The sequence below is a fragment of the Capsicum annuum genome, chromosome 7 (assembly GCF_002878395.1).
Source record: "Capsicum annuum cultivar UCD-10X-F1 chromosome 7, UCD10Xv1.1, whole genome shotgun sequence".
Classification (NCBI taxonomy): Eukaryota; Viridiplantae; Streptophyta; class Magnoliopsida; order Solanales; family Solanaceae; genus Capsicum; species Capsicum annuum.
In genome coordinates, this window is record NC_061117.1 from 208240712 (window position 1) to 208312800 (window position 72089).

The 72089-nt window shown below is 31.2% G+C and overlaps 2 protein-coding genes across 3 annotated transcripts; both read right to left on the reverse strand.

Moving 5' to 3' along the window:
* Nucleotides 1-16707: 16707 nt before the first annotated feature.
* Nucleotides 16708-29699, reverse strand: LOC107878375 (26S proteasome non-ATPase regulatory subunit 2 homolog A). Of its 2 annotated transcripts, XM_016725335.2 has the most exons (26): nt 29559-29699; nt 29302-29458; nt 28691-28791; nt 27643-27763; nt 27507-27566; nt 27336-27403; nt 26424-26466; nt 23633-23698; nt 23485-23523; nt 23316-23398; nt 21926-22040; nt 21662-21736; nt 21260-21418; nt 20701-20808; nt 20514-20618; nt 20289-20429; nt 20101-20205; nt 19732-19953; nt 19432-19545; nt 18681-18896; nt 18424-18483; nt 18220-18333; nt 18044-18129; nt 17562-17670; nt 17283-17461; nt 16708-17126 (listed from the first exon to the last, which is right to left on the reverse strand). In XM_016725335.2, exons 2-26 carry the CDS (start codon nt 29425-29427, stop codon nt 17051-17053), a joined length of 2691 nt encoding a protein of 896 aa, XP_016580821.2. In that variant the 5' UTR covers nt 29428-29458; nt 29559-29699; the 3' UTR covers nt 16708-17050. The 2 variants fall into 2 exon arrangements, with proteins under 2 accessions (XP_016580821.2, XP_016580820.2); XM_016725334.2 differs by having other exon boundaries at nt 29302-29675.
* Nucleotides 29700-31022: 1323 nt separating this feature from the next.
* Nucleotides 31023-32902, reverse strand: LOC107878376 (GATA zinc finger domain-containing protein 14). Its single transcript, XM_016725336.2, has one exon. It carries the CDS (start codon nt 32660-32662, stop codon nt 31274-31276), a length of 1389 nt encoding a protein of 462 aa, XP_016580822.2. The 5' UTR covers nt 32663-32902; the 3' UTR covers nt 31023-31273.
* Nucleotides 32903-72089: the final 39187 nt, after the last annotated feature.

The window sequence follows — 72089 nt, forward strand, 5'->3', positions numbered from 1 at the left end:
GTGTCATCTTGAGAACTACCTATTTGAATTCTTACAACAAAAAATTATCATTTTATACAAAAAACTATTTGGTTGATTATTTAAATATCTAATATTATTTCATATCTATATCTATATATATAATCAAGCAAAATAGTCTAGCCTAAAATTTTGCCAAGTGACATCTTAAGAACTAGCTACTTGACATTTGACAACAAAAAACTATTTTGTTGATTATTTATATATTTAATATTATTTCATGTTTCATTTTGTGGTAAAAAATAATTAAGATTCATTCCTATTGGATGAAAACTCATATGATTTTTTAATTATTTTTTATTAAGATTAGTTGTTAATTATTTCATATTATTTTATATTTTATTAATTATTTATTTATTAAAGTTGTTTTGTTAATTATTTAAATATTCACTATTATTTCATATTGTGGTAAAAATCAATTATTTCAAAAGTCGTATGTATTGTTATTATTGTTAAAACTTATGACGCTACAATCCTGTATTTGTCAATTAATTATAATCAAACAATTTATATAATAAATATTATAGTCATTTTAAAATAAAAAATATTGAAAAAAAATGTCATCCCTCTAAGTATGTAACCAATTTAAATAACGAGATTATATTAAGAGTTACAATTGAATAATCAATCAATTAGTAATCAACCAACTTATATAAAAGAAGATTATTATGACCAAAAAGTCATTCCAATTTTAAAAAATAAAAAATTATGAAAATAATGTCATCCCTTGAAGTATGCAAACAATTAATTTAAATAATATAAATAATATTATAAAAATAATATTTTAAGAAATATATATGGAGTAGAAAATAATGTTAAAAACCAGTTAGTATTGACTACTGTAGTACTACTGTAGCAGTAAATATATTTCAAATATATAATTGAATTTAAATAATAATAGTTTAGGATGATTCCTTAATTTAAGCCACTTAATTATGGAGGAAATTAATCACGCCGTTCATGATTAGAATCTATATTAATTATGTTTTGAAGTAAATTAGAATGCAAATCATCAATTACATCATTTTCTATTATGAAATATATTGTGATCTTATTAGAATTTAGAATTTTTTTAAAAGGTTAGTGTTACACATGCAAAGATCATATGGATATGATTAGGCTAAAGTAGAGATAGTATATAACCTCTCTATATGGAAAACTAAAGTTATGAGTATAGATTTCCAACGAAATTCTTATTTTTAAATAACTTATTTTATTAAATATGGTAAATTTTATGGAGAAAATATTTTATATATTGAAAGATTTAATGATTTTTTAAAAAATGCAATTACATGTAAAAGCTGGTAGCGTTTTAAAGGTAGACATTTACCATTTACAAGTCACCACAAATATTTCATTGTTCTATTGATTCAAAATTTAACATATCGTTATCAATCATTTTTCTTTTTCTTGAAAATCTACCTTGATTTATGTAATTTTGAAGCACACATATACTTACTATAAATTGTTGAAGAAAAAAATCAAGACTATAACATGTGAGCTTCCCATAGTTTCTTCTTTTTCTCTTCTTTTTTTCTTTTGATGTTTGAGTATCTCTACTATCTAAATTCTTTATTAGAGATGATCATAAAAATTGCACTTTTAAATTTGATTAGATGCACGTTGTACTGAATAAGTAATTGATAACGAGAATTTTTTCTTCTTGCAGGTTCAATTATATTTAGCTTACAAATGCATATCTTATTAACTCTTTAGCTGTCATGAATTGAAAAGACGAGGAAATAATTACCAAAATAGCGATCAATTTATACATCAAATCAAACTGGATATATAGGTGGGTGCTTCTTACTATTTTATATTTAATTCTATATTAGAATTTTCACTTATATATGTTTTGTTCTTATTTTTTGAGTGTTTTTTAAGGAAGTAGCCACTTGGTATTTTGGCAAAGAAGTTAGCCTAAAACTAAGTCAAGTGACATATTGAGAACCAGCCACTTGATATTTTGGCAAAAAGAATCTATTGTTGGCAACAAAATTTATTTTGGTGATTATTTTAGTGAATAATCAATTAGTAATCAAGCAACTTATATGGAAAAAATTACTATAACCAAAAAATCATTCCAAAATAAAAGATATTTTAGTAGAGATGTCATTCCTTAAAATATCTAAACAATTAATTTAAACAACATAAATAATAATATTATAAAAAAGTAAATGTTTATGATTTAACTATTTTCTAGACTATTTAAATATTTTCTATTAATTTCATATTTTTTTCATATCCCTCTCTCTCTCTATATATATATAATAAAGTAAAGAAGTTAGCATAAATATTAAGACAAGTGTCATCTTGAGAACTACCTATTTGAATTCTTACAACAAAAAACTATCATTTTATAGCAAAAAGCTATTTGGTTGATTATTTAAATATCTAATATTATTTCATATATATACACACACATACACACACACACACACACACACACACACACTAAAGCAAAATAGTCTAGCCTAGAATTATGCAAAGTGGCATCTTAAGAACTAGATACTTGACATTTGACAACAAAAAACTATCATTTTATAACAAAAAAACTATTTTTTTGATTATTTATATATTTAATATTATTTCATGTTTCATATTGTGGTAAAAAATCTCTATATATAATAAAGCAAAAAAGTTAGCATAAATATTAAGACAAGTGTCATCTTGAAAACTACCTATTTGAATTCTTACAACAAAAAACTATTATTTTATAACAAAAAGCTATTTTGTTGATTATTTAAATATCTAATCTTCTTTCATCTCTCTCACTCTCTCTCTCTCTCTCTCTCTCTCTCTCTCTCTACATATATATATATATATATATAATAAAGCAAAATAGTCTAGCCTAGAATTATGCCAAGTGACATCTTAAGAACTAGTTACTTGACATTTGACAACAAAAAACTATTTTGTTGATTATTTATATATTTAATATTGTTTCATGTTTCATTTTTTGGTGAAAAATAATTAAGATTCATTCCTATTGGATGAAAACTCATATGATTTTTTAATTATTTTTTATTAAGATTAGTAGTTAATTATTTCATATTATTTTATATTTTATTAATTATTTATTTATTAAAGTTGTTTTGTTAATTATTTAAATATTAAATATTATTTCATATTTCATATTGTGGTAAAAATCAATTCTTTCAAAAGTTGTATGTATTGTTATTATTGTTAAAACTTATGACGGTACAATCCTGTATTTGTCAATTAATTATAATCAAACAATTTATATAATAAATATTATAGTCATTTTAAAATAAAAAATATTGAAAAAAAATGTCATCCCTCTAAGTATATAACCAATTTAAATAATGAGATTATATTAAGAGTCACAATTCAATAATCAATTAGTAATCAACCAACTTATATAAAAGAAGATTATTATGACCAAAAAGTCATTTCAATTTTTTTAAAAAAAAATTATGAAAATAATGTCATCCCTTGAAGTATGCAAACAATTAATTTAAATAATATAAATAATATTATAAAAATAATATTTTGAAATATATAATATTTTAAGAAATATATATGGAGTAGAAAATAATGTTAAATACCAGTTAGTATTGACTACTATAGTACTATTGTAGCAGTAAATATATTTCAAATACATAATTGAATTTAAATAATAATAGTTTAGGATGATACCTTAATTTAAGCCACTTAATTATGGAGGAAATCAATCACGCCGTACATGATTAGAATCTATATTAATTATGTTTTGAAGTCAATTAGAATGCAAATCATCAATTACATTATTTTCTATTATGAAATATATTGTGATCTTATTAGAATTTAGAATTTTTTTAAAAGGTTAGCGTTACACACGGAAAGATCTTATGGATATGATTAGGCTAAATTAGAGGTAGTATATAACCTCTCTATATGGAAAACTAAAGTTATGAGTATAGATTTCCAACAAAATTCTTATTTTTAAATAACTTATTTTATTAAATATGGTAAATTTTATGGAGAAAATATTTTATATATTGAAAGATGTAATGATTTTTTAAAAAATGCAATTAGAGGTAAAAGCTGGTAGCCTTTTTAAGGTAGACATTTACCATTTATAAGTCACCACAAATATTCATTGTCCTGTTGATTCAAAATTTAACATATCCTTATCAATCTTTTTTCTTTTTCTTGAAAATCTACCTTGATTTATGTAATTTTGAAGCACGCATATACTTACTATAAATTGTTGAAGAAAAAAATCAAGACTATAACATGTGAGTTTCCCATAGTTTCTTCTTTTTCTTTTCTTTTTTTCTTTCGATGTTTGAGTATCTCTACTATCTAAATTCTTTATTAGAGATGATCATAAAAATTGCACATTTAAATTTGATTAGTTGCACGTTTTACTGAATAAGTAATTGATAATGGGATTTTTTTCTTCTTGCAGGTTCAATTATATTTAGCTTACAAATGCATATCATATTAACTCTTTAGCTGTCATGAACTGAAAAGACGAGGAAATAATTACAAAAATAGCAATCAGTTTATACATCAAATCAAACTGGATATATAGGTGGGTGCTTCTTACTACTTTATATTTAATTATATATTAGAATTTTCACTCATATTTTTTCTTCTTCTATATATATAATAAAGCAAAATAGTCTAGCCTAGAATTATACCAAGTGGCATCTTAAGAACTAGCTACTTGACATTCGACAATAAAAAATTAACATTTTATAACAAAAAACTATTTTATTGATTATTTATATATTTAATATTATTTCATGTTTGATATTGTGGTAAAAAATAATTAAGATTCATTCCTATTGGACGAAAACTCATATGATTTTTCATTAAGATTAGTAGTTAATTATTTCATATTATTTTATGTTTTATTAATTATTTATTTATTAAATTTGTTTTGTTAATTATTTAAATATTCAATATTATTTCATATTTCATATTGTAGTAAAAATCAATTCTTTCAAAAACTGTATGTACTGTTATTATTGTTAAAACTTATGACGCTACAATCCTGTATTTGTCAATTAATTATAATCAAACAATTTATACAATAAATATTATAGTCATTTTAAAATAAAAATTATTGAAAAAAAATGTCATCCCTCTAAGTATTTAACCAATTTAAATAATGAGATTATATTAAGAGTCACAATTGAATAATCAATTAGTAATCAACCAACTTATATAAAAGAAGATTATTATGACCAAAAAGTCATTTCAATTTTTTTAAAAAAAAATTATGAAAATAATGTCATCCCTTGAAGTATGCAAACAATTAATTTAAATTATATTATAAATATAATGTTTTGAAATATATACTATTTTAAGAAATATATATGGAGTAGAAAATAATGTTAAAAACCAGTTAGTGTTGACTACTATAGTACTATTATAGCAGTAAATATATTTCAAATACATAATTGAATTTAAATAATAATAGTTTAGGATGATATCTTAATTTAAGCCACTTAATTATGGAGGAAATCAATCACGCCGTACATGATTAGAATCTATATTAATTATATTTTGAAGTCAATTAGAATGCAAATCATCAATTACATTATTTTCTATTATGAAATATATTGTGATCTTATTAGAATTTAGAATTTTTTTAAAAGGTTAGCGTTACACACGGAAAGATCTTATGGATATGATTAGGCTAAAGTAGAGGTAGTATATAACCTCTCTATATGGAAAACTAAAGTTATGGGTATAGAGTTCCAACAAAATTCTTATTTTTAAATAACTTATTCTATTAAATATGGTAAATTTTATGGAGAAAATATTTTATATATTGAAAGATGTAATGATTTTTAAAAAAAAATGCAATTAGATGTCAAAGCTGGTAGCCTTTTTAAGGCAGACATTTACCATTTACAAGTCACCACAAATATTTCATTGTCCTATTGATTCAAAATTTAACATATCGTTATCAATCATTTTTCTTTTTCTTGAAAATCTACCATGATTTATGTAATTTTGAAGCATACATATATTTACTATAAATTGTTGAAGAAAAAAATCATGACTATAACATGTGAGCTTGCCATAGTTTTTTTTTCTTTCTTTTTTTCTTTCGATGTTTGAGTATCTCTACTATCTAAATTCTTTATTAGAGATGATCATAAAAATTGTACTTTTAAATTTGATTAGTTGCACGTTTTACTGAATAAGTAATTGATAACGAGTTTTTTTTCTTCTTGCAGGTTCAATTATATCTAGCTTACAAATGCATATCATATTAACTCTTTAGCTGTCATGAACTGAACAGACAAGGAAATAATTACCAAAATAGCGATCAGTTTATACATCAAATCAAGCTGGATATATAGGTGGGTTCTTCTTACTACTTTATATTTAATTCTATATTAGAATTTTCACTTATATTTTTCTTCTTCTTATTTTTTGAGTATTTTTTAAGGAACTAGCCACTTGGTATTTTGGCAAAGAAGTTAGCCTAAAATTAAGTCAAGTGGTATATTGAGAACTAGTCACTTGGTATTTTGGCAACAAGAATCTATTGTTGGCAACAAAATTTATTTTGGTGATTATTTTAGTGAATAATCAATTAGCAATCAAACAACTTATATGAAAAAAATTACTATGACCAAAAAGTCATTCCAAAATAAAAAATATTTCAGTAGAGATGTCATTCCTTAAAATATTTTAACAACTAATTTAAACAACAAAAATAATAATATTAGAAAATGTAAATGTTTATGATTTTACTACAATTGAGTAAATCAAGAAAATATTATAAAAAATCAATTAATAAATAGTAATCACGTAACTTATATGAATAAGATTATAATAATCAAAAATTTATTTCAAAATAAAAAAAAATATTATGAAAAAGATGTTATCCCTAAAAAATATACATCATTTATTTAAATAATAATGTTATTTAAAAAAAAATTATGATTTCACTACAATTTAGTAAATCAAGAAAGTATTACAAAAAAATCAATTCGAGAATAACTAATTAATAATCAAGTAATTTATATGAAAAAGATTATTATGACAAATAAGTCCTTCCAAAATTAAAAATATTATGAAAAAGATGTCATCACTCAAAATGTGTGTATAATTAATTCAATAACAATATTATATATATATATAAAAAAATTAACATTTATGATTTGATTACAATTGACTAAATTAAGAAAGTATCTAGAAATATCAATTAAGGGAATAATCAATTAGTAATCAAAGAACGTATATGGAAAAAAAATATAATAATCAAAGAGTCATTCCAAAAGTAAAAATATTATGAAAAAAATGTGATCACTCAAATTTATATCAAGTAATTTTATTTAAAAAATATGCATTCATATTTATTGAAAGGATTTTCATTTGATATATTTTAAGTAATCTATATTTAAAATAATATTCATTCATATTTAATGAAAGAATTTTCATAATTGAGAATAACTATCATTGAATAATTACACTATCATTCTATATTAGGATATGAATAAATGATAGTCTTGAATTTAAAAGGAGGGTAGATTGAAAATAAATAAATACTAATTTTTTTTTAAATTAATATTACTACACAGAAAAGATTACATAATATTTATCGAAAATAACTACTAAAATTACATAGACCTAATTAATATTCAAAGTCTGATGTAAAACGGGATGCAAGATATATAGATTCAAGAGATAATCAAGAAATTAAGAAGAGATAAGTAAGAAAGAAAGAATAATGCCACAATTGAAGTAAACTAGAGATGAACAAATGTTGATTTGTGACTCTCTAATTTGAACAAACAATTACATGATTAATCCAAGGGAGAAGAGAATTGAACTCATACATGAATAATCTTACCAAAAGATATTCAAGAGAGATCCAATGTAGAGACAAAGGGATAAACCCACAAACTCATCAAGAGTGTTCAATCAAAAAAATGTAGTCTCCCTAAAATTTGCTCATCATATTCTATTTATACTTCTAGGGTAAGCTAATATATGAAAAGACATAAATGCCCTTGATTAAATGTGCATTATATTATGACTAAAAAGGACCCTAAAATATCATGTTAATCTTCTATTGTGTTAATTCTTGGCTTTCCATACTCTCTTGAAATACTCCACGCTTTTGTTGTCAAGTTGAGATCCATCCATGCAATTAGCACTTTCTGAACTTACATCAAAGTCAAATAAAATTTTGCCTTACAAAGTTATTCTTTAGTTGGCCAATTATATAACTTTATATATGTCTGTAAGAATACTTTTGGATTTTAAAATAATCAAATTTGAAAAAGATACTTCATTTTAATGAACAAAAATTAATTTAAAAAGGTTAAATTATCTTATATAAAAATTTAAACGTGCAGATCAATAAAATAAATTATGAATAAATATTTCTTAATAATAAAAAAATTAATAAAAAATTATAATAATTTTATATGATGAAATGTAGGTGTGAGTTACTAACTATATGCAATTGAAGTATTACCATAAAATGAATATTTATATGACAAAAATTATTTATGATTTCATTCAATGTACTTCAATTAAGGAAGTATGACAAATTTGATTGAGAAATATAAATAGAAAATGAATAATCAAATAACAATTATATACATGTATATGGAAAAGAATATTGTAACAATTACAATTAATCTAGAAGTTCTAATGCCATAACAATTTACCACTATATAAGAAGGCTACACTCAGTAAAAGATAATTAGTTTCTGCCATAACATGTTGGAGAAGATGAATTGTGCAAATGATTTCTGCCACAACTTATCTTATCGTGATTATCGCTAGGATCTCAATTTACTTTGAGTATATTTTAGAATAGATTTTTCTTGATTTATCAAGTCAACTAAATATACAAGTTACGTTGCATATTTATTTTATTTTCTACATGTTTGGTGAAAATTTTATGAGCCACTATTCATGTACTTTATGTTTTATAAAAAAATATAAGCTATACTCTTTGAAGATTTAAGTTAGTGATCTTTTAATATGTCATACATTTTTAAAAACTTTAAAAAGTTTATCTTGATCGAAATGTGCAATGAGAATTTTAGCAATAACATAAAAATTTACAAGTTATACATTAAATGTGAAGAAACTAATATTGATATTAGATAGTCGATTTTCTTGCATTGCAAATATTGTCGCTTTAGATTTTAGTGAGATAATAATATGATTTCAAAAATCAATAAACTGTGATACTAAATTATTAGTCCATTACATTTCTTTATGTTAGGATTAATACTTGATTTGTCTATACTATATTTTTATATGGTATAATTAACAATTAATTTGTAAATTAAATTGTGTGATTTTAATAGTATATTAAAAGTTTTGTTATATTATATTAGGAATGATAGTTAAGTGACATTAGTAAAAAAATGATAGTTGTATAACTTTCTATGAAATTTACCCGACACTAGAATTACTATCTCAAAAGCTTTATCTCGAAGATCAAAATTTGGGTGAGTATCTCGTGGCTGATGCTCAATGGGCAATGCTCAAATTCAATACATCAAATACTTATGAATGTTGATTTTTTCAAATTCATTAAATTTAAATTCTTACTGCAAATATTATTGTACTTTTACGTCGCATATTGTACTAATGTGAAAGTAAAATGTCTTTTGTCATTTGTTGTTTATAAACATTATGCTACAAACTTTCTTATTTTTTTGTTTTAGTTGATATAAATAGGCAATGAGTTCAATCATGTTTATCTTTATATTTGTAACTCTAATTTTAGAATATTGTAGATCTTTTGGTGCAATAATTATTTTGATCTACTTTGTACAACATAAAGGATAAAGATGAATAAGATTAATATCTTATTGCACTGATGAACATGAGGGTTTAAGTATTAGTTAAATGTTCTTAAGATGGGAGAGAATTCAATTTCGATAGTAATTAATATTTATAATTTCATTCAAATTGAGTAAATTGAGAAAGTATGATAGGGTTGGTCGAAAATAGAATTGAAGAGTGAATATTCAAACCTATGAAGGACTATACCATTTATCCGAAACAATAATATACAATAAGATTCATTAATATTTGTTGGTCCATTATCCTAAGAGAATAAGTGAACATTGTTAAATCGTGCAAACAGGTTAGGACTTTAGATAATCTTATAAGTTATTTGTTAAAACAAATGATAATAAAAAAATACGAGAGAGGAAAAATTGACTATTATTGAGACTTTACTCAAAATATTTGTCTTGACACAAAAATATTTTAAATTTATAAAAAATATACTATGACTCAGATCGTGCAAAGGAATACAAAATCTACTTTGAAAAAAAAATTCTATTAAAACAAGAAAAAAGAAGGGGAAACTCCTTTCTTTCTCTTGATAAGAGTGTGAAAATTAAAATATTTAAATATAAAAGAATTTAAATTTCAAGTTAAAATTTTATAGAAAAACCTCATGTGCATAACTCTAAAACATATCTTTCATTAGTTCTTTGTTTTTCTAACCAAATTTAGAAGTAAGTCCTTCACTAATAATAATTATGTTAAATATGCATTTTTGTTTGTAATTATATGATTTTTTTACAACATAAATCAATATAGATCACAATATTATGTAATATTCTCAAATAATTATATTACAATATAATATTATTTGAATGCTGATACTAACTTTCGAAAAGAAATGTTTAAGTTTTATGTAATTAATGATATTAAGTTCAATATTTAATAGTTAGTTTTGGTATTGCATAAATTTATTAATTTCAAATGTGTGAACGATATTGAATAATTTATTTATTATATAAAACTAATAAGATGATAATTTCTATAATAAATTTCATTTAATATAGACCGCGCATCGCGCGGGTACTAATACTAGTATATATAATAAAGCAAAAAAGATAGCCTAAAATTAAGCAAAGTGGCATATTGAGAACTAGTCACTTGGTATTTTGGCAACAAAAATTTATTTTGTTGGCAACAAAATTTATTTTGATGATTATTTTGGTGAATAACCAATTAGCAATCAAGCAACTTATATGGAAAAAATTACTATGATCAAAAAGTCATTCCAAAATAAAAAATATTTCAATAGAGATGTAATTTCTTAAAATATGCGAACAATTAATTTAAACAACATAAATAATAATATTATAAAAAGTAAATATTTATGATATTACTACAATTGAGTAAATCAAGAAAATATTACAAAAAATCAATTAGTAAATAGCAATCATATAACTTATATGAATAAGATTATAATAATCAAAAAGTCATTTCATAATAAAAAAAATATTATGAAAAAGATGTTATCCCTCAAAAAATATACACAATTAATTTAAATAATAATATTATTTAAAAAATATTTATGATTTCACTACAATTTAATAAATCAAGAAAGTATTACAAGAAAATCAATTAGAGAATAACTAATTAATAATCAAGTAACTTATATGAAAAAAATATTATGAAAAATGAGTCCTTCCAAAATTAAAAATATTATGAAAAAGATGTCATCACTCAAAATGTGTATATAATTAATTTAAATAACAATATTATATAAAAAAGAACATTTATTATTTGATTACAATTGACTAAATCAAGAAAGTCTCAAGAAATATCAATTAAGAGAATAACCAATTAGTAATCAAACAACTTATATGGAAAAAATATAATAACCAAAGAGTTATTACAAAATTAAAAATATTATGAAAAAGATGTGATCACTCAAATAGTAACTTTGGACTACAAAATGGAAGAAATTTATTTCAATATATTTCAAGTAATTTTATTTAGAAAATATGCATTCATATTTATTGGAAGAATTTTCATTCGATATATTTTAGGTAATCTATATTTAAAGCAATATTCATTCATATTTAATGAAAGAATTTTCATAAATAAGAATAACTATCAATGAGTAATTACACTATCATTCTATATTAGAAAATGAATAAATGATAGTCTTGAATTTAAAAAGAGGGTAGATTGAAAATAAATAAATATTGAAAAAAAAAATTAAATGAATATTACTACACAAAAAAAATTGAATAATGTTTATCGAAAATAACTACTAAAATTACATAGTCCTAATTAATATTTGAAGTCAAATAAAATTTTGCCTTACAAAGTTATTCTTTAATTGACCAATTATATAACCTTATATATGTCTGTAAGAATAATTTTGGATTTTAAAATAATCAAATTTGAAAAAGATACTTCGTTTTGATGAACAAAAATTAATTAAAAAGGATTAAATTATCTTATATAAAAATTTAAATGTGCAGATCAATAAAATGAATTAGGAATGGATATTTCTTAATAATAAAAATATCAATAAAAATTTATAATAATTTTATATGATAAAATGTAGAGGTGAGTTACTAATAAATTAGAATATATGCAATTAAAGTATTACCATAAAATGAATATTTATATGACAAAAAGTATTTATGATTTCATTCAATGTAAGTCAATTAAGGAAGCATGACAAAATTGATTGAGAAATATAAATAGAAAATGAATAATCAATTAACAATTATATACATATATATGGAAAAGAATATTGTACCAACTGCAATTAATCTAGAAATTTTAATGCCTTAACAATTTACCACTATATAAGAAGGCTACACTCAGTAAAAGCTAAATAATTTCTGCCATAACATGATAGAGAAGATGAATTTTGCAAGTGATTTCTGCCACAATTTATCTTGTCGTGATAACCGCTAGAATCTCAATTTACTGTGAGTATTATTTTAAAATAGATTTTTCTTAATTTATCAAGTCAACTAAATATGCAGCTTGTGTTGCATATTCATTTTATTTTCTACATATTTGGTGAAAATTTTATGATCCAGTATTCATGTACTTTATGTTTTATAAAAAAAATAGAATGTGTACTCTTTTGAAAAATTAAGTTAGTGATCTTTTAACATGTCACACATTTTTAAAGACTTAGAAAAATTTATCTTGGTTAAAATATGTAATGAAAATCTTAGTAATAACATAAAAATTTACAAGTTATACAGTAAATATGAAGAAACTAATATTGATATTAGATAGTTCATTTTCTTACATTGCAAATATTGTTGCTTTAAATTTTAGTGAGATAATAATACGATTTCAAAAACTAATAAGCTATGATACTCAATTACTAATCCATTATAATTCTATATATTAGGATTAACACTTGATTTGTCTATACTATATTTTCATGTCTTGATTAACAATTAATTTGTAAATTAAATTGTGTAATTTTAATAGCATATTAAAAATTTTGTGATATTGTATTAGGAATGATAGTTAAGTGACCTTAGTAAAAAAATGATTGTTGTATAACTATCTATGAAATTTACCCGACACTATGATTACTATCTCAATAGCTATATATCAAAGATCAAAATTTGGGTGAGTATCTCGTGGCTGATGCTCAATGGGCAATGCTCAAATTCAATAAATCAAATACTTATGAATGTTGATTTTTTCAAATTCATTATATTTAAATTTTTACTGCAAATATTATTGTACTTTTATGTAGCATATTGTACTAATGTGAAAGTAAAGCTCTTTTGTCATTTGTTATTTATAAACATTATGCGATAAACTTTCTTATTTTTTTTGTTTTAGTTGATATAAACAGACAATGAATTCAATCATGTTTATCTTTATACTTGTAACTCCAATTTTAGAACATTGTAGATCTTTTGGTGTAATAATTATTTTGATCTACTTTGTACAATATAAAGGATAAGGATGAATAAGATTAATATCTTATTGTACTGATGAACATAAGAGGTTAAGAATTAGTTAAATGTTCTAAGATGGGAGGAAATTCAATTTCGATAGTGATTAATATTTATAATTTCATTCAAATTGAGTAGATTGGGAAAGTATGATAGGGTTGATCGAAAATAGAGTTGAAGAGTGAATATTCAAACCTATGAAGGACTAAACCATTTATTCAAAAAAATAATATAGAATAAGATTCATTAATATTTGTTGGTCAATTATCATAAGAGAATAAGTGAACATTGTGGAATCGTGCAAACAAGTTTGGACTTTAGATATTGTTATAAGTTATTTGTTGAGAAAATGCTAATAAAAAAATATGAGAGAAGGAAAATTGACTATTATTGAGACTTTGCTCACAATATTTGCCTGAACACAAAATATTTTAAATTTATAAAAAATATACTATGACTAAGATCGTGCAAAGAAATTCAAAATTTACTTTGAAAAAAAAAGTCTATTAAGACAAGAAAAGAGAAGAGGAAACTCCTTTCTTTCTCTTGATAAGAGGTTGCAAATTGAAATATTTAATATAAAAGAATTTAAATTTTAAGTTAAAATTTTACAAAGAAGCCTCATGTGCATAACTCTAAAACATATCTTTCATTAGTTATTTATTTTTCTAACCAAATTTAGAAGTAAATCACTTAACTAATAATAATTATGTTGAATATGCATTTTCTTTTATAATTATATGATTTTTTTACAAAACAAATCAATATAGATCACAATATTATCTAATATTCTCAAAAAATTATAGTACAATATAATATTATTTGCACGGGATACTAAATTTCGAAAAGAAATGTTTAAGTTTTATGTAATTAATGATATTAAGTTTAATATTTTAATAGTTACTTTTCGTATTGCATAAATTTATTAATTTCAAATATGTGAACAATATTGAATAAATTTTTATTATATAAAATCAATAAGATAATAATTTCTATAATTAATTTCATTTAATATTAGTCGTGCATCGCGTGGGTACTAATACTAGTAAAATGATAAATTAGCTATTGGAATTTTAAATTAACTTAGCGCCTTTTATGATGCCCACTTAATTTTTTTTCACATGTATTTTTATAGCAATTTGCTTGGCTACTTCAATCGTGATATAAAAAATAGACATTTATGATATGTCTGTTTCAATAGTTTCAATCATAATTTTACCATATCACTCCTAATTAATTATTATATGTTATCTAAGTATTAAGAAAACAATATTAATAATATTTAATAAAAAATATTATTTGTCTTACTAAATTATATTAAAAACATTACAAATAAAAATAATAAATTTAAAATATGTTATTATATATCTGATAATTACTATGTAAAAAATAATATAAATCACAATAATTAACAACTGTAAATATATATATATATATATATATATATATATATTTTTTTTTAAAAAAAAAAGATTGATTCTCGAAATTATATGGATGTCATGTTAACAACTTAAAATATTCTTATACAAATTTCATTAATCTAAAAATAATAATACATGTCTAATTAGGGATTTATCAACGAAACAAATGAAGGTTTTAATTAAATGATAGAACTATATATAACATAATTTTTTTCAATGATCAACGTGGAGCCATGCGTAGCATGGCGTAGCCAACAAGTATTTATATAAGTTATGCAAAAAAAATTGCATTAATTTGAAGAAAAAGTAATTAATGCAAAGGTAAAACATAAAAAAAAAAAAAATTGTTTCTTCTTGATTTGTGAAAAATGACAAGTAAAATGAGAAATCAAATTGGAAAATTTGAGACAAGTAAAATGGGACGGAGGGAGTATTATATTCTAATATATAGAAGCGTGAAGGGAAGCAGGTGACGGTCGTCATGCCTGCTTCCTTCGTAATTTTACTATATCACCCCGTAATTAATTATTATATGTCATTTAAGTATTAAAACTTAATAATATTTAAAAAATATATAAAATAGACATGTCTGTTTTAGACTTCAGTTACTTCAATCATGATTTTATTATTTCGTCCATAATTAATTACTATAAGTCTTTTAAGTATTAAAAAAATTAATAATATTTAATAAAAAAGATAAAATAAATAAAAAAAATGTTAAACTAACTATTGATGTTTTAAATTAACTTGATATCTTATAAAGGCCCGTCTAAAAAATTTTCACAACTATTTTTTATATTAATTTTATTATATCACTTCTAATAAGTTATTTCTTAATTGATTATTATATGTCATTTACATATTAAAAAATTAATAATATTTAATAAAAAAAATAAAATATACATTTATGACATATCTGTTTCAGTTGTTTCAATCGTAATTAAAAAAATGATAAATTAACTATTGTTGTTTTAAACTAACTTGACATCTTATGTATAGACCCATTTAAAGTAATTTTATTGTATCAGTTCTAATAAGTTATTATGAGTCATTTAAAACATGTCTACTTCGCAACTTCAATCGTAATATTTGATTGACTCTCAAAATTATATCAGTGTCACTTAAATTGAAATAGAAGAAAAAATATTATAAATTTTAATAATTATAAACTTAATTTATTTTAAAATATAATGGACTATCAATGCTACAAAAGTTCGAACAAGAAGAGTATTATAAATTATAATAACTAACAACTTAAGACAGTAAATTATAATGTCAAAAAACTATTATAAATTATAATAGCTAACAACTAAAAGTATCTAAAAAAACATTTAAAATATAATTAATTATCAAAATTTATTTTTATCACATAAATTGAGATTAAAAAATAAAATAGAACCTGTGCTAGCACGGCCTTCGATATCTAGTTCAAGATAGAAAGTGGACAAGTAGCTTTTTTGATCAACCCTCTTCTAAGCGAAAAATGCTTCTTGTTTTTAAGTTGACTTGGGGAGAAGAAAATACTTCTAGAGTAAGAATCAAAATTTGCTTCGAAACCGAAATATCTCCACTAGACCACAAGAATAACGTGAATAGAAAACTATAATAACGATTTCCATTTCAACATCAGCGATAAATATCTGCTGCACCTTTACACAACACTACAATGGGGCAAAAGGAAAGAACACGTCCTGAAAGATGCCGATGAAAAAACAAACTAGTATACTTTCAGACACCTAAACAAAGATGGACCTGATAGCCTCAGTTGCCACCAAGACGTTAGCAAATGGGTCTCATCGCAAAGCAACTTGACGGTGTCATAAATGAGTCCTGCCGTTTTTCTTTTTATAAAGTATCGTAGGCCATATAAGACTTCTGCTGACTCATTCTGTTCATATACCTCGTTGAGGTCACCTATTGATCATCCCTGTAATCAGGATTCTCCTTCAAGATGACAAAGCCTTCAAGAATGGGCGAGAGTGGAGTGTACCTGAGAATGGCCAACAAATACAAGTAAGACGAGAAGCTACAAGAACGACACTGATAAAATATTATGACAGGAATCAGTTGAAAGGCAATTTTTTTTTAAAAAAAAAAATGTCTGCAGAATACATATCAAATCCCAACGCATAAGAAGAAAGTATACTTTTCAGTTGCAAGCTCAGCTCGATCACCGGCAGCAAGGAGAACCGGGGTAGAATGGGTCTGGAAACCAGTAATGGTCTTGGGTCGACCAGCCTGACCTACAACATCAACAGCTTGGCCAACACGGACAGGAACCGACAAGGGTTTCAAATTTTCGTCCACAGTCAGCAGCATTCTTGGCTGTGAAGCCAGAGTAAAAGGTTAGAAATTAGGAGCAGATAGCAGCGAAGGCATAAAAGGAACCAAAAAGGGGAAAATGCTTGTTCAACAAACGGCAAACCTGCATAGCTAAAGTCAGGAAATAAAGAATGTAGTGATATTTCCCCAATACAATGGCCTTCATATCAAGACATGCATACAGCAGAGTTACAAGTCCAGCCAATGCAGTCCTGAAAAGGTTCAAAGGTGGTAAGCTGTGGAACTCCGCATAGGATCAAAGAGAGCAGCTAGCTCTTAAGCGCTGAATACTGGAATAGTAGTGTTTTATATGATTTTAAATCAGTTTCTAAAACTAAAGAATAAATCTACTCCAGAGTCACAGACTCCAAAAATTGGGATACAACACACTAGTGCCACACTTTTCCTTTTAATGCACCAACGAAGATTGTACACATCAAGATGAGAACTTGTCTCCATTGATTAAGAAAAATCAAATTCAGCTCTTTGTGGACACGCTTTCAAACACTTTGTACTCTAGATCATGCTTACTCTTGCATCATCAACATGGAGAACTACATGCAAGTTGTAGAAGAGAGGGCTTACGGAGATAATAGAAAATGTTCAGAATGATATGGTGAGAGAGTTAACAATCCCTTTCCCAAATGAACAAGACCTTGGGCAATCCGCACCTGCGGTAGTAGTAATTCCAACAATCAGAGTGGATTGGATACTTAAAATTATAGAGTTGACATAAGAGAACTAGGAAAATTAATTCTTACACAGAATAGAAGGTTAGCTTCTTTGTAGTAGTAACTGGACAGATTACGCAGCATGCCAGCTATTCTGGCATTGTTTGTTCCTGCACCTATCAATCCTAAAGAAACGATAGCAGCCTACACACAGCATTTAGATAAGCAGTTCAGATTTGAGAATTTTTTTTATAGTAACAAAAATATCTACTTTCTGCTGTTCTTCAAACATACCATAGCTACTTCAGAGTCTGAATCATGACTAAGCCTGCTCAGAGTGTCCATCACATTGACCTGTCCAAACCACCAAGGAGCAAAAGTTATGCTTGCACATGACCCAGGAAAAAAAAAAAGAGGAAAAAGCCTGGGCATCTACTGTTTAAGTGTGAAAGACCTGACCAGAATACTCTCGAGTTACTCCAACTCTAAAGAAGCAACAGAAAAAGGTCAAAAGGAGGAGGCCAAAAGATAAAAGATATTTTCCAGTATACCTTAGGGTTAGAAATGCAGAGGAGGGCAAGAGCCAATGGAACTGCTCTTCTGATATTTTGCTCTCCGTACTGCAAAAGGTGTTCTAGCGAGCGTATGGCCATTTCGAGTCCCAGTTCTTCAGCCATTGCCACCATTGCAATACCAAGGACGGCCGGTCCTTGAAAGGTTTCACCCTTCTCAAAATGTTGGGCACATTGACCAAGAAAATGTTGTACCTGAGACATTCAAATTTTTGGTTATTGCTGTTACCCTCATGAAACCACTTGGGGTCGTTGGTAGAGTGTATTGGAAAGTTAATGCATGCATTAGTTTAATGTGTATTAGTAGTACCTCGTTTGGTATATCTTTTTACCCTACGTATAACTAATGCTTACATTAGTTATACACTCTATTATGCATTGAGGTTTGTATTACTAATACCTCAAAATCCATAGCATTAATAATGCAATGGATCTAATGCATGCATTAACATGCTTAAAGACACTATTATCCCTCAAAAAATTTTCCGCATCCTTTTCAACATGTATATTGAGGGTATTATGTAAAAAAAAAAAATTTTTTAGAAATTATGTAATTTATGTTATTTTTAATACATCGAACCAAACACTGCATAAGAAAAATACAAGCATAACCAATGCAAGCATAGCTAACACAAGCATTGTTAATACAAGCATTACTAATACACCATATTTTGCATTATTCTTATACACTCTACCAAACGACCCCTTAGAAGCACAAGTCGTGTACTACCTTCAGCACATTGCCTGTCCCAGCATAGGCACAAGAAAGCAGGGTCATATCACAATGCTTTCTGATCTTTTCGTTGAAGGTCTTTGAAACTTCAGCAGTAGCCTCAACACTTTCCTATAGCAAATAGCAGATGGATCAAAAATCATTATGGCGAGAAAAAAAAGGTCCTCAAGATCTCATAGTTCACTCCAAGAACATTGATCTGCAAATATCCAGGCTATTGGGATTCTAAAGTAAGAACTGAAGTTAATTATATTTATCCCAAGTTAATGACAGCTATAGCACAAAAAATTTGGTTACCTGCTTTCCAAGATACAGGAGACCAAGACCAAGTGGCAACAGGCGGGCAAAGGGCTCTCCTAATTCTGACTCAATTCGTTCCATCAATGCAAATATGATCGCCTGTGCAATCTCTTCGTTGCATGAACCCACATATACCAATCCCAATGATATAGCAGTAAAGGCAAGCACATCAAGGGATGCCTTGCTATCTCCAAGTATTGGGGTCAATTTATCACGGATCTGAAAATCAGTGAAGTCAATTAAAAAGTCGTAAATCTTTAGAACCTTCAGTTGTAACAAAAATAAAGTTTTTACATGGTAAATCTATTGTTAACTACAAAAGAAAAAAGTAAGTTTCACACCCACACAGATAACTAGGAACTCTACCTGCTCATTCTGCGAACCGGCATAAGCAAGACCAAGGCCCATTATAGCACCGATTCTAATAGAAGGGTCCTCTTTGTCTATGTACTCGGCTAAAAGCGCCAAAGCCTGCTCAAAAGAATTAAATTAAGATCCAGAGTTACCAAGTTTTGCAGAAGAAATATAGTAAAACACAACATCAAGGAACTCACAGGGTCACATTCGTTTTTGATGCCACAGTTCACAATCCCAACTCCTAATAGTGCACCCGCAATGACGTGAGTGTCAGTACTATGGAAGTACTTGTCAAGTTGTGCAAGACCAGAATCAACATCCCAGAGCAGGATCATACCCTAAATGTTTAGGCAGGAACAATCATTAACTCATGGTAGATAACAAAAAACGAGCAGTGACACCCAAGCGGTAAAACTACACACCAGACTTGCTGCAGCACTAGCTTTTCCATGTTCTTTATTTTTGAAAAGCCAGCTAGTTGAGGCAGCACCACTTGACGCCTCTGACGGTACAGTCATCAACTTATCCTGGAGCAGAAATATAATGTGAATAGAAATTTCCAGAGTGATATATATAAAATAACCTAAACCAACGGAACACATTATATACCTGACTAAAACCAGCATTGACAAAGGCATTGACAAATGTAGAGGCCAAATTTTGTCTTGCTGAATCTACACTTGCCCCCGCACTAGCCCGACCATCCAGCAAATGTGGCTGATAAATTAAACCAAAGGGAATTAGCACAGATTTCGGTTACAAATGTTTTCTGTTTGCACGGAGTGGTGATAGATAATAAACATAATTTGCCAAACATGCTGTCTTCACCAAGGATACCAGAAAATAACAACCAAGATATTTTGTTCCGCTCATCATTATTCTTCTTTTCTTTCTTGTGGCAATACAAGGAACAAAAGGAGTATTGAGATTGCCTTCTTTGAAACTGGTAGCAACAGATATGAATGACAAAGTATGAAATTATGGGGAGGGGGAGGTGGTCTTAACGTTGGCAAAACTCTGCCCACCAAAAGAAGATCGACACAGGGTCAACAGAATACACCGTCAAGGAACTGCCAGGTTCATATATTTCAATTACTGAATAGAGAACTTTGCAACAGTAGATGCAAAACAAACACGATGAGGGAAGGATAAATTAAAAAATGCAAACCTTGTATATGTCTTCAGGGGTTTTTGCTTCCATGACCTCAATATCACGAGCAAGTGTAAGATAGCCTTCACTTAATTTAGTGTTGTTAATAATCTCCTGTAATCTTTCTCTTTCTTCATCTTCTGCACACATCTCTGTATCAAGCTCAAATGTCTGGCCCTGCATTTCCAGACATTAAATCAACAATCTGAGATGAACCACTGAAAACAAGACTGATTTATGTCACATGCTATAAATCCTGCACATATAACTCTCTGGGGAAGGGAACGCATAGTCGGGAGAGAACATTTGAAAGTAAAGGGAAGAGAGGACGTTGAGAAGAAAGAGAATCCCATGAAAGGAAAATACACACAGAAATTGTGAGCCAGAAAATGACAAAGAATAGAATAATGGAGAACTTACATGGCGAGCAAGAATGTAACAGAACTGCTTCTTCCGCAGAAGATCATCACACGATGTAAAAACTTGCTTTACATACTGCAAACAATGATGTAAACCAAAACAAAACAAAATATAATCAACTTATACCCTAATTTCAAATATAAAATCTACAGATCCACTAGACTCTAACTTACAAGAAAACAGATCCATTCCACTTTAGCAAACATCCCTACACACTAACAACCCATCTTGTAAAGAATGGGCGTACTAATAAAAAGTGCACACCTGCGTGTTATCCAGGTATAGTGCAGTCACAAGTGCACTTGGATACTCCTCAAATTTCATATAGATAGTGTAGGCAATATCAAGAACCAACATGTCATCAGGTCCAGGAAGGTATCTGTTAAGACAACCAAAATCATGAGTTCTAATGCAGAGGCAGAATCCAATTTAGACATTAGATAATATTTAAGACAAAGCAGGAAATAAACAAAAGAAATGATGTAAATAACACATTTTTTTCATTCAATAAGCTATTTTGCTCGGACTCTTCAAGAACGTCAACATGGGCATGTCGGATTCTGAAAAATCCAACACGGTTGAGGGGTCGAAAGTGAAGAGTCCGTACAGCTTAATTGGTAAGTAAGATGGTATCTTTATATCTTGAAAAAACGTCACAGGCTTTTTACTCCTTGGATTCCACTAGAGAGGAATTGACACAGCTAAAGCAGCTGAGAATTGGAAAGAGGGGCTTCCTAAGCACCTTGTTGCTCAAGTGAGACTGAAAATTGAACTAATAAACAGAACAAACCAGTAATTAAGACTTCACTTCTACAAAGTTAAAAAGTAAGCATAAATAGTAAAGTACATCAAAAGGACTTCTAGGCAATGCCTCAAGGTCAAGGGCCTTGAATCATAACATTAACAGCACAGTACAGAAGGCAATGTCATATAGACGCATATCACGAGTTCGAAACCCAGCTGATGAACCAAGTTGTCTGGTGTTCTTTAAGTAAAGAAGGCAAGAGAGTCGCACATTATCCACCGAGTTTCGAAGCTTGATACAACGGATTTGTAGGCTATCAAATGAAGGTCCCTTCCTAAACAATTCATCAATTTGGTTAAGAACTTTTGAGTCTACAAGCAAACTCGACATAGCCACAAATAAAACTATATATGTAATGTTCATAGTGTAAGAGTGATTTGGCACTCCTGGTCAGCTTTCCTTTGGCCCGATTTTCTTAATGTAAAGCAATAGATCAAGCCCATTTTTTACACTAGTTTCATTATCAAATGAGCACCCAAACTTATAGGTTGGTAGCAAACAGCAGACAATTGAGGATACAGTAGAACAGCATACAAGGGTGTTGCCAAGTGATCAATGAAGTTGGTTCAGACCCATGAGGCCTCAGGTTTAATTTCCAGTGGACTGTTTGTAGGTACCTGGTATACTTGCGCTGGTGGGAGGTATAAGGCACCCCGTCAAATTAGTCTAGGTGTGTGCAAGTTGGATCGGACACCATAGTTATCAAAACAAAAAATGAGAATGATGAGCATAACTAACAGTATCAAAGCAACACAAAACTCCAGCAGATCTTAATTTGCCAAGAGAAAATTCGCAGGATTTATATACTCTGACAAAGAACATCCAAAATTGTGTCTTGAGCAAACTCACTTTGCTGAACTGGTGAGATAGGAGCATGTCCTTTTGTAATTTGTACTATCAACATGCTCGACTAAGAGATCAAGATCTTCAACCTGAAATGATCCAAAGAGATGCCTCATCAGCACCACTCATGGAAACAGTGCATAAGTTATTTAAAGATATGGAGAGAGAAAAGTACCTCCATTAAAAGATCGACAGCCTCAGGTTCAGCATTATGCTGCATTGCAGAACAAGGTATCAGTCAAAGTCGGTATCCTTGAAAAAGGAAGTAAGCTTTTATAGTTCTATCCTGTAACTCAACTAAAATTAAATCTGAAGAATGATACCTTCATGTGAAAAGCAACAATTTGTTGCACAAGCTCCATTAGATCATCAATTGGGGCTTCTTCACTCTGACATTGTTAATGCATCATAAGAATAGAACATAAAATCAAATTGTAGAAGTTATTGCATGACACAGATGTAAAAATGCATGTCGTAACATTCACAAGATAAAGGTTGAAGAAGGCATGAAGTTGTTTGCTATTTCTTATTCAAAATGAAAAAGAATAGGTAAATGTTACAACCTTCAAGCAGAAGATTTGTACATATAAAACCTACTAGTTCCATCAGGGTCGTGCTAAGCTCGAGCCCAAACTCCAATATAAAAATAATAATTTTAATAATATAATTTGTACTTATCATATTTTTTTACTTCATATTCCCTCCGTTTCAAAAAGAATGACCTACTTTCCTTTTTAGTCCGTTTAAAAAAGAATGACCCCTTTCCCTTTTTAGCAACTTTTTAATTTTAACTTTCCACATGGCATGTTTAAGACCACAAGATTGAAGTGCATTTTGGTACATTTGACGTATCTTTAATTTAACACTACAAGATTCAAAAGTCTTCTTTATTTTCTTAAACTCCGTGTCAAGTCAAACTAGATCATTCTTTTTGAAACAGAGGGAGTAATTTATAATTTAGTGGCACATTAAAAATGTCTTGTTGATAAGTCTTTTAGTCAATGTTTTTAGCACATAATTGGACAAGTAAAAATAAAGAACTATTTATAAGAAAGAAAACTTGGGAGGAGAAATTGAAAACATCGAAGGGACACACAGAGTTTATATTCTATGAAATAAAATGATGTAAATGATTACACGTGGACAAAGATCATAAATCAAAAAACATTGAGATTTTTATGAATTTGTGAGAATGAAATTTCTTAGTTGTAGATAGAAAAAGTTTCTTTCAATATTTATTAAGTTTAATTTCATGTAGCAAGAGTTTTGCATAACTAATTTTTTTCATCTTCAAGAATCATCTAACGCGACAAAATATTTTAATATTAGTCGAGCATGTTGATAGTACAACTTGTTTGGATGGTTGTTGCCTAGTGTATTGTATTGTTAGTTTAAATATACGTTTGACTTGGTTGTTACGTAAGTTTTGCTGTATCATATCGTTAAATTCATCACTATGTAATACGAAAAGTCCTTTTTATATACCAACCAATTTAGTGTGGTCGCTTTATAACCTTCTTCTTTTTCATTTTGTTTTTGTTTACAATAATTCTATTTCATCCTTTATGCTTATTTTTTTCATAATAGTTCTACCCCATATCCTACTTTTTTTTTTTAATAATATTGTAGGTTTATCCTTGTGACTGTTGATGCCAACATTATACAACAACAACAACAACATACCCTGCGTACTCCCACAAAGTGGGGTTTGGGAAAGGTAAAGTGTACGCAGTCCATACACTACCTCAGATGTCGACATTATACATCGGCGGAAAATGCTACGATCTATCCAAACTTTGTATTCACCAGACAATACACAACAATAAGATACATTATAAAATAATATGCCATAACAACCATCCAAACAAGGAGTTAGAGTCTTCACACAAAATAGACTTAATAATAAGGTCATAAGAAAATTGTCAAAAAATAAAAAAGGTCACAAAAATATTAATAAATAATAATTGAGTACATTTATATAGTATTACCTCCAGCCCATTTACTTTTCCTGTTGCATACCCCTTAAGAATACTCTCTCCATCCTAATTTAATTGTGGTTTAAGTTCTTTTTACACCCATTAAGAAAAAAAAATACAAAGTACTATTTACTAAATAGCTTCTATTTATTAGATATTTCTTGAGAATTGAGTAATATTATAATAAATTATAAGATTATAATTTGTTATAATAATTGCACGAAGACATAACAGGTGGCTCCAAATTATCTAAATTTACCAAAATGTATAATACAAATAATATAATAGATAATTTGTGAGACACAAGAAGAGATTATACAAATTTTCTAACTCAAGCACCAGTTACAAAGGCCATGTGGGGTTTGGTCTTAACAAAAGAAAAAGAGGACAAAGTTAGGATATGGAGGAAAAGATAACAATAACACGTGTAGTCACTAGAAGCTTCACATCATGATAAAATTACAATTTTACCCCTGTGAGGACTACGAAACTTAGTTATCCTATCTTATATTAATAAGTTTGGTAGTCCTCACAGGGGTAAATTCGAAATTTCAATTCCTTAGCGATGTGAAGTTGCCACACATGACGATTGATGTTCGTCTTTCTTGCATATTCCCATTGTTTCCTCACTTCTTTCCTTAAGACCTTCCCACTTGAGCTATGAATCTCTTCTTACCACTTATAAGTTACCTTTTAGTTAGTACTCTCTCTCTAATTGGTGTGACTATATGAATCTCTTCCTCATAAATAATTTTTAAATTGAAATTATCCAAGTATATGATTAAGAACTTCAAGAATTATGAAGATTTATCAGCAAGCCTGTTTAACGTGACATAGATTTATACTAATTATAGTAAAAATATATATAATACAAATTATACTTCTTAACTTTTATATCTTGAGTTTGGGCCCGGGCTTAGCACTTGCTTCATGGAACTAGTATAGTAGTAATATATGCAAGGTAAGAGACTCAATGACTTGTAAATAGATGATAGAAGGTACATATGTACAATAGCAATTACTGATGCATAAAGTTACCAGAATTCTAAACAAAGCATGAACAAGACAAACTGTATAGAAACACATAGTAATATTCTTCTGAAATCTCACACAACTTAAGAAATGAAGAAAAACAAACCTGCCGTTTTCCATACTCTTGTGAAATTTCTCCAGCTAAGTTCCTGTAGAAATAGTCTGTTAGCCAAAAATTGAAGAAATGAAACACATGAATTCACACACAAAGTAACGTGTATAGAGCTAGTGTCTTAATATTGAAACGGAACACAATCTCTTATTTAATCAAAAAAAAAAAAAAAAGAAAATTGAAACGAAACACAATCAGAAAGCTATCTCATGCATTACAATGGATAATTAGCATTAACATCACACAACAGTATAGATAAACATCTTTGGATGGAGCTAATGGTGGTGTTCGAGTCAATTAGCATCCAACCCCACTAATCCATCGGACAGCATACTACATCCCATTGACACAGACGCTAAGTTAATCCTGCCACTAAGGCTGACCTAGATGGGCTCAAACTAATGTTGTACCTGGGATTCAGGCTTGAAATCTCCATGTTGCTACTCCTACAGCTCAACCCCCAACACTTGGGACAAGGGCATAGATACATTTCACTACTGCTCAAGTTCCTTTCCCCTTAAATATGAACCAGATCTATGCAAACATACGAGTATATTTCCTGATCCTACATCAACTTAAAACGCAACTGTGTTAGGTACTATGTTTCACCTAACAGCATATGACAGTGGATTTATGCACATACTCATGTGCACCATTGACATCCACCAAAGCTGGGAAATAATATAAATACAAAATATGAGCCTGTTTAAGAGCTGTACAACACAGAGAAGATGCAGATATTCTGAAGTCATTTCTTGGTTAGCTATTCCAGAATAAGTTTTAAATAATCGTAAATAATAATAATATGTTTTTTAAAGAATCATTGTATAAATGGGAGAGACTGAGAGGATTAGGATACTTGAATAAGAGTTCAATAAGACAAAAGTTACTAGCTGTCAAACTTACCTAACGTATTCATGTCCCCACGAACCAATATCACCTTGAGAACCCAACAGTCTATACTTTAAGCTCTCCTGTAAGAACAATAGAATTGATAATAGCCAGAAATTAGATGAAAAAGTTGCTAATAGCATATCACACATGTACATTATTAAATACACCAAAAACAAGATATACCCTTTCTCCTTCAGCAGACATTGTCAGAGCCAAAACAGAAAGTATATCTGCCAGAAGTTTCTGCATGAAGTTGAAATTGCGTGAGTGAAATTTATTCTAACTTCGACAACAGTTAAGAGCAATGCCAGTTCCACACCTTCACATCTGAGTCTGGCATTTTTTCATAATTTCCCTTCAATGTTCCATAGTGAGGACGCAAGAACTTTAATGGTTTTGGAACTGATGTCATCGAGCTTGTTGCTGTACGAATTTCCTGTCTATAACAAAGGAAAGATGAATAAGAAAAAAATAAGAAAAAGAAATGTCCTTGCTTATGTAAAGGAAAGACTTAAGAAAATCAAGATTGAAGATTTAAACATTCAAACTGAACTTTTACAGCTTATAGACAGACTCTAGGAAAAAAAGGTATAGTATAATCTTCTACTGATATTTCCATGATGCAACATTGAAATGTACATGCTTCATATGCATGTAGTGCATGCTAATTCTCTATATTTTACAAATGCATACATTCATTTTCCATCAGTTGTCATGTCTAATTGATGGATGTCAAAGGAGGTCGCAACTCTTTCTGAAAGAGTTCCCAAAGAGAACATGCCAGCTAACAATAAAATTGCAACTATTACATTGTATATTCAAGAAAACCTGTTCTACTACATATGTGCTTAGCATATATTGCAACCGAATCATTGTGTGTGTTGGTACTGATGGTTTTGTGTGTGCGTGTGTGTTTTGGGGGGTGAGGCGATGGGGGTGGTAAAGGGAATGTGGAACCATCTTCAAGCAGCTATCACCAATAAACCAATAAGGCTCCTTAAAGCACTAAAGACAACTTACACCAGGCAGTTCCCTGCGTGATCCCAAAATTTCCCTCAAAACAACATAGCATGCAAAGGAAATGAATTCAGAATACCAACGCCCCAAAACCTAATAAGGTCCCAAGGTGAAACTCAGAAAAAACAAGAACAACAACAATACCCAGTGTAATCCCACAAGTGGGGTCTAGGGAGGCTAGTGTGTACACAGACCTAAACCCTACCACAGAAGACAGAGAGGTTGTTTCCGATAGACCACAAAAGCAAGAGCCTTTACACTATTTATAGTTGTAAAGGTTGTTCAACTTAAATGGGAATTCAGCAGCTAACTTCAACAATACAAATTCCTTACAGGGTTAAGGAGAATACCTCATACTCTCAAGAGCAACCTTCTGTAGTCCTGCATCAGCATCTTGAACTCTCTCCACATACAGTTCCAATTGCTGCTTCAACGCCAAATCCTCTTCCGACTAATCTCACCAAAATCAACAAAAGAGACGATGAAAAACATAAAACTAAACAATCAAATTCTAAATCTCGACTCCATCATAACTCTCTCGGCACAACACCACTATTTCTCGCAAAAATTGTATTCCCCAGTCCCATTTTGTGTGGTGCACTTCACATTTTGAGAGCCATAAACAATTTAACTTGACCCAATTTTTTGTGGAAACTACGTAAACAATTCAAAATAATGAAATACGAAGTGTGCGACATAAATTGGTACGGATGGAGTAAAAACTAACAAGTCATGAATTAAAACTTGCAAATTTTGAATTTTGTGGCAACAGTTTGAATTTCGAGAGTCAAACAGTTTAATTTTAATTCTCTGCAGACACTACATAACAATCCAGAGAATCTAAAAGATACATGAAAATATTAGAGTCAAGATAGACTCGGTTGAATCACAAAATCCTAAATGTACCACATAAATAGAGCTAACAAGTCATATTATCAGACTTTGAATATTCTGAACTTACGAGATCTTCGTCCTTCTTATCATCCTTCTTCTTAGGGTCCTTAGAAGGAACCTTAATTGTTGCTTCTTCTCTGTTAGACTTGCTGCCACTAGCACCTGTACTGTTTGGATCCGGAGTCTTTGACATTTTTTTCTTGTTTTTAGCTGAAACTAAAACCCTAGCAGAAAGATAATGGATGTAATAGTAAGTACAAATTGTACGTAAAATTGGATTGTGTAATTGATCAGTGTAGTTAATTTAAATAGGAGGAATCATACAGGTGATGACAGAAGAAGAAAGGTTTTCGTCTTCAACAAGGTAAGGTTTTTGGTTTTTGTTGTACTACTTTGTTAGTATATTTTTGCAGAGACAAATGAGAGGGCAAGAACCGGATCCTCGTACGATTTGTGGACTTTGTGGTACTCTTTTTAGGCCCAAAATGGAAGGAGTGTTTGTTTGTTTTGGACTGTTCCAGGAGCTGCACAAATTAGTGTGGGCTTGCAACTTGATCCTGATTGGATTTGTGGGCTTGTCACTTTTAACAGTCCATCTCAAATTTAAGATCACAGAAATAGGTTCATTGGGCACAGCCTGTTATTTAAAAATAATCATTATTGTGGAGTTTGAAATTCCGCAGTGAAAATTCTTTGATAATATTGTGAAGTTTCACTCGTAAAATTTGAAACTCTGTGTCAATGGTTATATTTCAATTACAAGAACTGCAAATGTTTATATGTTACCTCATTAAGAATGATAAAATAAGTCTAGCCCCCTTGCTTGTATATTTTTTTTGAGGTTTAACTTTTATTACTAATAAATGGTCACTAGACACACTGTGTAGTGGTATAAATTCAAAAAATAATAATGTTTATTTGTGAAATTTAGGTTATATTGCTTGGATTCTTCAAAAATATCAATGAATGTGTGTCTAATTATTTAAAAGTAATGTATTTTAAAGAATCTAAGATGGATGTGTCATCCAAAGTAAAGATTTTGCACAACTTAGATTTTACTAGAACGAAAGACGTTCACGTAAATCTCTTCTTTCTTTTTTTCTTTTTCATACTTTTTCCATTAATACAATGTTGGAAAATTCCGTGAACATGTATAATCTTTCACTAACATACAGTAATTTTGTGCCTTTGAACTATTCACAACTGAAAACTAATTGACAGTGTAGAAAGTTTGTCGTCAAACAAACTGGATAAAATAGAACTGAAACAAGTTACACAATTTTTGGACAAATTCATTTTTGTTATCAAGCAATTGATTTTCTAACTGAAACTGTTTTGGACTCGAAATCACATAATATGAGCACGTTACACCTACGGAGTACGGTCTCATTAGCCGAAGACCCTTGCCAATCCACGTGGCCTGCTTGACGACGGCGATGGAGACAGCCTATGTTGGGCCTTTATAAGTCCTTTGTCCTACACTGCTACTACATGTGTCATGACTCCATAATTCCTTTGTCCTACACTCCTACTACGTGCTGTGACACTTTTACCATGTTTGAACGATTGTCACAATATTCACCCGGCCCACAAGCACAAATCCTTAGAGTAGAATATAATCCTAAAATACATCAAAGACTCAAATATAGTCAATCAAGATGGTGGTATGACCTCCCAACAATATAGAGCTTAGGTAGCTCGGATCCGGTTATAGGTATATGAATTTTCCAGTTTTATGGCAGAGCATAACAATAAAAATGTGAATACTACTCCATGTAACATCATAAGTTTAAGGAAGCTTCAATGTCATTATAAAAGGTTTAAAAAAAAAACAAGTGTTAAGCAACACAAAGTTCCCTTGGTCTGATTAGCAGAACAATAAAACCAAAAAAAAAATGGTGTTTGCAGACACAAGTAGAACTAATACACAAACACTCACTCATAATTAACTTAAAATTCAATCAAACTCTATAAAGTCTATTTTTCATGTCCCTGCTTTAGTCCCTCTGCTCTGAACCAATCGATAAATGTTGTTATCTTCAAGGAAGTTCATACTGATCCTCAGTGCCTGGATAGTCCTGCTGTCTTTTAAATTCACCATTTTTACCATAAAAGTAGTTGCCATTGTCCAAGAATCTTGTGTCACTCAATCCTTGCCTTTCCACCATATTGGCATTGTTATTGTAGTTGCTAGCATGATTGTAGTTGTTGGAGTAGCCATTGTTGTTGGTGTTCTCATTCTTGATGTTATAGTAGTACTTGCCATTTTCCAAGAATCTTGTGTCACTTAATCCTTGCCTTTCTGCCATATTCTTGGAGTAACCATTGTTGCTGTAGTAGAAATAATTCTCAGAGAAACCATTATTGTTGTTGTTGTTGTAATTCTCGGAGGAAACATCATTGTTATTGTTGTTAGTGTTGTAATTCTGGGAGAAGCCATTGTTGTTGTAATTCTCTGAGAACATATTGTTGTTGTTGTTGTTATTCTCGGAGAAAAGATTGTTGTTGCTGTAATTCTCTGAGAAAACATTGTTGTAATTCTCGGATAAACGGTTGTTGTTGTAATTCTCGGAGAAACCATTATTATGGTTGTAGCTTTTGGAGTAGCCATTGTCGTTGTTATTCTCAGAGAAAACATTGTTGTTATTGTATTTCTCAGAGACAACATTGTTGTTGCTGGTGGTGGTCTCGGAGAAAACATCATTGTCGTTGTTGTTGTAATTCTCAGAGAAAACATCGTTATTGTTGTTGTTGTAATTCTCGGAGAAATCATTGTTGTTGTAATTTTGAGAATAGCCGTTGTTATTGTTGTTGTTATTACTGTAACTCTCTGAGTAGCCATTGTTGTTGCTATTGTAATTCTCTGAGTGACTATCGTAGTTATAATTATCGGAGTAGCCATTATTGTTGTTGTTGTCGTCGTTGTCGGACTCATCAGTATTAAAGCGGGCACCTTGGAATTCCTTATCAAGAGTTTGAGTTTCTACATCATCAAGATTTGTGACAGTAGAAGGAACTTCTTTAGAATGAGGACCATAAAGTCCATAAGGAGTATCAGTCAAAAGAGGCATAGGTGCTTCAATGTCACCTTCTTCTGGTGCCCCTGCCGGTGTTGGCATGCCATTCTCACCATGATCTTGATCACCCCCGGGTGCTGGTGCTGATGCTGGTGTTGGTGTTGGACTTTGAGATGACACCGGAGGAAATGTAAAATCATTAAACATCGGTGTTGGTGCTGGTGTTGGTGATGATGTTGGACTAAAAGATGAAAATGGGGGAAAACTAATCTCATTAGCAGCCGGAGTCGGAGCGGGCGAAGGCGATGCGGGGATGATCATAAACTTGCTTTTTCTAGCTTCAATTTGCACTAATGGGATTGAAATCACCAAGAACAAGATGCACACAACTTGCTTAATGAAATCCCCCATATTGAAACAAAGTTGGACTAAAAAGAGCAAGTAGAATATTGTGTGTTGGATTTCTTGGTTTCTTTAATTTTCTTCATTCTTGCGGATAGTTTATATAAAGTGATAAAAGTGCAATATTTTGGTTCAATTTAGCTTCCGTGATGATGTGCGTAGATTGAGGAATTGTGGGAAAATTTTGTATGATTTGTGGGGTAGGTGAAATTATGGCTTTTGGTGCATGCTGCATGTGCTATACCATTGAGAATGTCTAACTAAGGAGGTACCCTTAATTATAGGCTGAAAAATAAAGAACATGATTTGGTCTATAGTCAAAAGATAATGTGTTGTCTTTTTTCTTTTTGTTTTTTATTTACCTTGCTTTCTAGATACTTAAAGTCAGATTAATGTTCTCAAATGTAGGGTAATATGAAGTGAAGAATAAAGAAAAAAGAGAGTAGGGGGCCATTCATAACCAATTTTGCAGTTGAGTTAGGTGGATCACTTTAGTCAAAAACTTTACTTTCTTTTTTCTTTTCTTTTTTTCAATTTTGAGTTTCAAAGTTATTGAAATTATCATCTTCAGTACCTCTTCCTTTTCATATCACTATAGAAAATAAAAGAGTTAGCAATGGATAAATTTTGTTGCTAAAAAGTAAAATTTCATTGCTAATTCTATTTAACAATGGATTAGCGACGAATTGCCAAAAGAATCTGGTTAGCTAAAAATTACTCAATGGCATATTAGCAACTAATTTCATTGTTAATTCCTTTTTTTAGATATTAAATTTAACTCTCTTTTTTTTTTTTGTGGCCAATTGAAAGTATTATTGCTGGGGTTTGGCGACAAGGATGGATCTATTACATCCTTGGATTTAATATTACATGGACCACTTCCACATGTTCTATGGTTTCATTTCATTTTCATAATCCCCCACCCGCCTCCAACTCGCGGAGCTAGCTAATAGTGAGGGACTGGGGTTCATCCGAACCTCCTTCGACGGAAATTATATTATTATACTAGCTTAAAATTATTTTTTATGTATATATAATAGACGTTCCCTTCGATTGGTTCTTTTGTTTACATTTTTTGATTTTGAACCTCCTAATTAAGATATTGGCTCCGCCACTGTCAACCCTCACCCCACCACCACCACCAAACAAAAAAAATAAAAACAACAATTGTCAATTTTTGGTTTGAATGACTTTCAGTAATCCGGCTGAATATAAGCAGTTTAGCAGGCCGGTGATTATGCTTGTTAATTATACGTAGAGGACATTGGTCTGTACGTATCATAATCACGAAATTAGCATGAGAATATACTTAAGATTTCATTTTGTTTAAATTTTATTTACAGAGTCTTTTGAAAGAAAAGGAAAGAAAGTAACATATAATAAGCTACTCACTCGGTTCCTTTTTAGTTGTTCCGTTTGATTTTCAAAAGTCAATTTAACTAATTTTTAAAATTAAAATTAGATTATATTAATTTAATATTTTAAAATTACAACTTAAAGTGCTTACAAACTATTACAGTTTAAAATATTGATTAAAGTTCATACTATTTAACTATTAAAAGAAAAATCATGACAAATAAAAAAGAACAAACGGGATAAAATAAAGAGGAAAGGGAAACTTACAACTCGACTATAAATGGATTAATCATCTCTTTAGTGAATCACCATGAAATTTTATTTAACCGGCAGCAAGATTAGAGAAATTGGGTATTTGATTTATTCGTTTTTGTTTTAGCTTTACGAGTTATGTGATATTATTTTATTTGAGCAGAGTGTCACTCAACAACAGTCTCTCTTTGCTCACCGGGTAAGAAGAAGGTTACATAGACATTACTCTCCGTAGATCTGATTTGTCGGATTACATGATTTAATTTTTCGGCGTTGTTGTTGTGTGCTTCGTTTAGTCTAATTGTCACCGAAAAAGAAAGCAAGCAATAATTGTTGACGTCTTATTTTTATTGGATGCCTCCTCTTTTTACTTTTTAGAGTAAATTGTAATTGACATATAGTAAAGAACAGAATAATGACCGTATTGAATTTACGTACATGGATTCTCTCGTTCTAAGCATGACGTTGATTATAATCACTTAACAAGTGATTAACAAATAGGAAATGTTAGGTCTAAAACTAAGTGATTTTCTTTCCTTTTTCTTTGGTATTAAGTGTATTAAGTATGTAAGTTTAAAATTCTACCTTAAAAGCATTCTTAGGCAAACACTACAAGAGTGGGGCTGGAAGGCAAAGTGGGGAGGTCGGGATGTGGCTAAAGCGTTAAGGGGTGGTGAGGGTGAGGAGGAAATAATTATTGCGAATATCATTTTTAAAATTTGTTTTCTCTAATTTTATTATTAGAAAAAACACTTTTCTGACCTTCAAGAAATCTTCTTTTTAAAGAAAAAATGTCTAATTCTTTTAACTATCCAAATTAAAAAATATTCTCCTCCATATCAAACACACCCATAGTGTCGTGTCATGTGACTCAATCACCTTAGAGGATTATGTTCTTCATAATGATCACATTTTTTTCTGTTACATTTTGACCAAAAACATGAGTAGGGGTATTATAAGTTATAACGTATAAGTACATCACATGAAAATGGGAACAAAACATAACAGATTCGCCGAGAGCAAATGAATTATAATGCTTCGGAAAAAGAGGATTTTAAATTTTAAATTCAAAAATGAGTTCAAAATTCAAATCAATTATATGTTGTTAAACTTTTTTGAAAATAATGACAAATCACCATTTTGGCAAATTGAAGAAGCGGGCCTTCGGTTTTGCATATAAATACTTAAATCATGTGGATGTTAATTAAAAAGTTTGAAAATATTAATAGGAATAATGGAGATTAATTGTTCAAACTTCAAAAAAAATAATTTCAGTTTCGAACATATATGTTTGAAATTTATATAAAGTTCAATCTTAGCAAGCTAAACTTTTAAGGGGTCATTTGGTGTGAGGTACAAAAGTAAATAATCGTGGGATAAAATAATAATTTCGGGACAAAAATTTTAACACATGTTTGGTTAGTAATATTCGGGATAACTTATCCCGGGACTAATAAATAATACCGGGGTAAGTTATCCACACATGTTATCCCACCATTATTTATTCTTGGGATAAACTTAGAAAAGGATAGAATTACCCCCAAACCTTTTGTCTCACACACTACAAAATATCTAGGATTTTATGGCTTATTGAGACAAATGCGTATAATTAAAAGAAATGACATATTTTATGTGGTTAACTTAACTACTTAATAGATGAATGAGAACACATGTAAAAAAAAAAGTTGAATGGAAAATGTATAATTGAAACACTTTATCAACAGTTGAGGTATTGAATTAAGCAAATTGCGTTATTTTTTGTCATGTAAAATGTGTTACTTTTTTACAAAAAAATTATCGCGATTTTCTTCATTTTACTATCACAATTCAACCCGTACTGTGGCCTTTACTGTATCGCACTTCAAAGAAAGTTTTTATTATATTTAATAATTATAAAAAATATAACAATGTATGATAAATATGCTTCAAAATTACGTTGTTTATAAAAAATTCTCTTATTTATTTTCCATGAACATGGCTAGTTAAATTTGACAATAAATATATTTTGTTAAATGTAGTAATTGACAATAAATAAATTTAGAAGTTAAATGTAGTAATTGCTGTCAAATATATTTTGTTAAAAAAACATTAAAAGGAACAGCGAAAAAGCTAGTTTAATAATTATTTTTATCAATACAATTTTCATAAAAATAATTATTAAACTAAATAAGGTAAGGGTTCTTTTTGTAAATACACAATCTATTTTTAAAAAGAATTCTATGCGTATTATTTTTAGTACCACAAACCAAACAACCACTAAATAGTAATACCAGGATAATTAATCTCAATACAACTAATCACAATATAACTAATTTCAGCATAACTTATTTCCCAACCAAACAACCCCTAAAGTGCTATCAAAAGTTTGGCATGGACAGGTCAAAATTTAGATTAAAATGTTGGAAGTTTGAACTTGACAAAACAAACGAACATGGATGGATTTAGGGTATCGGGTAGAGGTTTTCAAGAACCTAAGTAGTAACTTGTGTCCAGACCATGTATTTACACTGAGAATTCATTAATTATATAAGAAATTGATAGATAAAAATCCATAACTTCAAAAAGTTTGTTCAGCGGCAAAGAAGAAACCTCATTTCGGTGCATATGCTTGACGCAATATCGATTCCACCTTGGAGTCATTCTTTTTTAAAATGAAAGGAGTACTAAAGTTGCTTCTGAAGTGACTGAAACTTACAAAAATTTAGGACTAGGCATAAAATATCAAATATCGAATCGAAATGTTTGATAATTGGTATTCGGTAATTCGGTATTTGATAGTAAGCTTTTAATATTTCGGTATTCGGGATTGGATTTGGTATAAGATATTAATACCGTTTGGTATTCGGTATTTACCGAATATCAAATATATATATATATATATATATATATATATATGTGTGTGTGTGTGTGTGTGTGTGTGTGTGTGTGTGTGTGTGTGTGTGTGTAACCCAACCCAATAGACAATAGTACTAGTCATCCCAAAGAATCTCGTGGACCTTGGTAATATATTCGTAAAAAGCAACAAAAAGAATACTAAATAGAGTTTCTGTTAAGTATACTTTTTGAAGTTTAAATGTACATTTGCACATATCCAACTTTAATATGGTATTACCAAATACTGTACCGACCCGAAGTTTAATTTACAGATTACCGAACTACCGAACCAATGTTTATACGTATGGTGTGTGGTATCTATATTCAAATATCGACTACCGAATTATCGAACCAAACTTTGAAAATACCGAACCAAATATCGAACGCTCACCCCTACCAAAATTTATAACTTCCTATTAAGACATAAATGATGGTTCGAGGCTGTCTGTGCACTTCTACCAAGCAGCAGTCCCACAGCTAACGGTCTGTTTGTGAAAGTTATCTTCTACATGTTGACACCTAATTTTTGCCCTCCATGACTAAATTTAATCTCAAGTTTCTTCGATTTTTAATAAAATCAAAATAATTTTTTTATCCGAATAATTATTTTTTTTTGAAAAGTATTTGTACGTGATTTTGTCACTTTAAGTAGCAATTATGTATTATCGTGTTCAATTATGCGATATTATATAATTTGATTGCTTAAAGGTTTATTCTATGGAATATCAGATTTTAATTAAAGATTATTTTTGAAAATAAATATAATAATTAAAATCTCGAGTTGAAAATGATCTACTTCAAAAATAGTTTATTTGGAGAATGTTTACTTGATTTAATCAAATCAAAGAAGCTCGGGATTAAATTAGTTGCTAAGTTTGTTTCAAATCTTGATTCAATTTGGTCAATTTACTAAATTAGATTTAATTGAAGTTGATTTGGCTACAATTGCAACACAATTGGCCGACTAATCCTTAATTAGGTCAAAATTTAAACACAATTGGCTAAATCCTATCATATCCTATTTAATAAATAGACCGAAATCTAATTCATCTTTTTATTTTAACCCAAACAATCTCCCAATCCTTAAAAAACTAATTTTGGGCCAGTTGTGCAACCCAACAACATCAGCTGACCCAACCCATCTCAACCAGGCCCATAACTAACCCCCATTTTCTTTCTTCCTAGCTAGCCCAACAACATTTAGCCCCAATGACCCAACTCCAAACCATTGACCCGACCCATTTGTTTTTACTTCCTTCTTCAATTACAACAATAGCGTTCAACAAGACAAAACGACGACTTCAACTATCAGCTTCCAACACCAGAAATCCATTGAACTACATCACAAACCCAGAACCCATCTCGACCCACGGCCTGTTTTCAATTGGTAATGACGCGTTCCCCATTTTCCCGCTCTCGTTTCTCATAAAATAGCCTCGAACCTTTTAGAATATGGTGTGTTGGCCTCTCCAACGGTTCAATCCCGTGATTTTCGGATGAGATTGTACGATTTCGTACATAGTTGGATGATTTTCATTGGTTCTTGAAGGGAATTCGTTTTGCAAAAACAGTATTTGTCCACATGTCACAAATTTCTCCAAGAAATCCAAAGAAGATGGTACGATTTTGAGCAAAAATGGGCTGGGGGGAAGATTTTCGAATTTCAAAATTCAAAAAATATATTTCTTCCAAACCCCTAAAATACCCTACTTCGTCTTCTATATAAAGACCCCTGGGTCACTATTTTGAGGGTCTTCTTTTTCGGAGAATTAGGGTGGGAAAATTCTGGGGGGTTCTTTGGAGGCTGATAATTCTGGGGTTTAGAAAATTTTCTAAAAACCTGGGTTGAACAATATTTTCCTTTTGGGTAAAAGAAGGAGGGTTTCGGAAAAGAGTAATTTGGTTTCGGGGAAAGAGCAACTTTGTTCGGTAAAGATTTTAGGGAGAAACAGTTAGCTAGTCGAGTGTTCACGACAGATTTGAGCTTTCCTGGTGGTGATAAGAGTCCGATCGTAGCTCGTTGCCCCGTTTCGCTGCTCCGAGAGAGGTAAACGCCTCTTTTTCGTTTTAATTTTGATGTGGTTTTCTTCTCTTCATCTTTTCCTTTAGGATTTTGTTATAGTAATGTTGTTATGTGCTGGGATTATGTGTTGTAGGAGCCGTGAAGGCCATTGAATTTTCAGCTTGGTATTTGTTTAAAGAAATTTTCCTTATCAGTTTGTTTTACTGGTTGTTCCATGGGTTTCTCTTTTCCTCTATGTAAACTTGTTCAATACATCGTCAGTGCGAACCATGGTTTTACGTGAAAGGTTACTCTTTTTATATCTGTATATTTCGTCTGACCTGAATATGGAAGCAAGCCTCAAATGACAACATTCATTAGTATCTTGAATGAAATTCATTGACAGCTTTACTGTGCACCAGACCAATCGAATATATATTAACCTCAGTTTTATCACGGAATGACCTGTCTTATTAAAAACTCTCCTGATCGCTATCTTTCTGTATCTGACTGTTCCAGTTGAGGTTTTATTCATGGAATTTGTTGGGTAGAAGTTACCTTTGCTGAATTTCTAGTTAATTTGCCCTGCTTACCTATTTTACTCAGAATTTGTGGAGCTTCTCTGGTTGTTATTTCGAGTAAAGTGTGGTGAAAACTTCCCAATGAACTCTTAGCTCATGATTCTTCGTGACTTGCCAGAGAGAGGGAGATGTTGGTTTAAAGAATTTTCTTTTGATTATTGGTTATTCGTTCCTCTTTGAAATTTAATTCTGACATGTTTGATTCGGAAATGAGATTTCCAGGTTCCATCTAGCATTAGTTCGTCATAGTTGTTGTCTATTGGGCTACCTCTGTATAGGGATTTTATATATACTCGTGCGAATAGAAAGCATTCCAATCTCACGGGCCCTCTTCCCAGTTTCCCTTTATGTTTTCTTCCCTTTAAATAGGACCATGAGTATAAGTTTGATAGAACCTTTAAGTCGTTTGTCTTGCGAAAAAGGCCCGGGATATCTATCCCATTATGATATAACTTTGTCTATTCGCTTATCGCTGGGACTTAGGTACCTCAAATGGTCATAGTAGAAACATGTTGCGGGATAGCACTTGGCATTTATACTTGTAAGGTTGATGTTGAATAAGATAATATTTAGTTAGTAGCTTTTGAATGTGTAAATCTTTTTACTTCTTTTTCTACCCGTATTCTAAATATGCTTTGATTTCTTTTGCATTTTGATGTCAAACTTCTACTTTTCACTTCATAGGCATGCATCCGGATCGATATTATTCCCTCTTTCACTTGACATTATTTTCGCTGAGTTAACATGTTCCTTCTTTATATCATCTTCCTACTTTTAAATAAGATATGTGGTTTCCTAGAATTTTTTTGTTTGAATATTTGTGTTAAGACATTTATTGTTCTATTTTTTCCTTTTGTATTTCGGATATGTTTTCATTTCTTCTCTTTCTTTTTTTTCGCATGTAAACCACCTTGGAGTCCAAATGGACTCTTCTTCCTTGCATTTCATGGTGAGCCAACATGGCCCTCATCCTTTGAGTCAAGCCCGAAAAAGAATCTAAATGCCTATCACTTGGCGTACGGATACTAAGAATCGAAAGAAGAACAAGTGGATTAAAGTCCTATCATTTGAAGCGGCTACGAGACCCCAAAGTCTCATTTATTATTTTTGTTTATTTACTTATTGTTGTCTTCATTTATTTATTTACATGTATTTATTTATTTCCTTATTTATTCATTTGGGCCTCGAAACCAAAGTTGTACTTCTTACAGGTGAAGCGAAACTCGAGCTAAAGGCTCGAAAACATAGAATTAGGACAGGTGGAAGACGGGCTGAAAGCCCAATATCTAGATTAGGACAGGGTTGTCGATTTGGGCATAATGGCTCAAGTCCTTCTGCTTCTACCCTTTTCCTTTTACTTTTGCTAATTTATTTTATGTGTTTTCTTGCGAACCTAGTTAAAATTCCTAACTAAGTCGCTAAAAACTGATTTTGTAAAAACTTTTTCCTTAATCAACTATTTCTTTCAACAAATTGATTTTCAAAGTTAATCAAAATAATGTTTTCAAACAATTCGGATAACCGCAAGTTAGCGGACGTTTTAGGTGCCTAATACCTTTCTAAAACGTTAATAGGAACCGCTTATCTAGAATCTCTAACTTAAACGATTTTCCTGTTTTGAATCATCTAAGTACATTACAAAGGTTTCTTAATTACTTTTCAAAATTAAGTGGCGACTCTTCAAAAGTCAAAAAAATTTTGCAAAACAGAAATGGCGACTCTGCTGGGGATCTTCAACTAGGTTCTAACCAAATGTTTGATTTCGTCTTTTGATTAACTGTTTATGTTTTTATATGTTTCGATTTGTAAATATTAACTATCGCAGCTCATGGCATATCCCTGCATTATTTAAACTGTTTTGGGGTTTCGTGGATGTCCCGGCCCCTATTGTTCAATTCCAAAATGTGTTGGAAATACGAACGGCTTATTAGCAAGCGAGTCGTTTGACGCTGTTCGTATTTTCAAACTCAAGTTGTCCACTTGAGAAACCAGTGTGCAAACCCACTCTAAACACCGAGGATAGAATGAAACCAAAACCCTGTTTTAGGCATGAGCCTAGGACGACCCAATACCCAAGCGGGGTATTGGGCCCATTAGAAAACCTGCCCTGCGTCTATTAACCCCAAGTCAATTATAGACGAACTATATTTATGTGTTGAAGAAAATGTATGCCTGTCTAATTCAATCCATTATCCTTTGGGGTCAGGAGTAGACTTGCTTTACTCACTATTGTAAAAGGATGCCTCAATCGTACACCGATTGACGAAAGAATTAAACTTGATCGATTTGGGAGGTTGCAACTAAGTCACAGTTTACAGACGTCACCAATATAAGAAGGCAAAGGCTGATAGAAGAAGCACTCAGGACTTAGTATTTTCTATCCCCTGCTTGGGAGCTTGTCTTCTTTCATGTTATTGCCCTTTTTTCCCTAAAGATTGCATCCCTCTTTTGTTATCATTTGAAAATTACTCAAATGCCTACCATCCACAAAAGTCATCTCTAACCCCACAAAACCCATCTCCGAATCCATTCCCAAATCCCCAGAAGACATTTTCAAATCAAGAAAATTCATTCCCAAATCCACAAGATTCACTCCCAAACCCCCAAAATCCATCAAATCTATTCCCGAATCCACCAAATTCGTTTCCAAATCTGCAGAATTCTTCTCCGATTCCACCAAACCACTCTTAAATTCCACAAAACCTTTCTAATTTTCATAATGTCCGCCCCACCTACCAACCCACTTCGTTTCATCCGCAAAATCAAGGCTCCCTTCCAAATCCTCTTCATGCCATCATATCCCCTGATATCTATTATCCCCTTCCTAATCCCGAGATAGACCATTACGAGGAGAAGGAGAAAGAGTGGAGGACCGATCATGAAATAAAGTTTCTAGCTATGAATGAAGAGATTATTAGGATCAAATAATCTCATAGAGTGAGGGACCACGACGGTTTAGGGTATGATGATTTATGTGTTCACCCTGGAATGGATCTACCAGAAGGGTATAAGGTTCCTAAATTTGAAGTGTTCAATGGCACTGGAAATCCAATGGCCCATCAAAGAAGGTATTGTGATCAAATGGTGGGGGTAGGAAAAAATGAAGCATTATTGATGCGTTTGTTCAACTGAAGTTTAAGTGGCGAAGCCTTAGAATGGTTCATGTCTCAGGAATTGAAAAGATGGACTGGTTGGAAAGCATTGGCCAAGGGTTTCCTTGACAGGTTCACATTTAACATTGAGATAGTTCCTGATCGATACTCACTAGATTGGATCAAACAGAAGAATAATGAGTGTTTCCGAGACTACGTCTTTCGTTGGAGAAAAGAGGATGCTAAAGTACAACCTCCCATGTCTGAGGAAGAAATGGTATCAGTTTTCTCTCGCGCACAGGAAGGAGAAGTTTATACCAGGATGGTATCCGCGGTCCAAGCAACCTTCGCAGATTTAGTAAAGATTGGGGAATCATTAGAGGAAGGCATTCGAACAGGAAAAATTACCAAAACCCCAACATCATCTGAATTTTCTGCATTCCCAAAGAAGAAAAGAGAGGATGCGACTGTAGCCTTTACTAATTCTGTTGTTAAGTTAAAGAGGAAATTCAAGCCTAGGAATATTCTTTCCTCATCATCGTCATCAAGTTTTCAGCCTGTATTTTATGCCCAACCCCAATGTCAAGCTCCAATTCGAAATATTTTACCCCAGTGCCAAGTTCCACAGCCAAATTATCAGCCTCATACTCAAGCTACTTTTCCAAATAACCAAATAAATGTCCAAACGTCTCCAAATTATCATCAAGTATCTCTTCCTGTAAATCATAACCATTATAACCCTTCATGTCCAAACTTCAAAAAGAAACCTCCTCGAAACTTCACGCCGCTAGCTGAAAGTCATACCCAGCTCTTCGAAAGATTGATGAAAGCTGGTTATTTGCAACCGATCCAGCCAAATCCTATCAATCCCAACTCTCAGTTTTATCATCCCAATCAAAATTGTGCCTATCATTCAGGAGCAGTGGGGCACAGTACCGAAGATTGTATTAACTTAAAACATAAGATCCAAGATTTGATCGATTAAAAGGTCATCACACTTCAGTCGCCGATACCAAATGTTAATAGTAATCTGTTACCTAACCATGGGGGACCTACAGTTAACATGATTGAAATAGAGGGTGAATGGGCGTCTAGTAAGGCCATCGCTAAGGTAAATTCAGATGGACTCAGAAAAATAGAAGAGGTGGAGAAGATAGTAAAAGTTGTGGTCGCCTCAAGTAAGGATTTGGAAGGAGTTTTTGAGCCTGTTATGGTCCCAAAAAAAGCATTTAAGCGTGGAATAGAGTACCAGCTAAGAAAGAAAAATAAGATCGAAGATAATTCAAAGGAGAGTCTGTTTAGGCCCTTGCCGATCTTGTACCAGTCATTTCCCGTACATGAGGTTTCAAACGATGATGGTCTCAGGGGTGGGATAAAAGATCTGTTCGAAGGATGCAATGCTCTACCATATGATTTTCCAAAGTCCGGTGGGGTGAAGAAGATTGCATCATGGGAGACCTTGCAAAAATGGACCTCCACTCCACTCATAACCCGTCACCCATCGCGGTAGATGAAAGGGCAATTACTAATAGTTTTTAAAATCGCTGATGATCTGGAGGAAGCCTCGTGATCCACTCTTTTATGTCTCAGATTTTCGTTTCATGTTTTACAACTTTCAAAAAGGTATGGGCCCACATTTGTGCGGGTCATAAGCCATAGTTTTTATTTATTTTTCAAAAGGCCTCTCTTTATTTATGATGTAACTTTTTAAATATGATTATCTAGCATGGTTTATTTGGTAGCAATAATTTAAAAATTTGCCAATGTCATGTCATGTCAAGGGTAAGATGAATAAGGTGAAGGAAATAATGATGAACAGAAAAGGTAATGAGGAGCAGTTAGCAGTAGATACAGAGGAATGTGAAAATCAAAAGAATCCCAACCTGGAGGATCCCTAATCCTACCTGAGATGGATGGTCAAGAGTGGACCAAACCAATCAATTCTGATGCGGTAAAGATATATCATGCTTGAAAGATGTTATATTTTTGTTTCTTGACTTATTTGCAATCGCCTTTATAATAGTATCAATTTTATGATGTGTAATTGCCTAGAATCCTTTCCCTCTATGTACGAACTACGTTTGACCTGAATTCCCAAGAAAGGGATACGTAGGCGGCCTATGTCGACTTCAGTCAACCCCTTAGGAAAATTTATCCTTTTCCTTTATGTACGAACTACGTTTGACCTGAATTTCCAAGAACGGAATACGTAGGTGGCCTATGTCGGCTTCGATCAACCCGTTAGGATAATTTATCGTTTCCCTTTATGTACGAACTACGTTTGACCTGAATTCCCAAGAAAGGGATACGTAGGCGGCCTATGTCGGCTTCTGTCAATCCCATAGGAAAATTTATCCTTTCCCATTATGTACGAACTACATTTGACCTGAATTCCCAAGAAAGTACGTAGGCAGCCTATGTCGGCTTCGGTCAACCCCTTAGGATAATTTATCGTTTTTCTTTATCTACGAACTACGTTTGACCTAAATTCCCAAGAAAGGGATACGTAGGCGGCCTATGTCGGCTTCGGTCAACCCCTTAGGAAAATTTATCCTTTTTCTTTATGTACGAACTACGTTTGACCTGAATTCCCAAGAAAGGGATACGCAGGTAGCCTATGTCAGCTTCAGTCAACCCCTTAGGATAATTTATCATTTTCTTTTATCTACGAATTACGTTTGACCTGAATTCCCAAAAAAGGGATACATAGGCGGCCTATGTCAGCTTCGGTCAACCCCTTAGGAAAATTTATCCTTTCCCTTTATATATGAACTACATGATGACCTGAATTCTCAATAAAAGGGATACGTAGGCGGCCCATGTCGGCTTCGGTCAACCCATTAATTTCTTTTATATATCCGTAGCGTAGTTCTGAACTACGTTTAACCTAATTCCTGCTTCAACGGGATATGTAGGCGCCCCAACGGCTCAGTCATATAACCCCAGAAAATAAAAACTGGGGCAGAATTTTCGAGAAGGAATCTCCAAAATTCACAAGAGAAGATCGACGTCCAACAAAGAGAATGAAGATTAGCAAAGACTTCAGATCTACTCGAGTTGGTATCATCTCAAACAACTCTAAACTGGGGCAGAAATTTTGAAGGAAGACCTCAAAATTTCCACTAGATGCTGGAACATATTTCAAATTCCCCCAGCACCAGAGATTAAGGCCAAACTTTTAAAGTAGTCAGCTGTGACAAAGTCTAGGCAAGCTCAATTTCTTGTCATGATAGAACTACTTGAAGAAAACCTCCAACAATAATCATGAGCTTTGAAAATCATCCGTCGGATATAGTCAAAACCACGAGGAAGACGTTCGTTGAGCTAGTACATGACATGACTGGCAGATATTTTCTAAAGTTTTACAGAAGCTTTCAAAATTATTTTCTAAAAATTAAGACTATTTTCAAAAAAATATCTTACAACTCATTTATTTAGTACTTGGCTAGACATCACTTGGGATGGAGTGTCAGGATGGAAGTCTCGACATGGCGGAATGCCTAAGATATGTCAAGCAGCAAATCAAGGATCGAAGAAGGTCAACACGGAGTAATTTCATTCAAACTAATCATCTTTCTGTGGATGCAGGAATCAATACACGATAGTGAGGGTCTCTTTCAAAAATTCCCGAGCAAATTGGGAGCCACAGCAGAGCATTAACGCCCAAGAACGCTATTTTAGGGTAGCCCTAAAAATAGGTTTCATACCCATTTATTGAGGACCTTTTGATTTGTCCATCTCATTTCTTGAGATCATGGGCGACAAATAAAAGCGCCTTGTCTTCTTCACAAATATTGTATTTTGAAGTTTCCTAAAAATAGTCGCTAGTAAAATCGAGTTTGTGTCTACTAATCGTCTACCTTGAGTACAGGTACATGTAGAAAGCAAGACGCTGAGAAATAAAGTCAGGTAAAATTATTTTAAAATTTGCCAAGAGGGCCATTGCATATCATTGCCGCAAGGTCCATTACATATCATTGCCGCAAGGGCCATCACATATCATTGCCGCAAGGGTCATTCTATATCATTGCCAAGAGAGCCATTTCATATCATTGCCAAGAGGGTCATTCATATCATTTGCCGAGAGGGCCATTTTATATCTGTTGACACGCAAGACACAATGCTGGCGTCGAGGATATCATCATTATTCAATATCTGTTAACACGCTAGACACAACGCTGACATCAAGTATATCATCAGCATTCAATATATCTATTGACAGGCAACACACAACGCTGGCATCGAGGATATCATTATCATTCAATATCTATTGATGCACTAGACACAAAGCTGGCGTCGAGGATATCATTAACATTCAATATATTTGTTAACACGTACGACACAACGCTGGCGTCGAAGATATCATCATCATTCAATATCTGTTGATGCGCTAGACACAACGCTGGCATCGAGGATATCATCATTATTTTATATCTATTGACATGCAAGACATAAACGCTGGCGTCGAGGATATCTCATAATTTTATTAATTAGCATCTGAATGCATCAAGAGCGCACAGTTTGAAGGGATGTCTTTAAGTCGCTATCTAAGGATGAATGATATATAATATTTCCTGGAGATTGACAATTTGAGGGTCATCTATAAGTCATATTATTTGAAATAGGGTAGTGTGCAAGATCACCTATGAGTTGATAGCCTATAGGTCATCCGTAAGCCACAATAACATCCTAACCGGATAGTGTGTAAGATCGCCTAAAAATCGATAGTTCAAAGGTTATCCATAAGTCGCAATTAAATCCTTACCGGAGAATATGTAAGATTATCAAATTGATACGTCCAAGGGTTCTCTATAAGCCGCGTCATATCCAAGATTGATTATGTGCAGGATTACCCAAAGACTAACAATTTGAGGGATTATCTATAAGTCACATTGTATCCAAGATCGGATGATGTGCAAGAACACCTGAAAGCTAAAGATTTGAGGGATATCTGTAAGCCATTTCTTATCCAAAGTTGGATAATGTGCAGGATTACCTAAAAGCTAGAAATTCAAAGGATATCTGTAAGTCGCCTCATATCCAACATCAAATAATGCGCAAGATTATCCAAAGATTGATAATTTAAAGGAAATTTATAAATCTATCATCGGCTATAACCGGAGAGGTTATGATTCCACATACAACAAGTGATATAGGTAACCAAAAGGGTTGCCACACCAGCACAAGATTACACGATTGTAGGGACCGTTCTGCATAAAGTATCACCGGTGTCCAAAAGGGCCACCCCACTTTGAAGGCATATTCAACCGACAAATGTCATAATTGTACAACAAGCAAGAGGGTTGTTGTATTTGTTGTTACCAGTTATTTCATTCCAAACAGGTACATGAAGAGATGATTTTGCTTTTCAGGCCACAACTCACATGGAGATATGGTAAAAGACTACCTACATCTTTCATGAACTATGTTAGCACTAACAATTTTGTTTGAGATATTGTCGAGAGCATCCGTGAAGATGAAAATATCAAATCAAACCCACAGGTGCGGACGACTCCAAAAAGGACGTAACACAATGTGGAACTCTTTCTTAGCAGCAAAACGGGCCATAGTCTAGGAGGGACATCAAACTCTTTGTACGTGAGCTAAAGGATGATCACCACCACCATCCAACCACACTCCTATTATAAGGCATGTGGGTATTTTAGGATATTCTAGTTTCTGCTTCACCTTTGAGATATTTCTAAACTCATATCGAGGGTAACCTTCTCTTTCTTTCAAAGTCGGGTGAAAATATACTTAGAGTTTGAAAATTATGTTCGGGTAAGTTCTTGTCTATGGATGTGAAGGATCCCACATTCATGGTTAAGAGGTTACAAGCCTCTTTTCTGAAACTCGATCAACTTGTCACTCATCCTGAGGCAAAAATCATCTAAAATAAAAGACTATCTTTTCTACCGATTGAGTCAAACTATAAGCAGTCTGATTTCCTAAAATCTTGGGGATATATAGGCCGGGATCTATGTCAAAAACTCAACTGCATTTCAACCTCACCCCAAGTCCCTTTTCCCCCAACTTCTCGGTTTAACCAAAAACTCTAAAACTGTGATAGTTGGTGAATTTTCTTGAAAATAGTTTTTAAAATCAAGCTTTATGAACTACAAGTGGACTGAATTCTCATGAAACCTGAGATATGTAGGAAAACTGATACCGAGGTTCGGCCATAACTCCATGAAACTCGTTAAAAAAACCAACCTCTCTTACATACGAATTTATGGTCGGACAAAAATTAAGAACGTCAACCTCCCTTTACCCAGGATTACTTGCATCCATCCTACCCAAAGGGAGGGGCAGTTGTTGACACCTAATTTTTGCCCTCCATGACTAAATTTAATCTCAAGTTTCTTCGATTTTTAATAAAATCAAAATAATTATTTCATCCGAATAAAATTTTTTTTTTTTGAAAAGTATTTGTACGTGATTTTGTCACTTTAAGTAGCAATTATATATTATCGTGTTCAATTATGCGATATTATATAATTTGATTGCTTAAATGTTTATTCTATGGAATATCAGATTTTAATTAAAGATTATTTTTGAAAATAAATATAATAATTAAAATCTTGAGTTGAAAATGATCTACTTCAAAAATAGTTTATTTGGAGAAATGTTTACCTGATTTAATCGAATCAAAGAAGCTTGGGATTAAATTAGTTGCTAAGTTCGTTTCAAATCTTGATTCAATTTGGTCAATTTACTAAATTAGATTTAATTGAAGTTGATTTGGCTACAATTGCAACACAATTGGCCGACTAATCCTTAATTAGGTCAAAATTTAAACACAATTGGCTAAATCCTATCATATGCTATTTAATAAATAGGCCAAAATCTAATTCATCTTTTTATTTTAACCCAAACAATCTCCCTATCCCTAAAAAACAAATTTGGGCCAGCTATGCAACCCAACAACATCAGCTGACCCAACCCATCTCAACCATGCCCATAACTAACCCTCATTTTCTTTCTTCCTAGCTAGCCCAACAACATTCAGCCCTAGTGGCCCAACTCCAAACCATTGACCCGGCCCATTAGTTTTTACTTCTTTCTCCAATTACAATAATAGCGTTCAACAAGAGAAAACGACGACTTCAACTATCAACTTCCAACACCAGAAATCCATTGAACTACATCACAAACCCAGAACCCATCTCGACCCACGACCCATTTTCAATTGGCAATGATGTGTTCCCTATTTTCCCGCTATCGTTTCTCACAAAATAACCTCGAACCTTCTAGAATATGGTGTGTTGGCCTCTCCAATGGTTCAATCCCGTGATTCTCGGATGAGATTGTACGATTTCATACATAGTTGGATGATTTTCATTGATTCTTGAAGGGAATTCATTTTGCAAAAAAAGTATTTATCCACCTGTCACAAATTTCTCCAAGAAATCCAAAAACGGGTTGTGGGGGGAAGATTGTCGAATTTCAAAATTCAAAAAATACCTTTCTTCCAAACCCCTAAAATACCCTACTTCGTCTTCTATATAAAGACCCCTGGGTCACTGTTTTGAGGGTTTTCTTTTTCGGAGAATTAGGGTGGAAAAATTTTGGGGAGTTCTTTGGAGGCTGATAATTCTGTGGTTTAGAAAATTTTCTAAAAACCTGGGTTGAACAAAAATTTTCCTTTTGGGTGAAAGATGGAGGGTTTCGAAAAAGAGTAATTTGGTTTCGGGGAAAGAGCGACTTTTTTCGGTAAAGATTTTAGAGAGAAATAGTTAGCTAGTCGAGTGTTCACGATGGTGTTGAGCTTTCTTGGTGGTAATAAGAGTCCGATCGTAGCTCGTTGCCCCGTTTCGCTGCTCCGAGAGAGGTAAACGCCTCTTTTTCGTTTTAATTTGATGTGGTTTTCTTCTCTTCATCTCTTTCTTTTGGATTTCATTATAGTAATGTTGTTGTGTTCTGGGATTATGTGTTGTAGGAGCCGTGAAGGCTATTGAATTTTCAGTGTAGTATTTGTTTAAAGAAATTTTCCTTATCAGTTTGTTTTACTGGTTGTTCCATGGGTTTCTATTTTCCTCTATGTAAACTTGTTCAATACATCGTCAGTGCGAACCATGGTTTTACGTGAAAGGTTACTCTTTTTATACCTGTACATTTCGTCTGACCTGAATATGGAAGTAAGCCTCAAATGACAACATTCATTAGCATCTTGAATAAAATTCATTGACTGCTTTACTGTGCACCAGACAATCGAATATATATTAACCTCAGTTTTATCGCGGAATGCCCTGTCTTATTAAAAACTCTCCTGATCGCTATCTTTTTGTATCTGACTGTTCCAGTTGAGGTTTCGTTCATGGAATTTGTTGGGTAGAAGTTACCTTTGCTGGATTTCTAGTTAATCTGCCCTGCTTACCTGTTTTACTCAGAATTTGTGGAGCTTCTCTGGTTGTTATTTCGAGTAAAATGTGGTGAAAACTTCCCAATGAACTCTTGGCTCATGATTCTCCGCGACTTGCCAGAGAGAGGGAGATGTTGGTTTAAAGAATTTTCATTTGATTATTGGTTATTCGTTCCTCTTTGAAATTTAATTCTGACATGTTTGATTCGAAAATGAGATTTCTAGGTTCCATCTAGCATTAGTTCGTAGTAGTTGTTGTCTATTGGGCTACCTCTGTATAGGGGTTTTATATATACTCATGTGAATAGAAAGCATTCCAGTCTCACGGGCCCTCTTCCCAGTTTCCCTTTATGTTTTCTTCCCCTTAAATAGGACCATGAGTATAAGTTCGATAAAACCTTTAAGTCTTTTGTCTTGCGAAAAAGGCCCGGGATATCTATCCCATTATGATATAACTTTGTCTATTCGCTTATCGCTGGGACTTAGGTACCTCAAATGGTCATAGTAGAAGCATGTTACGAGATAGCACTTGGCATTTATACTTGTAAGGTTGATGTTGAATAAGATAATATTTAGTTAGTAGCTTTTAAATGTGTAAATCTGTTTACTTCTTTTTCTACCCGTATTCTGAACATGCTTTAATTTCTTTTGCATTTTGATGTCAAACTTCTGCTTTTCACTTCATAGGCATGCATCCGGATCGATATTATTTCCTCTTTCACTTGACATTATTTTTGTTGAGTTAACATGTCCCTTCTTTATATCATCTGCCTACTTTTAAATAAGATATGTGGTTTCCTAGCATTTTTTTGTTTGAATATTTGTGTTAAGACATTTATTGTTCTATTTTTTCCTTTTGTATTTCGGATATGTTTTCATTTCTTCTCTTTCTTTTTTTTCGCATGTAAACCACCTTGGAGTCCAAATGGACTCTTCTTCCTTGCATTTCATGGAGAGACAACATGGCCCCCATCCTTTGAGTCAAGCCCGAAAAAGAATCTAAATGCCTATCACGTGGCGTACGGATACTAAGAATCGAAAGAAGAACAAGTGGATTAAAGTCCTATCATTTGAAGCGGCTACGAGACCCCAAAGTCTCATTTATTATTTTTGTTTATTTACTTATTGTCGTCTTCATTTATTTATTTACATGTATTTATTTATTTCCTTATTTATTCATTTGGGCCTCGAAGCCAAAGTTGTACTTAATACAGGTGAAGCGAAACTCGACCTAAAGGCTCGAAAACATAGAATTAGGATAGGTGGAAGACGGGCTGAAATCCCAATATCTAGATTAGGACAGGGTTGTCGATTTGGGCCTAATGGCTCAAGTCCTTCTGCTTCTACCCTTTCCCTTTTACTTTTGCTAATTTGTTTTATGTGTTTTCTTGCGAACCTAGTTACAATTTCTAACTAAGTCGCTAAAAACTGATTTTGCAAAAAACTTTCTCCTTAATCAACTATTTTTTCAACAAATTGATTTTCCAAAGTTAATCAAAAGAATGTTTTCAAACAGATCGAATAACTGCAAGTTAGCGGACGTTTTAGGTGCCCAACCCCTTCCTAAAACGTTAATAGGAACCGCTTATCTAGAATCTTTAACTTAAACGATTTTCCTGTTTTGAATCGTCTAAGTACATTACAAAGGTTTCTTAATTACTTTTCAAAATTAAGTGGTGACTCTTCAAAAGTCAAAAAATTTCGGCAAAATATTATATACTTATTAGATTGTTTATTTAATGTTTTAGCAATACTTTTTATAATTATTGGATTAAAGAAATATTTGCAAGTTAGAGCAACTTTTTAAAATTATTTTTTTAATTAATAAAAAAAATATTTTTTCATAATTAGTAGTCATATTATCTCCTTATTTTTTGTCTTTAATATCTATATCTCCTCATTAAATCTTTTGATAATTATGGTTAGGGGTGTACAGACCAAACCGTCAAGTCAAACCGAACCGACGAACCAAACCAAACCGAGAAAAAAAAATGACTTATGGTTTGGTTTGATTGGTTTGGCGTTAGAAAAAAACGGACCATTCTTGGTTTGGTTTGGTGTTGACAAAAAAAAAGTCAAACCGAACCCGAATCAAACCGACATAATATGTATATATATATATATATAATATTTGAATTTTTTTATACATAAAATATTAATCATAATCTACTTTTTAAATACTTTTTCAACTAGTTTTAGTAATTTTCAATAATTTGAAAGTAGATGTAGATATATATTTAGATTTGGACCTTTAAATTGTAATATTTGTCCATTAATTGGTAATTAAATTATCCAAAACCCAAAATAAACTTAAAACCTAAAGTTTTCATTCTTCATCTCACTTTTTAGTTTCAAGAGAGTTTCCGCTCCTCATTTTTTCATAATTATGTTTTTTCATTAGCACACGAGTGAAAACATATTTGATCTAGTATTCGATCACAATATAATTGTAAAAACTAAATATTATAAAAAAAAAAATATAACCGACTAAAAGCTAAATCGAAAAAACCAATTTTATGTTGGTTTGATTTGGTTTATAATTTTAATAAACCGACATGATTGTTTTTTTTTAATAAAAATCGAACCAACCCGATATATGTACACCCCTAATTATGGTAGAATTTATTGTTGGTTTCAATAATTATCTTTTTTTATTTTATTTTATCAGTTAATTACAAAATCTGTTCTTAAATTAAGGAGTAAAATTCATTAAAAATATATTTTTTTTTACATTGATACGCCCTTTTTGACTTTTCAGTAAAATATTTTATAACTTTTCTAATGTTTATGCGGTTTTCCATAGTTACTTTATTGATAAAAGATTTTCTCCACCATTAATATATTTTCTTTTTCATAAATTAATTTTACTTTTTAGATTATTTATTACAAGTTGTTACTATATTTTTGCATAATTATTGAACTATACTGATTGTCAGAAAGCAAAAATTAATATAGTGAATCAATACCAATATCAACCATGTTTAATATTGATTACCTTTTTTATTACAAAGAAAAAACATTTGATATCAAACAATAGTTTATTTTTAATATTTAAGGGGATAGCTTTTCACTAAATATCCATCACACACATTAGAAAGGTCATGTAATATACAATACCATTTTTCTTATCAATTCTCACATTCATAAAACTCATTTTATGCAAATGTGACATATACGAAGCTATATTGATACCAATTTTAATATCAATTTCATACATTAAGAACTGAAATAAAACATTACTTAAATGAGTATATAAATTGATTTCAACAAAATTTATTAAGCTAATTCATGGATATCCTATTATGTACCATTTTCATATACTAAAAATAGTTATAAGAATACATCATTTATATATACAATCTTATATATCCCCATTTCACAAGCTGAGACCCTAAAAATTAAAAATCATTTAAAACATGACTTCGTTATATATAAACTGATTTCAACTTAATCGTATAAAATAATACATTAATACTAAGTTGTATACAATTTTCACAAATCTAAAAATAAATTATTAATATAAAATATTTATTGGCATCAGTTTTCATATGGTAATTCTACCACCAATATTATTGCAAATTTAAAATTCATGAATTAAAAATCAAAGATATTTTACTAATCCATAATTATAGAGATATTGAGTAAGAAAGAACTATGGAGAGAGAAGAAGAATATTTGTTTTCCTTTTTAAAAATTGTATATAAATATTATTGAAGAAATAGAAAAAAATATGTCCATTAATAGGTTCCATAATTTTAGCCACATAATAACTAACTCCAATTAAAATGGAAGATTTTTTTAACAAAAATATATATACAAAAAAATTTCCTTAATTATTTTATTTTAAACTTGTTATTAATTTGTTTTTCTTTTAAAAGTTGCTATATTAGTTGCAATCTAAGAAATATTGCTATGACTTGCAATATATAATCTATAGAAACTTACATAAATTCCTGAATGTTTAAGTGTTATTACATTTATCCCAACTATTTGGTTAATTACATCATATCCCAATTTTTCAGAATTGTGATACATTTGTTTTAATGTGATACATATAAAAACTGATATATTTAAAACTGACTAAATATTTATTTAAGGAAGAAAGAGATTCTTTTTTATTATGTGGAGCAAATCACGCACAATCAGTTACACTGTGAATTAATGAGATTCACAAAATCAGCAATACCCCTAATCAACTTTCAAATTTCAAGTGAACAAGCAAGTCAAATTGAGTTTCTTTCTTCTTTCGTGTGATAGATTTGGTAAAAGTTCTTCTTTTTACCGTCATAGAACTTTCCTCATTCTTAGACGTTGGTCACTTCCCCCTGAAGGTTTCTTCGTTCATAAACGCTAGAAATTTGCAAAAAGTTTTTGTGTCTAAGTGTGTACGTACATAGGGTGTTACAGTTAGGGTTTGTTCGAAATTGAAGGATTTAAAGGAGTTTTTGACTTTGAATCTAGAGAATAATTTGCAGATTTATGCACAGTTCTCTGCTCATGTGAAGACTAATACGACGTCGTCGACGGAAGTGAATGAAGAAGAAAAGGAGGAGAAGAGAAATTATTATTTAAATACGTGATACATTTGAAATCTGAATTATCATTTGGTGGCGGAGGATTACTATGTGATACATTTGAAATATGTGTGATACATTTGGTTGTATGTAACACCCCGTATTCAAGTACGTGTATTGGCGTATTCAAGTACGTGTATTGGTCTTATTATATGGAATTGTTTTTTTTATTTTATTTATACTGGAATTTACCCGTCGATGGTTCCATGCGAAGGTTATTGAATAAGCTTTCCAACAATATAAAGATTTCCAAAAACGAATAGGTTTTGGATATAATCGAGTACGTTCGAAACTATAAAAGGGTGGCCGGGATATTTGGGAATAGTAAATGTGCAGGAAAATTTCCTGCACACAAACTACTGAGGCTAGCTGAATTTTTGGGTCAACTTCGAACGATCATAACTCCCTTAATATAATGAACTGGGAGATCTGCGACCTATGAAAAGAAAGATCTTTGAGTCTTATTTCCAATGCAATTAGTTTCATCCAAATCAAACGTCTGAGTAAGGAGTTATACTCATTTTACTTCAACCTATCAAAATAGATTTTTAGGGTCAACTTCAAACGACCATAACTCCTTGTACAGGGCAAACTGGGTGGCCTACTTTATATGAAATGAAAGCCCTTTGAATTATCCTTCCAAAGATACCAATTTCACCCAAATCCGATATCGCAGCAAAGAGTGATGCTTGATCTACTTTAGCTTATCAAAACAGTTCACCAAAGGACAGATTTGACATTATTTAAATTTTAAAGGCATTTTGGTCACTTCCTATTATATTATGGACGGGAATATGTGTATATATACATGTATATGAGTTCAAAAACTCATTTTCATCATCAATCATTGAGGAAGAGCAAACCCTAGCCAAATTTGACCTTTAAATTACTTTTGATTCAACCGTAGAAATTTCAAAGTAATTCGATAACTGCGTTTGTCATCTCGAGAGCTTCGAACGACGCCTATTATTTGTGCAAACAGGATTGCATAATCAAGAGGTGAATTCTAAGGTATGAATATTGTTTGCCTTTGTTCTTTTCCATATGTATATGTGTGATAGAGGATTATATGTATTGGTTGTTATTGAAAGGTGATGAAAATAGGGTTATAGACTATTTTGCATGATTTGGTTGTATTGAATTGTGGAAGGTGGATATGGTAATTGAGTTATGGAATATGGATATGGTGATATACTATTGAATTGATGATTATTTATGTCTATGACTCAATTTGGTTTAATGGATTGGTTATAAGGATAAATGAATTCAAACTTGATAGTGGAGGATGTTGTATGAATATGCATGACATGTGAATGTAATTGAAGTATAAGAGGGTTAAAGTGACACCCTTTATGGTGTAATTAAGGCTTACTACTTAACCACTAGTTTGGTGAATTCAATTAATTGAATTATGACGTTTGGTTGCTAATACTAGATTGCTATATATGTTCATTGTAGATAAGTAATCTGAAAAGACGGGAAGTCCATTTGGGACTAGTATTGAAGGTTGACAGTCAGGTATGTAAAGCATACTCTATACCATATCTTTGGCATGAAAGTGAACAATTGTTTTGTTAAGAAAGTTTCCAAAGTTATTCAGTAACATGTGATCCATAATGATTTTGTATGATGTCCTACGTTACCAACGAACTTGTTTCCACCCTACAAGATGTCAAGACGTTCTAATACTTACTTGTTTTCCAAATCTTACATGTTTATTACACTACTGAATGTTAGAAGGTATCCGATTACTCAAACAAGATCCATATGCTATTAATGACTCCAAAACGTTTCATTGATATACCAATAAGTTTCTACTTCATTGTTATGGCATTGATGACTCCAAAACACTTCATTGATGTGCCAATGAGTTCTTACTTCATCGTTATTGCATTGATGGTCTATTTATATGTCTCTTATTGATGTACCATTCTATCATCGGGGCTTTTCGTGTCATATCCAGTCACTTTTGGTATTGTATAGAAGTTAGTTATATGGCGGGGTGTGTCCCGACCTTAGTTAAACTCTGTGTATTATCTAGAGGTTTTGTAGACCTAATGTACAGTCAAAGTGGTGTTTTGTTAATAGACGTGATGGCTCCAACAGCTAAGTATTGTATATACATATATATGTGTACTCAAGCTTATACAGATGATTATTTCCTTTTATATGTGACCTGATGCTGTCCGAATTTCGGGTTGTCATAGAGGTATGCATAGGAAGTATAAGGTGATGAGCTGGTTCTCTCGGACCTCCTCGGTTACGGGTACCAGTCCGCCCCAATAGGATTTGAGGCATGACATTGTATTTCTATGATTTTTTTTCAAAATTAGATATTCAATATATATGATACATTTAGCATACTTGGCATCTAAGTTGAAGTTAGAAATTTCTGATTCGTATTTAAAGAGTGTGAGTTTGAAATTTATATGATTCATATTAAATGTTTATGAAAAGTTCTGTCATTCTTATTAATATTGTCTGCATTAGTTTTAAGAGGTTATCTGTTATATTAGTAATACATTATTATAGTTGAAATAAATGTGTTGAGAAAAACACAATTTAAAAGATAATTCATTTATTCATATGTTAAATATATCATCCATTTATAAATGAATCAAAAAATATAATAGATATAGAAACATTTAGGACATATGTATCACCAATAATCTAACAACAAAATGTATCATTCATACACTGTCAATAAATGTATCACCCATATACTGATAACAAAAGTATCATTCATATGAATCACCGGTATACTATGAAAATGTATCCAGAAAATTGATATTTTTATATATGTATCATGCAGATTAACAAAATCCATGCACAACTTGTATTTGCGTTGGATTAACGAAAATTAATATTCTTATATATGTATTTGTATTGTTTAATATTAACTTAAAATTTATTTAAATAATTAACTCACCTTTTTGAAATTACTGAAAAAATTTATAATTTAATGTAGTACATTGATGAATTGAAGAAGATGGATTAATGGAGATGGAAGATGTTTTAACTAATGATAATTTGGGAGAAATTTTAGGTAAGTAAAACTTTGAAAAAAAAATGGCTTGGAGATGAAAGATATTTTAATTGATTATAATTTGGGAGAGATTTTAGGGAAGGAAATCTTTGAAAAAAATAGCTTACATGAGTTAATGGCGGAGTAAAAATAGGATGTGGGATTTTGATGATATGTATCAAGAGTAAAGATGAAAATAGAGATTTTATTTAAATTTTAAAAATGTAAGGGATATTGAGTAATATAACCTCTTAAGTTTGAGTTTTGTGTAATTTATCCTATAATCTAAGGATGTATATTTTCACTTTCTTCCCGTAAAGTTTAGAAAATCTTGGCCCATCACATTTGGGCTTATATTCAAACTTGTAAAATATTTGGGCTATTGGCATCTGGGTCAGCAAGACATAAAGACTCTTTGAGTCCATGCAACTCCCAGTTGGGGCTTTGAATGGCCCAACAGATTGATTTGGGCCTTTGGGACAGTTATTTTATTGGGTTTTAGCCTTTAAAAGGACCATATCATTGTCACAATGAGCTAAAACAAAGGGGTCTTTACACAAATAACTGCTTGGATTCACTCTTTACTTTTTTATACATTAACTATATATGGTTATACAACCTCTTACACATGATTCTTTTTATTAGGTAATACATATAAATCGCTCCCTAACAAAAGGCGATTCCGTATATAGGGAGACTCGAACCCAAGATCTTTGTTTAAAGTAATATTTACTACTCCACCACAATTCTGGTTGGTGACAAAACATATACTTGACACTAGTTAATCGGTGAATGGTACCAATTTAACGTCAATCAGTTGAAAGAAAATGACTTACCATGTATTGGGGCCTTCGAATTAGATCCTGCAATATTTGTTATTCTTTGTTTCAATCTCATCAAATAATTAATGGTAATTAGATCAAAATAGTATTGTGATTCTAATACAAAAGAATTATATGGTACAAAAAGGAAAAAAAATTGTCATGCAAAACTGAACTCCCAATAGATAGCAGAAAATCGAAAGTAATATTGTCTCATAATACTCTCTCGAAACAATATAAAATTTTGTTGACAACCAAATAAATAGGCGAACTGTTGATTAAGTTGGTGCTTGCAAAAAATAAAACTAAAACTAAAAATTTGAGGGATTTATGGGTGAAAAACATATGTGCACTCATTATTTACATAAACGTAAAGAATACATGACATACATGCAGAGGCGGAGAAAGAATTTGAAACTTGGGGGTTCGAACCCCATCTCGGGGATGTGGAGGTGACGCGCCTACCACTGGACTACCAGCCATGTTTGTATGGAGGTTCGAACATATATAATTAAACACATTTTTTAAATTTTTTAATTACAAATATAGGGTCTACGCAAAAATTTGGGGGTTTGGCCGAACCCCATCAAGCACATTGGCTCCGCCCCTGCATACATGACACTCTTCTTCATATAAATTCTTATCACTAATCAATTAATTGATACAGCTTCTTATTTAATTTATGACTTGATCATAGTAAATTAATATAATTTAGTATAAATATCCGATGAAATAAGCTACGAGATAAATTTATCATCATAATTTATTCATGACTGGTCCCGATGAAAATTAAAGAAAATAAAGAACAATAAAACAAAAGAGATCTTAGGGTGTGTTTGGTATGATGAAAAATATTCTTGTTTGGTTGTACTAAAATATTAAGAAAATATTTTTCAAAATGACTCATTTTCCTTTATTTGAGGAAAAATGACTTCCCTCATGGGCCAAAGGAAGTCATTTTTCAGAAAATGATAGATGTGACTTTTATGCCCCCACCCCCACCTCCACCCCCACTTCCACCCCTCTTCCCCTACTCTAACAACACTTAAATTCACATTACTCAGAAATATTTTTCACTATGCTTTACTCCATTTTTTAATTGCTTGAAATAAAAAATATTGAAGCCCAAATTTTTTTCTGTTTCCAATGTTCGTTGAATGTATTGTTATTTCCACGTGTATAGAGGAAGACTTACCTATGTTACTTTTGCTAATTGCATATTCCATTTTGTCATCGTTTTAGCTTGTTTCACAAGGTTGAATAAGCTTGCCGTTCAATTGTATTTCTATTGATTGTAGTATCTTGAGATTGTCCTGACAAAATGTTGAAAAGTGTCTCCTATGCTTGCTAATTAGTAGCTACTTAAAATTTAGTGACTTGTAATATCTTAATACTCGATATTGATATTATTTGCTATGCTTAAATTAGTTCAGGCAGAGATGTACTAGTTAACCATTAGTAGTATTTTCTAAAAAATATTTTTTCACTCACCAGCTAAACACTAGAAAATATATTTTTGAAAAAATATTTTCTACTCACCAATCAAACACCATAAAATATTTTCCGAAAAATATTTTTCACTCACCAACCAAACATGAGAAAATAAGTAGAAAATCAACTTATTTTCTAAGAAAACTTTTTCTAGAAAAACATTTTTCATGAAGAAATATTTTTCATCATACCAAACACAACCTTAGAGAGTGAGTAATTATTAGTCTCACTAATTTCCACAAAATCAAAAGTAGAAGTGGAAATGAAATATCAAGTCTCATGTTGGGTCATGAAATAAAGACAAACCTTAAAAATTGAAAAGATGTGAATCAGAAACAAATGTAAAGTGTTCATATCGTGTTCATTTGAATTCAGTACTTTCGAGACAAAATATGAATATATGCCCAAAATTCACAAATTTAACAACAAAATTGGAAATATAAACCATAACTTCAAAAGTACAACGAATTCAGTACTAAAAATTTAAAAGATTAAACTCATAAAATTTAAAATTTAGATCTAATTTTGATGTGAATACCAAATGAATACTTTGTGTTGGTTTGATCATATTCTTCAATTAGTTGACATTGTACTCACCATCACCTCAAAGAAACACAAAGGACCCCATCATTGTTGTTTTTACAATGTCAACTTTCTTTATTTTGGGGGTATTGCTAGATTGGAATCATTAAATGGGTGGCTTTGGTTAATCAAAGAATCTTAATTTGTCCAAGTTTATTGGTAAGTCGAAAATCTAATTATAATCTCTTTTATTTCCCAATGTACGTGTTTTCAATTTTCGTTTTGACATTTTAGTTATGACTTGTACCTATAGCAAGCTTCAACAATATTCATAGTAGGTTTAAAAAACAAGACCACCCCTGACAATCCCGCATCCACCACTCCCCTCCCTCCGCACCGTTCCACCCTCTCTATTTTTTGTTAGATTACATTTAAATTTTTTTGAGATACAACATTTTTTGCTTTGAGAAATTCGTTTTTGAAAAAAAAAAAAAGAAGTGTTTTAAGAGAATATTTTTCATCGTACCGAAGGCACCCTTAGAGAGAGCATAATAATTGTCTCTACAACATTTATTTTCCAAGAAAAATCAGTAGTTAATGTGAAAATCAAGTATCAACCTCATCTGCACCTAGGGAGTGTAGGGTGTGGTGTAAACAGAGACAAAACTTCAAGAGTTGAGAAGATTGTTTTGTGAAGAGCATCAAACAAATAACTAAATGCTTTGTGTTTGACACACTTCATATATTTTCTTTTGGTACTATAATAAACACAAGGACCCCATGCACAGCAAACAATATAATAGAGCCCAATGGTACTATATAGATAACCTTCACGGGACCATTAATATTGTGTTTTCCCTATCAATATTGGTGCTTAATTAATTAAATCGGTAGAGGCGGATTTAGTAGCGGAGCCATAAATTTATTAAGGGGATTTAGAAGTAAACATACGAATTAGTCGAACAAGTTCAACATCTACTATATATACATAAAAAATATTTTTAACTATGTAACAAAAGTATAATTGTCCGTCCTATTCGGGGTTCGGACGAACCTCCAGGATGAAAGGTGGCTCCACACTGGGTGGATCCATGACGGGTTTAGTAGTTTCAACTGAAATTCCTTGTTTTCGATCGACCATATATATAAAAGTAGAAAAAAAGAAGAAATTAAATATGTGTATGTAATAAGATATTTATTTTAAATTCATTAACTTTAAATCTTCAATTAATTTCTGTCTAAAGGAATTGTAAATATAATGCTTTCTGTTTGTTAATTAACGTATTAAGAATCTGTGTCCCAGTTTGGTTAGTTAAAACTCCATGTACTATGTTTATCTATTCCTCTTTTTTCAGTTATAATATTATGATGTTTCACAGCCATTTAATGCTGATGTTACATGATATTCATTTTTTCCAACTTAAATTAAAAAAAAAAAAACGGTTTATACAAATAAAGAGAGAAAGATATACTACATTTTTTTTATTAAATATTTACTCTATTGAGATGTTTTGTACTCTTCAAGACTACTAAGGATAAAGTGAAAAAAAGTTTAATTTTGTCTTGAACTTGAAAGATTACGAATAATACAAATACTTTGAAAGGAGTAGTGATCACTTTGGTGTTAGTTTGCTAGTAATTAGAGTGCTGCAAATATTAATAGATAATAACTAGGATTTAGTTATTCATGTTGTAATTAGTTATTTCATTTTTTATCGTTTGTAAAACTCCTACATAAATTGGTTCACAACTTATCCATGTTTTAATTATAAGGGACCGTCAATTGGTAACAAAACATATCATCAAACATTATAATTGTTACATAGATTTTAATACCTGAATAATTCATTTTCTAACCAACAACTGCATAAACAATAACAACTAAACATATATATTCGATATATCCTCACAAATGAAGTCTGAAGAGTAAGACTTTATTTCTCAAGTAAAACGGGTATTTTTAAGAGACAACCAAAGGTCCTCTTAATTAATAATAATTACGTAAATGTGTGCCAGCAAATGTTTAAATCTAGATATTAATTCCCTGTGTAATGTTTATTGGACCTTCAGACATTTTGGACCATAGAAATCAGAACTAGCACACCATCACGCATAAAGCAAAATTTAAAAAAAGAAATCAAATGAAAATTCGACAAGGTTTAGCTAAATCTATGCATAAATAATATTCGGGGCAAAATCTATGCATTATATTTGCCTAATATAATGTACTAGGTCAATAAGCTTCAAAATTAACTAAAAAAATAAAATTGGCTTAGGAATCTCAATCATGCCATCACATACTCACGAATTTAGCATGTGCTTCAGAACTCTTAGCAGAATCCTTCTTTTGGCGCGCTAATTTAGCATGAGCCTCGGCTCTTTGCATATAGCATCAACTTAGCATAAACTTAACGCAATATAAATTTTCATTAATCTTTTGATCCGATCTTAATTCGAATCCATCAGAATTTAAGATGTAATCAAAATAAACTTTTTGGAGATTCGAAAATACGAGGTAGAATCCTACATCTAAGAAATCAAGCAAAATCTACAATAAAACAGGACATACTAGAACCTTCTGTGAAATTTTCTTCTCTTATGAAATTTCTACTCAGCTATCAATGATCCACCAAAATGGGAATAATCTTGCAAGATTTTACATGCTGAATCTGCAAATGGGGAATGATTAAGATTTACTATCAAATTATGGTACATTTGAATTATTGAAGAGTTAGGTGGGTCAAGTCTACCATTTTTGGATCTTATGTAAATAAAAAAAGAAAAAGAAGAGGGGACCTCTTGTAAAAATGACCCAAATGAACTGTGGAATTCTATATATTAAAAAAACCAGCAGTTTGATGCACCAAAAATTCTACTATACATAGGATTTGGAGAAGGATCGAACCATAAGATCTATTAATGCATTCTTACGTTGTATTTCTACCAAAGACTATTTTCAAGATTCGAACTCGTGATTTCTTAATCACATGACAATAATTTTACCTGTTAATCTAACACTTTTTTTCAAACTAAACTAGATATAGGGGGGAGACCAATAATTGTTGTTAAATTGGTCCCATTTTGTTAAATGCATTTCACTTTCCAACATGACCACCAACAAAGACATGTATGTCAGTTTTTAGAAGTACTAACAAAACTCAGTTGCTGCTTGCCTCAAGAGTTTCCTCCTATATATGGTCCCCCTATTCCTCTCTTTGCCCCATCATTCACTTAGGATAATTTTTTCTATAAATAAATTTGGACTATGAAAGTTACTGTTCTGAGGAAATGATATAAATTGTCCTTCATATTTGAGGGTTGATTCAAAATGATCCTTTGAGTATGTATTTGACGCTTTTGGTCCTTTTAGTTTATCAAAAGTTAAGTATGCTTTCAGTCTCCGTTAAATATCTAGTTAATTTATGTCCGTTGAATTTTGACGAAAATAATGAAAAAGGGATTTGCCCATATGCATCAAAAAGTCTTATCAAATTCTAAAATATATAACAATAAAAATTATAATAATACATCATAAAGCGACATCAAACTCCAAAAATAAATCAAAATAGCAAACATTACAAAATGTTCACCTCTAAATGTGAGTTTATGCTATTTATTTTCTTCATAATTTTCATAAAATCTAATGTACAGAGCTCGGTGAATATTTCAGTGAGACTAAAGTCTAAGAGCATATATTTATAAAAGTGAGTAGAGTATGAAAGCTTCGGTTTATTTACGATGTACAGAGGCACTTTAAATATAAGTAAAGATTAGCAATATCTCCTATATTATAGGAGGAGTATTCCTAGTGGACTCTAAATAATAAATGTGTAATCCGAATCCTATGAGTTGTAGATAACTAATTAGCAACACTATCTGCATAATTAAATAAAGTGCAGTAACAATACTGCACAATTACAGGGAGTAGGATGTATGAGCCAATACGCCCCCCTCAACCAATCACAGTGAATGATTGGTTTTTGAGGAAGTGAAACATGTAGCTCTTTTAGTAAATTTGTCACCCGGTTGGTTTCAACCAGCGCATTTGCAATTACACGATACTCTACTTCAGTTGATGAGGAAGCAATTGTTTTTTATTTCCTGAAAGACTAGCTCACAGGATTTTAGCCAAGAAATAATACGTAATCAGTAGTGGAAGTTCGATCACTCATATCTCCAGCCTAATCCACGCCAGACTACATGTGTAGCTTGAAATCATTGCCTCTTTGAATGTGAAGAGCAAGATGAAAGAGTTCCTCAGAGATACCTGAGTATTCGTTTGAGTGCTTTTCAATGCACTTCAGATGGAGTGCATAAATTGAGACAATTTATTCACAGAGAAGTTATTGTCTAGACGAGTAAAAGACAAATACTATAGTTTTCCAATAACTCTCCTGTAGCGAGTGGCATCAGTTGGTTCCGCTCGATCATATAGTTGAGGCGCTTAAATGACACTCATTGGGTTTTTTGCTGAATTACAGTCCTTCATTTTTTCGTCAGAATGGATTTCATTAATGTAGTTGACTGTGATAAAGTGATTCCTCTGATAGTTCGGAGCACCTCCACTCCATGAAAGGAGTCTACATTTCTAAGATCCTTAATGAAAAAATGCTCAGCAAGACAAGTAATAATCCAATTTACCTCTGAGTTGTGGTTCCCTGTTAATGATATCGTCCACATAAATCGGTGCATACAAACTGTTGTTTGACACTTTGTGAATGAAGAGTGAGGCATTAAATTCTGACTTGACAAATCCCAAATAAAGAAGGAATTTCTTAAGTTCATTGTACCACACCTGAGGGGCTTGCTTGAAGCCGTATATTTCTTTCTTTAGACGACATATATAGGAGGGGAACTACTCGTCTGCAAAACTCGAAGGTTGGATCATGTACACTTCTTCTTCTAAACGACCTTGCAAGAACGTTTTATTGACATCAAACTGGCGTAGGGGCCAATTCTGCTTGACAACAATAGAGAGCACCGAACATACAGTAGTTGGTTTGACGACCGGACTAAATGTGGCATGATAGTTAACTCCAGGTCGCTGTGTAAACCATTATGCAACAAGTCGAGCCTTGTATCGATTGAATGTTCCAACAACTTTTCTTTTTTAACCTGTATAATCATTTGCAGCTATACAATGGGATGGAGCAGGTCTCCATGGGTGATGGTGAAAAAATATCAATAACTCATACTGGTTCAACTCAATTAAATGGATCAAATAAATCTTTCAAACTCTCTAACACTCTCTGTGCTCCTAGCATTAAACGCAATTTACTCTGTCTCTAAATTTTGTAAAGATAACCTAACCTTTATTGAATTCTTTCTCTTTTATTATTTTGTGAAGGACTTGGAAACATAGACTTCGTTGGTGCCTGATCAGAACAAGGATGGTCTCTATGAGTGGCCAAATTTACCCTTCATGTTTGCTCCTCAAGTGCATTTGACCTCCACCAGCACATTCATTTCTACCTGGCATAGTCAGTTGGGTCATCCAAATGCAGGAATTTTAAATTTTTTGTTGAATAAATTCTCGCTACCTTGCTCGTGAGAAAACAATTAAGTTTGTAATTCTTATTCCTCAAATAAGGCTCATCGTCATCCTTTTAAACATTTTAGTTTATTAAGTACCAGACCATTTCAAACAAAATTCTGGTTTGGGACTTGTTCGCATAGGCGATATGCAGTGCATCCCAAAGACAGCCGTTGCAACAGTTGTGGAAATTGTTGGATCTACATTTGCCATAAGTGCATTTTAAGTAAGTTTTGTTGAAACCAAAGAGTAAACACAAAATTGACACTAGGGACTGTGCCAGTTGTGATAGTGCGAGATGGGGAAGGTGTAAACCCGTCGAGATGACCATAGAGATCATGATTATGCATAAGCATGGAAAATTGAGCCTTTCATGTTGCAAAATCATGGCTACGCAATTGGAACGCAGGGTTAAATTGAACAACGATCGGACCGACATTGTTGTCAGCATTAACAACTCGAGGAGTGCCTGCCGTTTGTGGAGGGTAGGTGGGAGAGAAAAAAAATTTTACTCGTTAGAGTATATTGAGGTTTCTGATACCATATAAAAATGAGTAGAGTATGAAAGCTTCAATTTATTTACAATATGCAGAGACACTTTAAATACAAGCAAAGATTAACAATATCTCCTATATTATAGGATGAGTATTCCAAATGAACTCTAAATAATAAACGTGTAATCCTAATCCTATGAGTTGTAGATAACTAACTAGCAATACTATCTGCACAATTAAACAAGGTGCAGTAACAATACTGCACAATTGCAGGAAATAGGATGTATGCGCCAATATATTAACCTTTGGCAAACTCTAAATGATTAAAAATACTATTCGATGCATACTTAAAGGACTATTTTGAACCTTTCGTCAAAGATAATGAACCATTTTTACCATTTTTCTTACTGTTCTCCTCAACAGTGACTTACTAATATTCCCTTGTAATTTTCACCATTAATGTTTACTCCTTCATAGGTCATTGATGCTTCTTAATTTTGGTTTTTACTACATTGCAACTTTTTCACTTTGCAAGCCAGTCACTGATCTAGGTATATTTAGAAGCTTAAAAAGTACAAATGAGGCCAGACAGGTAAATTGAATTGCATATGCCTATTCTACTTGTGAATATTGCAAGGCAAACTTCACCTTCCCACATAATAACCTTATATAATATGATACACTTTTAAACACACCACCTATAATAACACCTATTTTTAAAATTTAATTTACATAACATAGTTTGATCAGACACAAAATTTAAGAATGAGATGAATATTATTAAAATTTATGTTTTAAATATGTCATCATATTTATGTAACTAGTTATAAGTTTTTTGTAAAATTTAGAGTTAATACTTAAGGTTAGTAGATAGTCGTGTATTGTTTAACTTTTTTATTTTTAATTATTTATATTGTGATTATCACTCTCGTATCATCTTATTTTTTATTTTATCACTACTTGTTTCTTCCTTTGGCTCTGTTATCACATTATTTAGTTGTTGTTAGTGTTTTATTTTACATTATTTTTTGACTTCTTCTCGATCTATTGTATTCTTGTTCATATTTAATTTTAATATGTTTTACTTAAGTCAAGAATCTAATAAAAATAACCTCTCAATCTGTATAATGTAAGAATAAGACGGTATTTCTAAACTCTATATGTACCATATATAGTGAATAAATAAAAATCAAGGAAAGAAATAATCATTCAAACAGGTGAATTAATGTCCACCAAAAAGAAAAACAAAGTAGCACAAATTTTCAATTCACAATGGAGGAAACTTCAGAGTTAGCAGCACAAACTTTTTTTTCCTTCTTGTTATTGTTCCATCATTGATATTGAAATTTTGATTTGGGGAAGATCTTTGAAAAGGAAAATGCATACAGTAGACAAAAGGCTAGAGGAATATTATGTTCCGGTTAGTCAGTCTAAAGATATTTTTATATTGTATGATATTATTCGCTATAACTTATTTTGTACAATTTTCTCAAACAAATCTCATACCACTAAGAAATTTTATATCTTATATATAACTTCTCAATATTTAATTTTCAACTATCAATATGAATTTTTTGTTCACGCACGTAACATATTACTCATTCTTTCAACTTATAAACAAATATAAATAGTATAATATATGTCGGTTAAAGTACCAGACAAAAAAACACTCCAGAAAATCTAACTTTAGTGGATAGAAAACTTCTCTTGTAAACAATTATATATCTAAATCTGTGGTTCAAATTCTCACACTTCTTTTTTGTTGGGTAATGTTCTTCTCTTCTCAATATTATATTCTAGGAATTATTTGCCCATTGTTTAAATTTCTCTATTTTTAAATTTATTTGTTGCATGCTGTCTGACATAATTTAAACAACCCACGTAGTTTTATAAATTTATAATAAGTTTACAAAGAAATAACGCAATAGTAACCATCTCATTAGTTTAAAAGTTGGAAAATCAAAATTAAGAGCTAATTGCACTAAATATTCCTATAATATAACTCGACTTTAAATACACTGCTTGTATTTTAAGATTAAACACTTATATCCCTTGTACTTAAGAATTTCTACATTTATATAAAAATTAATTATTAAAAAATAAATTAAAATACAAAAGAAATAATAAAACTGCCCCCTTAAGTTTAAGGAGGATAGATTTAAAAGGGTCAGAAGTGAGCATTTTAAATCTTCGTCCTAAATTTTAATAAACTATATATGGTTGTGGGATTTATTGAGAGGAAAAATGATTTTACAAGTAATACAGTTAGAAGTTTTATAGTGATAGAGTTTGTCCAAAATTTTTATGGTTGTTATAGAAAGGTAAAGTTATGTATGAATTTTGAATTTGACAATCAAATTTTATTTAGATGTTATAAATAAAAGTATGTAAAATTTCAAAGAACATGAATATAAAAATAAGCAACATTAGTAGCTCTTTAAATTAAGCTGATGCGCATCATTTAAATACACTGTTTTTCTTTAAATTAAATATTCGTACTTGAAATTTACTGTATGCGCATAAATGATAATTATCATTATTATTTTAGTATTTTATTTTGTAGATTATATATATATATTTCTTACAAAATATTATTTACATAACATTTAAATATGTTGTTATGAATAGGTAATTTTATAAAGAATGTCTAACAATAATAAATGCCATTGTTGTTATATATAAAATATATGTTATAGAGAAGTAAAATATAATATGAAAATTAATCGAGAAAAAAATTAAATCACTTAGTAAAATATCATTATAATGAAATTACACATAGAGGTAAGGTTTTGTCAAATCTCAAACATTCTAGTACTATAAAAAATCGAATTACATACCAGAAATGGACAAAAATAGTAAAATCACACCTCAAAGATGCTCATTTTTGACAATGGAACCCCTAATTAAATTGACTGTTTGACATTCCTTAATGAAGAAGATTAGTTTTTAGAAAAATCGTTAAAGTTGATAATGAAGTCTTGAGAAAAGGATAAGATAAGATTAAGGTTGCAATGTGGAGGACAAATACAAATTTGAACTACTTCATTATCACCAAAACACATCTTTAGTTTTGTCCGGATTTTTAAGTACTATCCTCATTAGGTATTTATCCATAATTTCATAATTATCAATAAGTATATATATATATATATATATATATTTGGGTTTACATTTGGTGTTTAGTACTTACTTTATGAGTTTGTTAATCTGAATCCGCGTTAAAAAGTATCACTTTGGGGCAAAATTGAAAGTTTTAAATACATGGATTGGGCTGAATTTAAACAGATAAAAACGAGTTGAGTTGATAAATAAATCAATTATTGATCCATCCAAAAGTTATTAGGCTAGAAATGGACAAAAATGCGAGTCATAACTCAATGCGCTCGATGTTATGCTAAGTTTTTAATTATTTATTTGTTCTTTGATATTTTTTACTACCTAATAAAACCACTTATTTTCTTTATTATGATTATATATTACATGTTAAATGAAAAAATATTTTTTTCGAAAATATTTTGTTAAAATCTCTCATGTGTCAATTTGACATATCAAACTCAATTTTAATGAGATGAAATGAGTTGTGCTAAGTTGATAAATAAACGGATCAATGACTTACACAATTTAGGGAAATTACATTTCATTAATTTTACCATCTCTAAATAAAACGCTTTCGTCCAAAAATGACTATACCCCAAACTCCACTCTATAAGTAGAATTTACAAGACCACAAGCTTGAGTATTAAATATCAGGACCACTATTATATTACCGTGTCTATCATCAAAAATATATAACAGAATCACAAACTTTTTATCTGTAGTTTATTATGTAATCACTGAGTTAGCCCACATAATATTAATACTTCTTTCAATCTCAAATATTAGTCATTTTGACAAACTAAACCCGCTTAAAATATACAAAATTAGTATTCTTTTATTTTATTTTTTTTGGATAAGAATTAGTATTAGTGAATTCGAGTTTTCCAAAGAAAGAGGATCACCTGATTACCTTCCGAAGTGCGATAGCCAAGACTCAGATTGACTTTTTGCTGTTTAGGAATAACTTTTTGCTGCTTAGGAAAGGGGATAGGGCTTTATGTAAGGACCGCAAAGTCATCCCGAGTGAGCATCTATCGACCCAACACAAGCTTCTGGTGATGGACTTGGTTATCAAGAAGATCAAGAAGAGAAGGGCCGCAGAGGGTCGACCTAGAATTAAGTGGGGTGACTTGACGTCAGTTAGTGCGCTGAAGATAGGGGAGAAAGTGGTGAGAATGAGAGTGTGGGAGTGTAAGGGGTAAGTGGATGATATGTGGAATAAGGCTGCAAGCTACATTAAGGAGACTGCTAGAGATGTGTTGGATGTTTCTAGGGGATGGGCAGGTCAGCATCAGGGGGACTAGTGATGGAATGAAGATGTTAAGAAGAAAGTGGAGATTAAGAAGTGTATGTTAAGTTGA

Bases quoted from the DNA above. Each gene is read 5' to 3' on its own strand.
- LOC107878376 (XM_016725336.2), bottom strand. From the start codon at position 32,662: ATGGGGGATTTCATTAAGCAAGTTGTGTGCATCTTGTTCTTGGTGATT.
- LOC107878375 (XM_016725335.2), bottom strand. From the start codon at position 29,427: ATGTCAAAGACTCCGGATCCAAACAGTACAGGTGCTAGTGGCAGCAAG. The intron at 22,041-23,315 runs GTGAGTTTGCTC...TTGTCTTAACAG, and splicing joins TATCTCACCAGTTCAGCAAA to ATACCTTCCTGGACCTGATG. The intron at 20,206-20,288 runs GTGAGTTCCTTG...TCTTTTGAGCAG, and splicing joins TCAAAAACGAATGTGACCCT to GCTTTGGCGCTTTTAGCCGA.